Source organism: Rutidosis leptorrhynchoides, chromosome 9 (assembly GCF_046630445.1).
Source record: "Rutidosis leptorrhynchoides isolate AG116_Rl617_1_P2 chromosome 9, CSIRO_AGI_Rlap_v1, whole genome shotgun sequence".
Lineage (NCBI taxonomy): Eukaryota > Viridiplantae > Streptophyta > Magnoliopsida > Asterales > Asteraceae > Rutidosis > Rutidosis leptorrhynchoides.
In genome coordinates this window covers 118,515,444-118,587,532 of record NC_092341.1, presented here as the reverse complement: position 1 = coordinate 118,587,532, position 72,089 = coordinate 118,515,444, and the positions used below count along the sequence as shown (strand labels likewise).

General features: G+C 36.6%; 2 protein-coding genes across 2 annotated transcripts; one reads left to right on the top strand and one right to left on the bottom strand.

The window, feature by feature from the left end:
• Positions 1 to 19,634: 19,634 nt before the first annotated feature.
• Positions 19,635 to 20,811, bottom strand: LOC139868348 (uncharacterized). Its single transcript, XM_071856681.1, has 2 exons — positions 20,339 to 20,811; positions 19,635 to 19,665 (listed from the first exon to the last, which is right to left on the bottom strand). Exons 1-2 carry the CDS (start codon positions 20,809 to 20,811, stop codon positions 19,635 to 19,637), a joined length of 504 nt encoding a protein of 167 aa, XP_071712782.1.
• An 814-nt stretch (positions 20,812 to 21,625) lies between these two features.
• Positions 21,626 to 39,585, top strand: LOC139866785 (protein CELLULOSE SYNTHASE INTERACTIVE 3). Its single transcript, XM_071855073.1, is given in 8 exon segments — positions 21,626 to 21,666; positions 21,761 to 21,842; positions 22,114 to 24,845; positions 32,805 to 33,163; positions 33,561 to 36,105; positions 36,655 to 37,109; positions 38,323 to 38,439; positions 39,093 to 39,585. Coding segments are annotated over 7 exon segments (6,474 nt in total). The 5' UTR covers positions 21,626 to 21,666; positions 21,761 to 21,792; the 3' UTR covers positions 39,309 to 39,585.
• Positions 39,586 to 72,089: the final 32,504 nt, after the last annotated feature.

The window sequence follows — 72,089 nt, the reverse complement described above, 5'->3', positions numbered from 1 at the left end:
CCACTACTTCACTCAATAACACAATCATCATAGTCAACAAAAAAGTGCAAAAAGTGCACAACAGGAACTCACAAAATGAGTTACCAATAGAAATGGTCTAAAGTGTGTATATTTTTAATTTTTTAATTTATTTTTTTTGGTAAAAAAAAGAATTATATTAAATTTTTTCACAAAAGAGTGAAAAGAAAGATTACAAGATAAAGGCTTACTAGCCCAACAAAGAGGTTATATAGACAAGCCCATACATACCTATCAACAAAACTACCAAATCACAATCCATTACACAATTACCAAAAACTTTCAATATCATGAGTGAGTTATAAGAGCTTAATCAAAGTCGAGAAGCAGAGTACACGTATCGACTTGAAGCTCTTTAATCGTAAATACTTCACGATAGCAAATGATAAATCATATATTAAAGAGTACTTAATTAAGGATTGAGTGCAATGATATTAAGATGGAGAATAGGATGTTTGATGATTATTTTGGGCCCTGATGATCGTCTTTCACTTTATCAATCAAGTGATCAACCACCCTGACCCGGTCTTGATTGTTAATTAGCATGATTCGCCGTAACACAATGTAAAAGTTCCTTGGGCAAGATCACAAGAGAAAATTACAAAGGTACAGGTAAATGGCAGAGAATCAACAACCTATAAATGAGAGGTCATGCTCTCTATATATAGTTTCCAGAATATTCGCGGTATGCAGATTGTCTATTCATCCGCGCTGACTTAGCGAAAATAACCCGCAGTCTTTTATTAACGCGCCATATTACCGCTATCTTAACTTTCAGCGGATATGGAAAGTCCTTCAAATGTACTTCGCGTAAATTCTGTTTTTAGCCCTTAGTAATTAAAATATACATATACAATGCTGTGTATATGATCAATGTAGTGACCCGAACTTTTCCATGTTTATATATATTAATTGAGATTGATGTTTACATGATTAAATGTTTCCAACATGTTAAGCAATCAAACTTGTTAAGACTTGATTAATTGAAATAGGTTTCATATAGACAATTGACCACCCAAGTTGACCGGTGATTCACGAACGTTAAAACTTGTAAAAAAAAAACTATATGATGACATATATATGGTTATATATATATAGTTAACATGATATTATGATAAGTAAACATATCAGTAATTATATTAACAATGAACTACATATGTAAAAACAAGACTACTAACTTAATGATTTTGAAACGAGACATATATGTAACGTTTATCGTTGTAACGACATTTAATGTATATATATCATATTAAGATATATTCGTACATCATAATATCATGATAATATAATAATTTAAAATCTCTTTTGATATTATAAACATTGGGTTAACAACATTTAACAAGATCGTTAACCTAAAGGTTTCAAAACAACACTTACATGTAACGACTAACGATGACTTAACGACTCAGTTAAAATGTATATACATGTAGTGTTTTAATATGTATTTATACACTTTTGAAAGACTTCAATACACTTATCAAAATACTTCTACTTAACAAAAATGCTTACAATTACATTCTCGTTCAGTTTCATCAACAATTCTACTCGTATGCACCCGTATTCGTACTCGTACAATACACAGCTTTTAGATGTATGTACTATTGGTATATACACTCCAATGATCAGCTCTTAGCAGCCCATGTGAGTCACCTAACACATGTGGGAACCATCATTTGGCAACTAGCATGAAATATCTCATAAGATTACAAAAATATGAGTAATCATTCATGACTTATTTACATGAAAACAAAATTACATATCCTTTATATCTAATCCATACACCAACGACCAAAAACACCTACAAACACTTTCATTCTTCAATTTTCTTCATCTAATTGAACTCTCTCAAGTTCTATCTTCAAGTTCTAAGTGTTCTTCATAAATTCCAAAAGTTCTAGTTTCATAAAATCAAGAATACTTTCAAGTTTGCTAGTTCACTTCCAATCTTGTAAGGTGATCATCCAACCTCAAGAAATCTTTGTTTCTTACAGTAGGTTATCATTCTAATACAAGGTAATAATCATATTCAAACTTTGGTTCAATTTCTATAACTATAACAATCTTATTTCAAGTGATGATCTTACTTGAACTTGTTTTCGTGCCATGATTTTGCTTCAAGAGCTTTGAGCCATCCAAGGATCCATTGAAGCTAGATCCATTTTTCTCTTTTCCAGTAGGTTCATCCAAGGAACTTAAGGTAGTAATGATGTTCATAACATCATTCGATTCATACATATAAAGCTATCTTATTCGAAGGTTTAAACTTGTAATCACTAGAACATAGTTTAGTTAATTCTAAACTTGTTCGCAAACAAAAGTTAATTCTTCTAACTTGACTTTTAAAATCAACTAAACACATGTTCTATATCTATATGATATGCTAACTTAATGATTTAAAACCTGGAAACACGAAAAACACCGTAAAACTTGATTTACGCCGTCGTAGTAACACCGCGGGCTGTTTTGGGTTAGTTAATTAAAAACTATGATAAACTTTGATTTAAAAATTGTTATTCTGAGAAAATGATTTTTATTATGAACATGAAACTATATCCAAAAATTATGGTTAAACTCAAAGTGGAAGTATGTTTTCTAAAATGGTCATCTAGACGTCGTTCTTTCGACTGAAATGACTACCTTTACAAAAACGACTTGTAACTTATTTTTCCGACTAGAAACCTATACTTTTTTTGTTTAGATTCATAAAATAGAGTTCAATATGAAACCATAGCAATTTGATTCACTCAAAACGGATTTAAAATGAAGAAGTTATGGGTAAAACAAGATTGGATAATTTTTCTCATTTTAGCTACGTGAAAATTGGTAACAAATCTATTCCAACCATAACTTAATCAACTTGTATTATATATTATGTAATCTTGAGATACCATAGACACGTATACAATGTTTCGACCTATCATGTCGACACATCTATATATATTTCGGAACAACCATAGACACTCTATATGTGAATGTTGGAGTTAGCTATACAGGGTTGAGGTTGATTCCAAAATATATATAGTTTGAGTTGTGATCAATACTGAGATACGTATACACTGGGTCGTGGATTGATTCAAGATAATATTTATCGATTTATTTCTGTACATCTAACTGTGGACAACTAGTTGTAGGTTACTAACGAGGACAGCTGACTTAATAAACTTAAAACATCAAAATATATTAAAAGTGTTGTAAATATATTTTGAACATACTTTGATATATATGTATATATTGTTATAGGTTCGTGAATCAACCAGTGGCCAAGTCTTACTTCCCGACGAAGTAAAAATCTGTGAAAGTGAGTTATAGTCCCACTTTTAAAATATAATATTTTTGGGATGAGAATACATGCAGGTTTTATAAATGATTTACAAAATAGACACAAGTACGTGAAACTACATTCTATGGTTGAATTATCGAAATCGAATATGCCCCTTTTTATTAAGTCTGGTAATCTAAGAATTAGGGAACAGACACCCTAATTGACGCGAATCCTAAAGATAGATCTATTGGGCCTAACAAACCCCATCCAAAGTACCGGATGCTTTAGTACTTCGAAATTTATATCATATCCGAAGGGTGTCCCGGAATGATGGGGATATTCTTATATATGCATCTTGTTATTGTCGGTTACCAGGTGTTCACCATATGAATGATTTTTATCTCTATGTATGGGATGTGTATTGAAATATGAAATCTTGTGGTCTATTGTTACGATTTGATATAATAGGTTAAACCTATAACTCACCAACATTTTTGTTGACGTTTTAAGCATGTTTATTCTCAGGTGATTATTAAGAGCTTCCGCTGTCGCATACTTAAATAAGGACAAGATTTGGAGTCCATGCTTGTATGATATTGTGTAAAAACTGCATTCAAGAAACTTATTTTGTTGTAACATATTTGTATTGTAAACCATTATGTAATGGTCGTGTGTAAACAGGATATTTTAGATTATCATTATTTGATAATCTACGTAAAGCTTTTTAAACCTTTATTGATGAAATAAAGGTTATGGTTTGTTTAAAAATGAATGCAGTCTTTGAAAAACGTCTCATATAGAGGTCAAAACCTCGCAACGAAATCAATTAATATGGAACGTTTTTAATCATTAAGAACGGGACATTTCAGTTGGTATCAGAGCGTTGGTCTTAGAGAACCAGAAAATTTGCATTAGTGTGTCTTATCGAGTTTGTTAGGATGCATTAGTGAGTCTGGACTTCGACCGTGTTTTCTTTAAAAATGATTGCCTAACATTTTTGTTGGAAACTATATATTTTTAACATATGAATATTATGTGATATATTAATCTCTTAACGTGTTTGATATTATGTGATAGATGTCTACCTCTAGAACAAGTCCCATTGACTCACCTAATAATAATGAAGAGTCAAATGTAAATTGGAATGATTTGTGGACTGATTCACAAGTTCTCGAAGAGGAACCGGAAGAAGAGTCGGAACCGGAAGAAGAATCGGAACCGGAAGAAGAATCGGAACCGGATGAAGAAATAGAACCGGTGGGGGAAATAATAAAACGGTTAAGTAAAAGAAAATCCTCAACCAACCGACCAAAGTTAATTATGGTCAATGGTGTTTCCGCCAAGGAAGCAAAATATTGGGAAGATTACCAATTCTCCGATGAATCGGATTCCGAAGAGAATTCCGATGATGTTATAGAAAGTACCCCAACTGAATTTAAAAAGGCAAAAGAAAATAATAAGGGAAAGGGCATAAAAATAGAGAAATCTAATTCCAACCCCGATGAACTTTATATGTATCGTCAACCCCCGAAGTCCTTAAGTTGTAACAATGACCCGGGAACCTCTAAACCACCAGGTTTTTCTAAACCAATGTGGACAACGACGACTCGTATTAGGGGAACATCATATATCCCTAGAAACTTGGCAAAACGAACCAAAACCGAAGAAGAAGAAACGAGCGAGTCGGAATAAGATAGTTGAATTCGTGTGGTGTAATATATGGAATATAGTGTTCTTATGCTTTATGATATATGTAAAAATTGCTTGTATTAATAAGTATTTTTTTTATGAATCTAACTCTTGTCTATTTTACAGTTTAAAAACACAAAATGGATAGACAACCCAATATTTTAAGAGACCTACCCGGAGACATGATTGATGAAATCTTGTCTAGAGTCGGCCAGAATTCTTCGGCACAACTATTTAAGGCGAGATCAGTTTGTAAGACATTCGAAGAACGTTCCAAGAATGTCTTGGTTTATAAGAGACTTTCGTTTGAAAGATGGGGGATATCACATTGGGAAACCCATAAGTTACGATGTGTTTACTTTGACACATATATTGCGGGGAACCCAAATGCTATTTTACGCAACGGGTTAAGAAATTATTTTGACTCAATATATCCGAATATTGGACTTCGTGATTTAGAAAAAGCGGCTAACATGCAACATAAAGAAGCATGTTATGCTTACGGATTAGTAATGTTCGCTTCTCACCAAAGTGAGAACAAGAACATCGGGCTACAACTATTAAACAAAACGTTTCCACAAGTGACGGAGTCGGTAATTGGGGTAAGAAATGAGGTTTTTAGATTATTACGGGACTGTTGGACATTACGTAACCCTCGTCCCTTTGATGACGTTACAACACGCTGTCTTATCAACGGCCATAACGGTTATGTTGCACAAGACCAAGGATGGGAAGTAGTCCTAGTAAAACCAGAATGCATGACTTGTTTCTGGACGTATGAATTACGTGTCTTTATTGCCTTTGCTGAACGACTTGTGTACTAGCTAGAATTGTCTTCACAACTATCTTGTATCAAAGTTATTGTGTGCTATATTTCATGCTTTATGTAAAATAAGCGGTATTGTAATTTTGTAAAATATTATATAAAAGTTTGAACGCGAAATATTATTATAATCAGTTTTTCATATAGAATTGTAGTAGTTGAATTGTATATTAGCTACTAAGTATGAACTTAACGGGTAGGTACTACCCGAATTTAAACTTATAAAACGCTAATATGAAGAAAAAGCTTTTATAAATGAGTTCATATTATGCTACGAAATACTATTAACTACTCTTAATATTCTGTATGATTAACTTGTTCCATTTAACTATTTTGAAGGAAATGGCACCGACTACTCGACACACCGTGAATATGAATGAAGAGGAATTCCGTACTTTTCTAGCTTCAAACATAGCCGCAGTACAGGCTGCGCTACATACCAACAATAACCTTGGATCTAGCAGTACAGGAAATCGTGTAGGATGCACCTACAAAGAATTCACTGCCTGCAAACCTTTGGAATTTGATGGAACCGAAGGACCGATCGGATTGAAACGGTGGACCGAGAAGGTTGAATCGGTGTTTGCCATAAGTAAGTGTACTGAAGAGGACAAAGTGAAGTACGCTACGCATACCTTCACAGGTTCTGCGTTAACATGGTGGAATACCTATCTAGAGCAAGTGGGACAAGATGATGCGTACGCACTACCGTGGTCAGCATTCAAGCACTTGATGAACGAGAAGTACCGTCCCAGAACCGAGGTCAATAAGCTCAAGACAGAACTTAGAGGGTTACGAACCCAAGGATTTGATATTACCACGTACGAAAGACGATTCACAGAATTGTGCCTATTGTGTCCGGGAGCATTCGAAGATGAGGAAGAGAAGATCGACGCGTTTGTGAAAGGATTACCGGAAAGAATCCAAGAAGATATAAGTTCACACGAGCCCGCCTCCATACAACAGGCATGTAGAATGGCTCACAAACTAGTGAACCAGATTGAAGAAAGAATTAAAGAACAGACTGCTGAAGAGGCCAATGTGAAGCAAGTCAAAAGAAAGTGGGAGGAAAACGGTGATAAGAATCACCAATACAACAACAACAGCAATTACAACAATAATCGCAACAATTATCCCAACAATCGCAACATCAATCGCAACTACAACAAACGGCCCAACAACAACAACAACAACAACAACAACAGCTACAACAATCATCCCAACAACAATAATAACCGCAACAACAACAACAATCAGAAGCAACTATGCCAAAGGTGTGAAAAGAATCACTCGGGGTTCTGCACCAAATTTTGCAACAAGTGTAAAAGAAATGGTCATAGCGCGGCGAAGTGTGAGGTCTACGGACCAGGGGTTAATAGAACGAAAGGAACAAATGGTGTCGGAACGAGTAATGGCGGAGCAAGTAGTGTCGGAGCAAGTTATGCCAATGTAGTTTGTTATAAATGTGGAAAACCAGGCCACATTATTAGAAATTGCCCGAACCAGGAGAACACGAATGGACAAGGCCGTGGAAGAGTTTTCAATATTAATGCGGTAGAGGCACAGGAAGACCCGGACCTTGTTATGGGTACGTTTCTTATTGACAATAAATCTGCTTACGTTTTATTTGATTCGGGTGCGGATAGAAGCTATATGAGTAGAGATTTTTGTGCTAAATTAAGTTGTCCATTGACGCCTTTGGATAGTAAATTTTTACTCGAATTAGCAAATGGTAAATTAATTTCAGCAGATAATATATGTCGGAATCGAGAAATTAAACTGGTTAGCGAAACATTTAAGATTGATTTGATACCAGTAGAGTTAGGGAGTTTTGATGTGATAATCGGTATGGACTGGTTGAAAGAAGTGAAAGCGGAGATCGTTTGTTACAAAAATGCAATTCGCATTATACGAGAAAAAGGAAAACCCTTAATGGTGTACGGAGAAAAGGGCAACACGAAGCTACATCTTATTAGTAATTTGAAGGCACAAAAACTAATAAGAAAAGGTTGCTATGCTGTTCTAGCACACGTCGAGAAAGTACAAACTGAAGAAAAGAGCATCAATGATGTTCCCATTGCAAAAGAATTTCCCGATGTATTTCCGAAAGAATTACCGGGATTACCCCCACATCGATCCGTTGAATTTCAAATAGATCTTGTACCAGGAGCTGCACCAATAGCTCGTGCTCCTTACAGACTCGCACCCAGCGAGATGAAAGAACTGCAAAGCCAATTACAAGAACTTTTAGAGCGTGGTTTCATTCGACCAAGCACATCACCGTGGGGAGCTCCTGTTTTGTTTGTCAAGAAGAAAGATGGTACATTCAGGTTGTGTATCGACTACCGAGAGTTGAACAAACTTACCATCAAGAACCGCTACCCACTACCGAGAATCGACGACTTATTTGATCAACTACAAGGCTCGTCTGTTTATTCAAAGATTGACTTACGTTCCGGGTATCATCAAATGCGGGTGAAAGAAGATGATATTCCAAAGACTGCTTTCAGAACACGTTACGGTCATTACGAGTTTATGGTCATGCCGTTTGGTTTAACTAATGCACCAGCTGTGTTCATGGACCTTATGAACCGAGTGTGTGGACCATACCTTGACAAGTTTGTCATTGTTTTCATTGATGACATACTTATTTACTCAAAGAATGACCAAGAACACGGTGAACATTTGAGAAAGGTGTTAGAAGTATTGAGGAAGGAAGAATTGTACGCTAAGTTTTCAAAGTGTGCATTTTGGTTGGAAGAAGTTCAATTCCTCGGTCACATAGTGAACAAAGAAGGTATTAAGGTGGATCCGGCAAAGATAGAAACTGTTGAAAAGTGGGAAACCCCGAAAACTCCGAAACACATACGCCAGTTTTTAGGACTAGCTGGTTACTACAGAAGGTTCATCCAAGACTTTTCCAGAATAGCAAAACCCTTGACTGCATTAACGCATAAAGGGAAGAAATTTGAATGGAATGATGAACAAGAGAAAGCGTTTCAGTTATTGAAGAAAAAGCTAACTACGGCACCTATATTGTCATTGCCTGAAGGGAATGATGATTTTGTGATTTATTGTGACGCATCAAAGCAAGGTCTCGGTTGTGTATTAATGCAACGAACGAAGGTGATTGCTTATGCGTCTAGACAATTGAAGATTCACGAACAAAATTATACGACGCATGATTTGGAATTAGGCGCGGTTGTTTTTGCATTAAAGACTTGGAGGCACTACTTATATGGGGTCAAAAGTATTATATATACCGACCACAAAAGTCTTCAACACATATTTAATCAGAAACAACTGAATATGAGGCAGCGTAGGTGGATTGAATTATTGAATGATTACGATTTTGAGATTCGTTACCACCCGGGGAAGGCAAATGTGGTAGCCGATGCCTTGAGCAGGAAGGATAGAGAACCCATTCGAGTAAAATCTATGAATATAATGATTCATAATAACATTACTACTCAAATAAAGGAGGCGCAACAAGGAGTTTTAAAAGAGGGAAATTTAAAGGATGAAATACCCAAAGGATCGGAGAAGCATCTTAATATTCGGGAAGACGGAACCCGGTATAGGTCTGAAAGGATTTGGGTACCAAAATTTGGAGATATGAGAGAAATGGTACTTAGAGAAGCTCATAAAACCAGATACTCAATACATCCTGGAACGGGGAAGATGTACAAGGATCTCAAGAAACATTTTTGGTGGCCGGGTATGAAAGCCGATGTTGCTAAATACGTAGGAGAATGTTTGACGTGTTCTAAGGTCAAAGCTGAGCATCAGAAACCATCAGGTCTACTTCAACAACCCGAAATCCCGGAATGGAAATGGGAAAACATTACCATGGATTTCATCACTAAATTGCCAAGGACTGCAAGTGGTTTTGATACTATTTGGGTAATAGTTGATCGTCTCACCAAATCAGCACACTTCCTACCAATAAGAGAAGATGACAAGATGGAGAAGTTAGCACGACTGTATTTGAAGGAAGTCGTCTCCAGACATGGAATACCAATCTCTATTATCTCTGATAGGGATGGCAGATTTATTTCAAGATTCTGGCAGACATTACAGCAAGCATTAGGAACTCGTCTAGACATGAGTACTGCCTATCATCCACAAACTGATGGGCAGAGCGAAAGGACGATACAAACGCTTGAAGACATGCTACGAGCATGTGTTATTGATTTCGGAAACAGTTGGGATCGACATCTACCGTTAGCAGAATTTTCCTACAACAACAGCTACCATTCAAGCATTGAGATGGCGCCGTTTGAAGCACTTTATGGTAGAAAGTGCAGGTCTCCGATTTGTTGGAGTGAGGTGGGGGATAGACAGATTACGGGTCCGGAGATTATACAAGAAACTACCGAGAAGATCATCCAAATTCAACAACGGTTGAAAACCGCCCAAAGTCGACAAAAGAGCTACGCTGACATTAAAAGAAAAGATATAGAATTTGAAATTGGAGAGATGGTCATGCTTAAAGTTTCACCTTGGAAAGGCGTTGTTCGATTTGGTAAACGAGGGAAATTAAATCCAAGGTATATTGGACCATTCAAGATTATTGATCGTGTCGGACCAGTAGCTTACCGACTTGAGTTACCTCAACAACTCGCGGCTGTACATAACACTTTCCACGTCTCGAATTTGAAGAAATGTTTTGCTAAAGAAGATCTCACTATTCCGTTAGATGAAATCCAAATCAACGAAAAACTCCAATTCATCGAAGAACCCGTCGAAATAATGGATCGTGAGGTTAAAAGACTTAAGCAAAACAAGATACCAATTGTTAAGGTTCGATGGAATGCTCGTAGAGGACCCGAGTTCACCTGGGAGCGTGAAGATCAGATGAAGAAGAAATACCCGCATCTATTTCCAGAAGATTCGTCAACACCTTCAACAGCTTAAAATTTCGGGACGAAATTTATTTAACGGGTAGGTACTGTAGTGACCCGAACTTTTCCATGTTTATATATATTAATTGAGATTGATGTTTACATGATTAAATGTTTCCAACATGTTAAGCAATCAAACTTGTTAAGACTTGATTAATTGAAATAGGTTTCATATAGACAATTGACCACCCAAGTTGACCGGTGATTCACGAACGTTAAAACTTGTAAAAAAAAAAACTATATGATGACATATATATGGTTATATATATATAGTTAATATGATATTATGATAAGTAAACATATCAGTAATTATATTAACAATGAACTACATATGTAAAAACAAGACTACTAACTTAATGATTTTGAAACGAGACATATATGTAACGTTTATCGTTGTAACGACATTTAATGTATATATATCATATTAAGATATATTCGTACATCATAATATCATGATAATATAATAATTTAAAATCTCTTTTGATATTATAAACATTGGGTTAACAACATTTAACAAGATCGTTAACCTAAAGGTTTCAAAACAACACTTACATGTAACGACTAACGATGACTTAACGACTCAGTTAAAATGTATATACATGTAGTGTTTTAATATGTATTTATACACTTTTGAAAGACTTCAATACACTTATCAAAATACTTCTACTTAACAAAAATGCTTACAATTACATTCTCGTTCAGTTTCATCAACAATTCTACTCGTATGCACCCGTATTCGTACTCGTACAATACACAGCTTTTAGATGTATGTACTATTGGTATATACACTCCAATGATCAGCTCTTAGCAGCCCATGTGAGTCACCTAACACATGTGGGAACCATCATTTGGCAACTAGCATGAAATATCTCATAAGATTACAAAAATATGAGTAATCATTCATGACTTATTTACATGAAAACAAAATTACATATCCTTTATATCTAATCCATACACCAACGACCAAAAACACCTACAAACACTTTCATTCTTCAATTTTCTTCATCTAATTGAACTCTCTCAAGTTCTATCTTCAAGTTCTAAGTGTTCTTCATAAATTCCAAAAGTTCTAGTTTCATAAAATCAAGAATACTTTCAAGTTTGCTAGTTCACTTCCAATCTTGTAAGGTGATCATCCAACCTCAAGAAATCTTTGTTTCTTACAGTAGGTTATCATTCTAATACAAGGTAATAATCATATTCAAACTTTGGTTCAATTTCTATAACTATAACAATCTTATTTCAAGTGATGATCTTACTTGAACTTGTTTTCGTGCCATGATTTTGCTTCAAGAGCTTTGAGCCATCCAAGGATCCATTGAAGCTAGATCCATTTTTCTCTTTTCCAGTAGGTTCATCCAAGGAACTTAAGGTAGTAATGATGTTCATAACATCATTCGATTCATACATATAAAGCTATCTTATTCGAAGGTTTAAACTTGTAATCACTAGAACATAGTTTAGTTAATTCTAAACTTGTTCGCAAACAAAAGTTAATTCTTCTAACTTGACTTTTAAAATCAACTAAACACATGTTCTATATCTATATGATATGCTAACTTAATGATTTAAAACCTGGAAACACGAAAAACACCGTAAAACCGGATTTACGCCGTCGTAGTAACACCGCGGGCTGTTTTGGGTTAGTTAATTAAAAACTATGATAAACTTTGATTTAAAAATTGTTATTCTGAGAAAATGATTTTTATTATGAACATGAAACTATATCCAAAAATTATGGTTAAACTCAAAGTGGAAGTATGTTTTCTAAAATGGTCATCTAGACGTCGTTCTTTCGACTGAAATGACTACCTTTACAAAAACGACTTGTAACTTATTTTTCCGACTAGAAACCTATACTTTTTTTGTTTAGATTCATAAAATAGAGTTCAATATGAAACCATAGCAATTTGATTCACTCAAAACGGATTTAAAATGAAGAAGTTATGGGTAAAACAAGATTGGATAATTTTTCTCATTTTAGCTACGTGAAAATTGGTAACAAATCTATTCCAACCATAACTTAATCAACTTGTATTATATATTATGTAATCTTGAGATACCATAGACACGTATACAATGTTTCGACCTATCATGTCGACACATCTATATATATTTCGGAACAACCATAGACACTCTATATGTGAATGTTGGAGTTAGCTATACAGGGTTGAGGTTGATTCCAAAATATATATAGTTTGAGTTGTGATCAATACTGAGATACGTATACACTGAGTCGTGGATTGATTCAAGATAATATTTATCGATTTATTTCTGTACATCTAACTGTGGACAACTAGTTGTAGGTTACTAACGAGGACAGCTGACTTAATAAACTTAAAACATCAAAATATATTAAAAGTGTTGTAAATATATTTTGAACATACTTTGATATATATGTATATATTGTTATAGGTTCGTGAATCAACCAGTGGCCAAGTCTTACTTCCCGACGAAGTAAAAATCTGTGAAAGTGAGTTATAGTCCCACTTTTAAAATCTAATATTTTTGGGATGAGAATACATGCAGGTTTTATAAATGATTTACAAAATAGACACAAGTACGTGAAACTACATTCTATGGTTGAATTATCGAAATCGAATATGCCCCTTTTTATTAAGTCTGGTAATCTAAGAATTAGGGAACAGACACCCTAATTGACGCGAATCCTAAAGATAGATCTATTGGGCCTAACAAACCCCATCCAAAGTACCGGATGCTTTAGTACTTCGAAATTTATATCATATCCGAAGGGTGTCCCGGAATGATGGGGATATTCTTATATATGCATCTTGTTATTGTCGGTTACCAGGTGTTCACCATATGAATGATTTTTATCTCTATGTATGGGATGTGTATTGAAATATGAAATCTTGTGGTCTATTGTTACGATTTGATATAATAGGTTAAACCTATAACTCACCAACATTTTTGTTGACGTTTTAAGCATGTTTATTCTCAGGTGATTATTAAGAGCTTCCGCTGTCGCATACTTAAATAAGGACAAGATTTGGAGTCCATGCTTGTATGATATTGTGTAAAAACTGCATTCAAGAAACTTATTTTGTTGTAACATATTTGTATTGTAAACCATTATGTAATGGTCGTGTGTAAACAGGATATTTTAGATTATCATTATTTGATAATCTACGTAAAGCTTTTTAAACCTTTATTGATGAAATAAAGGTTATGGTTTGTTTAAAAATGAATGCAGTCTTTGAAAAACGTCTCATATAGAGGTCAAAACCTCGCAACGAAATCAATTAATATGGAACGTTTTTAATCATTAAGAACGGGACATTTCAATCAAGTCCCCCCAGTTTATTATGATACATTTTGCATAGTAAATATATCATGATAAACTCTAAAAATAAAGCTTGGTATTAAAAAATATCTTTGCAAAAAATCGCCATGATTTTTACACCGTTTATTTTTCTTGAAAAATTTTCTCGACGATTACGCGTAATAGCGGCTGAAATCTTGACAACCTGTCAAATCAAAAATTGCTGCAACGGCTATTTAATTACCGTTACGAAGTTGCAGTAATTCAGACCGTTAAAAAGTAACTATTACTCTTACGACTTCCTCGCCCTAATTTTAATTATAAATGACACAGCAACTCGCACTAACAACTTTACGCTTTCACAACTAATTTCTTTTCAATTGAAGTTTACCCAATTCCATTCTCGTCACTTGCAATTTAGCGATTCACGCTTTGCCTTTTTCAAATTTATTACCAAATCTACTCACATAAAAAATGGCATCATCATCATCTGCAAACACACCCGATGCCTTCATCTCATATATGACGGCGGCAAAGATTGAAACCCTAAAACAGCATTATCCACTGCTAGCTCAATTTTCTCCTACTGCACCGTTAGTAGAGGATAGGGCTAACGATCCTCCAAAGGATATGATCACCATCTATGAGGCTGCTATTTCTCACGGAAATTTACGACTGCCACTTACGCCTTTCTTTCGTAGCGTATGTGAGCATTATAAGGTCACAATTGCTCAATTGCATCCGAATGTTGTCAATAAAATTGTGTTGTTTGAGATGTATTGCAATGCTCTCAATAAGCAACCACTGCTTAACGTTTTTCGCGCTTTCAACAGCCTTACCCCACACAATTCACGGTGGTATTCATTCCGCGGCCGACTTGGCGTGATGACTACTCCCAAAGATTCTATTGGGAACTGGCACAGTTCTTTTTTCTTTATTAACAACACTGCCCATGGTTACAGCAACATCATGAAAACTTGGTGTACCGAGATGGATGCCCACGCGAATGATAAAATTACCCCGGATGACTTCGAACAGGAGATCCTCAAGTCAATCAAGAATGTTGGCTTGATTATGTGAGCATATGCCAACGTGCCGCTTTATATCGGCGGAGTCTCCATATACTTGTTATGGGGCGACCACAACGCGCTTTTGATTGATGAAGCAAACAATGGTATACCGCTTATACTTTTTTTTTGCGCAAATATGCATTTCACCTTATACTATATTTGTAGAAACTTATTGCGATATAATTTTGCAGAGATTGACCTTGACTAGCTGATGAGAACAATGGACGTTAAGGCGATTAGGCCCGCACGCTGTGCGAAAGACGGCGATGGCGAAGTCATTCTCATTGACGAACCGATTCTTAACACCTTTACTATTCCCAGTGGCGAAGAACGAGGAAAACGTAAAGCAACAATGGTCTAGGCTACCACTCCCCACAGAAAACGCCTTCGCTCTTTAGGCGAGCAAGAAGCAAGTAAGTAATTTTCACTCCGCATAATTGCGTACATTACGCAGATATTATTACCGCATTAATTTGTTTTATTTTCTTATTTGCTTTTAGTTGTTCTTTCAGATTCTGCAGAGGGGCCAGAGCAACTATACAACATTGCTGGGGAAATCCCTGAAGGGATTTTTAAAACCCCAGGTAATGAAGACTTAAACCTCTCCTCCGACTCTGAAACATCAAACCGCGAAGAAAATGCGGAAGAGGCTGTAGAGGAGGAGCAAGATAACAGAATCTACCGCAAACTCTGCAAGTTTGTGCCGAGAAACGTTCAACGACAATATCGCGAACTTACATTCGCTGAGGCTGAAAGAGAATGGATAAACAATTGCTTCAATACCATCTGTTTAACCGTTGATAATGTGGAACGGTTCAACGAAATCTATGATCATTATGACAAAAAGTGCAAAATTGTCGCCTCTCAGCGCAGAAAAATCCAGAAGCTTGAAGCTCAACTGAAAAAAGCTGAAGATGAAAAATCTGCACTCAAAAATAGAGTAGAATATGCAGAAAAGCAATTTTCGCAACTTGTCAAGTATCTTCCTGAGTTTGGCGATAAAGTGATGGATTCGGCGCCGGTGACCGAAAAATTCAAGGCATACGCTCAAGCTGCTAAACTCGCTACCCGCTACGAATGGCATGACCTACTCTGCCAACTTGGCGACCTTTCGCATCCACTTCCTGCGGACATCACCAATGAAATATGCCCAACTGGAGAGGCACATGAAGCGCTAAACAAGGCGAAGAAAGAGATTGAAAAGGTCACCATTCCAGCGTTGGAGGAGATTAGCCAGCGGGAAAATGTAACTTTCGAGGAAATTAAGGCGCTCGAGCTTTAAAATGGTTATTTAATTTGTAAATTTGTAACTGCAATCTTATATTGCATTTTTTGTATATTTGGGCGCTTCGCATAGCGCATTATTAATGAAAGTATTTACATTTCGCAGTTGCAACTCAATTTATTTATATAACGCTTTATTCGATATATTCATAATCTAGACTTGTCCTTTGCAATTTTTAACTTTTATTATTGTGCACACAATAAGTATGTACTTTCGTGAGACAATCTGTACTTGTATAAACTTATGCATTATGAATCTTCTAAGTCCGCCAAAATGATCCTTAGGTAATTTTATTAGCATTGCGAAGCATCTAAGTATAGAAAGATTAAATACTTAGGAAATTTTATCCTTTCGCAACTTTTATCATTTAACACAAGTGGGTAGTTTCATCACTTGGTTTTAAAGTTAAAATTTCATGAAATATCCGCATTATTATTGCATAAGTAGGTTGCATCATTACTTAGAGAAATAATGCCATGCATTTTTAGAATTTCTGCGAACACTTAGTTGCATTTTACATAAGAATTCATTTAGTGTTTTAAGACTTAAGCGCTTGCATTCTGCAAAATTGTCACTGCGCGTGGCCACACACAGTGTTTTCTGCTTTATATAGAAACAATCGCTAAAACACAAATTCATTCTTTCTTATTCATAATTTTCAAGTAGTAACAGCTCAAAAAACAACATACTGATCATGATTAAACATGATAAACACTCAGTTAATGTTTTTCCATTACAAAGATTCATGCTATTCAGCGAGCACCACATACCCTTCAACACCAACACTTTTTCAGGCCGTAATCATCGCACAAAGTGGCTCAATTACCGCTGAAGTCAGCGTACCAATGCCCTTGCAAGTAGAAAACTTCACCATTCCAGGCAACGTGGATGGTATTGCACCAAACATGCACAAAGCAGTGCGCCCAAGAATCATGTTAAACCTAGACTGATTTCGCATTACATAAAGGTTTAACAAGGCTTGGCATTTTAACGATTCATCGCGATCATCTACTAATTCAACTTGCAATTCCAACTGATCAATAGGCCAAGTTGATTCTCCAGAAAAACCAGCTAACGAAACCGCAGTAGGTTTTAGCAAAGCTTTGATATGTGCAGGCAACTTGTTAAAACATTGCTCATACATTACATCCACACTGCTACCAGTATCAACATGTACTTTCAAAATTATAATGCCAGTATTCGCAATGCAGCATGAAACCACTACTAGTTTATCATGATCCGCGCTCAAATTTATTGGAGGGAAAGTAATAGAGGGGCATTGCCAATTCGCGAATTGCTCATATACTTGGAACACTGACATTTCGTCTTGAACCTCCACTACATTAATAACCTGAATTTCGCAAAAATTCTCTTTCTTGCTCACCATTTTAACTCCCAGATTCTTCATTACGGGAGCTTTTCGATTAGCGGCATTTGGCACCTGCGGAGCATTAGACTCTGCGGGAAAGATAATCGCATTTGCAGTACTTGCAGCACCTTGAGCTATCAAGTGGTCCAATTTACCTTGCTCAAATGCCTCCGCAATCAATTCTGCCAAATCTTTACAGCGATTAGTATCATGACCATAGTCATCATGGAAAATTCAGAACTTGAATTTGTCACGCTTGCTGTTCTCCGCTAAAGGTTGAGGATCAGGAAAAGATCTCACCACCCTTTCTTACAAAAGAATTTCTTTAGGCGTTTTCGTTAACATTTGGATGATGTTGAAGGACTCATTGTTCTATTTTCGCGAAGAATAGCGATCTCGACAGTTATATCCATGGTAATCATTTTGACCTTGATGTCTGTCATTACGCAGGTAGCTACCGCCGTCATTTCGCCTTGGATATCCCGAAACGCCAAAGTTGTCATTATTTCCATCACAGAAAGAATCATTATCATCCAGCCAACTTTTATCTTTACCCCATCCACATGCAGGGGTTATAGTGCTATCTTTCCCACCTCTGATGTAATCATACGTTTCTTGCTGCACTTTAGCAAAAGTTGGCGGAACATCTCTTCTCAAACATCGCACAAGCGTTGGATGTCGTTGCGGATTAATAGCAAGCAAAAACCCAGAGATTTTTTGATTTTCATTCAAACTTGGTATCTTTTGGCATTCATAGATGTATCGCATAAGTAACGCATTCAAAGTTTCTTTGTTACCCTGCTTAATGTCATGGCATTCGATATGCGTCTTCTTCTGCGGTAAAAGGTTCTGAAACTGCAATAAAAATTTTATCGCGAAGATCGATAAAGCCAATAATACTGCGGGCTTGCAAACTATGGAACCACTCCCTTGCTGATCCTTGCAAAACCATGGGAAATACCCGGCATGCTACCGGTTCATCCCAATTATAGGTGCTTACAACTCCTTCAAAACGTTGAAGAAAATCCAAAGGGTCAGTTAAACCCGAGTAAACTCCCAACGTTGCTGGCACAATGGGCGGTGTAACGATCGGATAATCAGAGATATGCTGGACAAACTTGTCTGCAGCAGTAGTAATCTCAGTAGCCTTTTTTGTGCGGGTATCAGTATTTTCCGCACAAATTTAGCTATCATATCTTGCAAAAAATTCGGTTGCTCAAACTTGTGCTGCATTGATTTAGGTGCGATGCTTTTAAAAGCATCCGCTAAAAAGTTTTGAGCATTTTCTCTGCACATAGCATTAGAAGTTTCACCCTCATCCCTATAGCGGGGAAAGGGTGTTGGTGGTCTCTTGTGCTTGACATGCGGAATTTTCACAAATTCCTCCGCACTATCTGAACATCAGAATATTCACTCTCTTCTCTTGGCGTTTTCGCAATCTTTGAATTATAAGCAGAGTTTAAAACAACAAGTTCCTCTGCATCATCGCTATCACTATCGCGATGTTCAACAACTAAGCGATCAACCTGTGATCCGGAGTCATTCAACGGCCATAAGTAAGTACGCTGTATGCGAGGTTCACGACCATCTTTTTTAGCTTGTTCAATAGCAGTGCCAAGGACTTTATCTGCTTTCAAGCTTGTTTTTCCAGCTAAAATTCTTAATCGCCTGCCTTCAGCGATAGTTTCATCGCGGTTCTGTTGCAAATTTCTGCGCGCAACCATTTTATCAGCAGCAACCTTTAATTGCGGATCAGTATTAGCGGTATTGACATTAGACGCTTTAGCGAGCGATTTTTGAACTGAATTACTCGCGGTAGTATTAACATTTGCTTGCAAATTAACCGGTAAGGTATTTTGCGAATCACTAGCCAGCATATCAGCATTCACAGAGCTGTTTGCTTGCTTCGCATTAGCTGCCATGTCCGACGATCAAATCAACTGGTACGCCTTTAGCAATTTCCTGCAAATCATCATAACAATACACGATTAAAGTTAAACAAGCCAATTGATTGTTTGATAGCACAAAAAAAAAATTCCGAGTTTAATTTTGAACGTGTCTCATGGATGGCGCCAATTGATCAATCCTATATTAAAGAGTACTTAATTAAGGATTGAGTGCAATGATATTAAGATGGGGAATGTGATGTTTGATGATTATTTTGGGCCCTGATGATCGTCTTTCACTTTATCAATCAAGTGATCAACCACTCTGACCCGGTCTTGATTGTTAATTAGCATGATTCACCTTAACACAATGTAAAAGTTCCTTGGGCAAGATCACAAAAGAAAATTACAAAGGTACAGGCAAATGGCAGAGAATCAACAACCTATAAATGAGAGGTCATGCTCTCTATTTATAGTTTCCAGAATATTCGCGGTATGCAGATTGTCTATTCATCCGCGCTGACTTAGCGAAAATAACCCGCAGTCTTTTATTAACGCGTCATATTACCTCTATCTTAACTTTCAACGGATATGGAAAGTCCTTCAAATGTACTTCGCGTAACTTCTGTTTTTAGCCCTTAGTAATTAAAATGTACATATACAATGCTATGTATATGATCAGCAAACTCCACGGTTGAGAATTTCAAGCATATAGATGAAAACTTTCCACTTTGCCCGCATTAACCAACCATTGAAACACTCTAATCTTAATATGCTCCACAACACTCTTCCAACTTTGATAAGAACCGTTAAATAGAAACTCGTTTTTAGCGAGCCAAATTAACCAAAAAGTAACCGGACATATCAACCTCCAAGCTTCTTTGGCCTTAACACTTAAACCATGAAAGCACTCGATAGAATACTCAATAACAGACGAAGGCATAACCCAAGTAAGCTTCCACCATGAAAATAAAGCCGACCACACACTATTAGACCATGGGCAATGTAAAAGAAGATGATCGATCGATTCTACTTGTGACGAGCACCACCCACATTTGTCATCCACACCATCTCGAAGACAATGACAAAAGCTCAAAATCTCTTTAACTGGGACTCCTCCATGAATCGCTAACCAATGAAATATGACTATCTTTGAAGGCACAAATTTATTCCAAACAACCTTAACCCAATCAAACTCCGTATCTAGATTAGACTCCAACATAACTCGTGTTCTCGTTCAAACTCCGTATAACGTTATTCCATCAATCGCATCTTACTAGGTATCAATCACTAACATTATTATATTCTATCATTATTTATTTATTATTTACTATAAATTTATACATATTTATATTTATATATGTATATTTATATTCATATTTATTTTATATTTATATTTATATTTATATTATATATTATATTATATGTAATAATACGTATACGTATTCTTTATACTGTATTTATTACTCCGTATTTCTCTATTTATTTCATTATATTATTCCAAAAAATATATCACCGACGTTCTTCCGGTAAAAACACCCACATTACGGTTTATACACTGCTCATGTGACACTGAATTACCGATTTTATACTCATAATTATTTGATCATAATTATATCTATATACACACTCATTATTAGTTACTCAAGTAGTTCATAATGTACAGATTTCTTGTTATAATTAGCCAATTTTAACCTAATACGGAGTATATACATTCAATTTCTCATCAGTGTATACCGTTTGATGTTTTTTCGTCATATGCATCCGAATTCCACACCATTTCATTGTGTATGCGTTTGTTTTTGTATTAATATATGTATGTATTCTATTTTGATCATCAATTATAGTTTAATATTACTATTACAAGCCTAAATTGAAGGATCGTTGCAATTGCAAGTGATAAGGTTTGAGAAAATTGTGCTTATTTTGCAGTATATGAGATTGTTACTATGAATTCGTATTATTTTAGTAGACTTTTATGCAAATGTGTGTAAGTTTATTTGATATTGAATTTTTGTTGCAGTGAAATAGAATTATACTGGAAGATTGAGCCCTGTGTTGAGCTGACATCCCTTTGGTAGTTTTATTTATTTAATTAATTTATATTTATTTATAATGAAAAGTTTGGCTGTTGATTTAGAAGTGAGAAAACTACTTTGTTTGACTTGCAGAAGCTGCGAAAGGATATAAAGTAACGGTTCTGATGTCGAAACATTATTTCGAACCACCAGAGAGTACTGCTTCTAGAAATAGGTTAGTGCTGTTTTCTTTGATGAATCAGTAGTCTAGTATTAACATTTTCTTTTTGGGAAAAAAATGATACATGTGCCTAAAACGTATGCCATGTGTCGAATTAAATGATTGGAACAACTGCTAAAGTAAATGATCAATATAAAGAGGGATAATCGTGGATTCGATGTGCCATACACAGATGTAGGAATGCATTTTACGCATATTTGTTGATGCTCTTTTGGAAATATTATGTTACAAGCTGACCGAAGTTTACATTACAATGAAATAACAGGAAATTAAATGGAATTACCAAAATGAGTGATGATGATGAAAATACAGTGTCCACAGTTGCTCAATTTGTCGAGCAGCTTCATGGGAATATGTCTTCACCGCATGAAAAAGAGCTTATTACGGCTCGATTACTTGGGATAGCTAAAGCACGAAAGGAAGCTCGGTCTATCATAGGGTCACACTCACAGGCAATGCCATTGTTTATATCTATTCTTAGAAATGGTACCCCTTTGGCAAAGGTAAATATTGCTGCAACATTGACTGCTTTATGTAAAGATGAGGATTTGAGATTGAGGGTTCTTTTAGGTGGTTGCGTCCCACCGTTACTCTCTTTATTAAAATCGGAGTCAATTGATGCGAAAAAAGCAGCAGCCGAAGCCATTTACGAAGTTTCTTCTGGTGGACTTTCAGATGACCATGTAGGTATGAAGATATTTATTACCGAAGGTGTAGTGCCGACTTTATGGGAACAGCTTAATTGCAAAACCCGACAAGATAAAGTAGTTGTAGGCTTTGTTACCGGGGCTCTTAGAAATCTTTGTGGTGACAAAGATGGTTATTGGAAAGTTACTCTTGAGGCTGGTGGTGTCGATGTTATTGTTGGGCTGTTATCGTCTGATAATGCTGCGGTTCAGTCTAATGCTGCTTCACTTTTGGCTCGTTTAATGCTTGCTTTTGATAACAGTATGCAAAAAATAATGGATTCTGGTGCAATTGAGGCTTTACTTGGACTTTTAAGTAAGAACAACGATATTCCCGTGAGGTGTAGTGCTGCGGATGCACTCGAGGCTCTTTCGTCAAAGTCAACCAAAGCGAAAGAAGCTGTTGTTAATGCGAACGGTGTTGCGATTCTCATTGGTGCTGTTGTTGCCCCTTCAAAGGAGTCAATGCAGGGAGAAGGTGGTCAAGTTTTACAGGGCCATGCGATTCGTACGTTAGCCAACATTTGTGGTGGTACGTCTGCTCTTATTATTCATCTAGGAAAACTTTCTCAGTCGCCACGTTTGTCTACTGCTCCTGTTGCTGATATAATCGGAGCACTTGCTTACACACTCATGATCTTTGAATATGACGTAAATTATGAAGATGAACCGTTTGATGCAACAAAAATAGAAAATATCTTAGTGGCACTTTTGAAACCTCGAGTGAATAATTTGGTTCAGGAGCGAATTCTTGAGGCAATGGCTAGCCTGTATGGCAATGATTGTTTATCAAGAAATCTCAACCAATCAGAAGCGAAGAAAGTTTTAACCGGGCTTATAACTATGGCAAACTTAGATGTGCAAGAGGATCTTATATTCTCTTTGATACGCTTATGCTGTGATGATGTCGATATCTGGGAAGCCATAAAACAGAGAGAAGGAGTCCAGTTGCTAATCTCTTTTTTAGGTTTATCAAGTGAAGAGCATCAACGATATGCGGTTTGGTTGCTTGCACTCTTAACTGACCAAATCGATGACAGCAAGTGGGCCATCACCGCTGCTGGCGGTATTCCACCGCTCGTTCAGTTATTAGAAACAGGATCCGCTAAAGCGAGGGAGGACGCAGCTTATGTTTTGTCGAATTTATGTTGTCATAGTGAAGATATATGCGCATGTGTCGAAAGTGCAGACGCTATTCCTTCTTTCTTGTGGTTTTTAAGACATGCTGGATCGAAGGGACAAGAAGCGTCCTCAAAAGCGCTTAAAAAACTTATCCGAAAAACAGATCCAGCCGTTATTAATCAGCTGCTAGCTCTTCTTTGGGGAGACACTCCTAAATCAAAGGCCCACACGGTTGAAGTATTGGGTCACGTGCTTACTATGGCATCACACAACGATCTAGTTCGAAAAGGATCAGACGCATATAAAGGATTAAAATCTCTTGTTCAGGTTCTTAATTCTTCTAATGAGGAAACACAAGAGCATGCTGCTTCTGTTCTTGCTGATCTTTTCAGTAATCGTCAAGATATATGTGATAGTCTTGCTACCGATGAAGTTGTGCATCCTTGTATGAAGCTTTTGACAAGCAACACTCAAATTATCGCCACACAGTCAGCGCGGGCCCTGGGTGCTTTGTCTCGCTCAACTAACAGTAACTTCAAAAACAAAATGCCGTATATTACGGAAGGTGATGTAAAGCCGTTAATCAAGTTGGCTAAAACGTCTTCGATTGATGCTGCAGAGACTGCTCTGTCTGCATTGGCTAATCTTTTGTCGGATAAACAGATTGCTGCAGAGGTTTTAGCAGAAGATATTGTATCCGCGTTAACGCGAGTTCTCGGAGAAGGTAGTTCGAAAGGAAAAAGAGGTGCGTGTCTTGCACTTTTTCAATTACTTAAACATTTTTCACTAAGTGATGTTCTCACTAGCAAAGCTCAATTACATTTTACGGTTCTTGCTATTGTTGAGTCTTTGAACGGGTTGGATATAAATGAGACCGATGCATTTGAAGCTTTAGAAGTACTCTCGTTATTGGCAAGAACGAAGCAAAAACTGAACGCAACGTACTGCTCATGGTCTGCCATGGCTGAAGTTATCTCAAGTATGGGTCCGCTTGTTTGTTTTCTAGCTAACGGGTCTCCTTTGGTGCAAGATAAAGTGATTGAAATTTTATCCAGACTTTGTGGAGATCAACCGGTTGTATTAGGTGGCATGTTGGCTGAAAATTCAAGAACCGTATGTGCGTTGGGTAACAGGATACTGAAATCCACCAGTTTAGAAGTGAGGATTGGGGGAATTACGTTACTCATTTGTGATGGATTTCAATACATAAACAAAGTCACAAACCCATTTTGTTACATATAAATTCGTGTGTATATGTATATATAAAGCGGAAGCAATTTCAAGTTTATGCATGTAAAGTTTAACCCTTTAAATTTGAAATCCATTAAAGATCTAGTCTTGAAAATACACTTAAATGTAAATAGAGCTAGTTAGATGTTTATACCTACTCCAAAATGGAGGTGAAGAACTAGGATGAAGAAGATGATGTAGATGAAGAAAACTTCTAACTTGAAGCCTCAAATCTTTGATACCCACAAGCAATAATCAACACCCAAGACTTGGTTAGGATTTTAGACACTTAATTACTTGCAAAAATCAACCAAGAATCCCTTGAAGAAAGGAGAGGAAATTGCAAGTATTATTTTCAAAATGCTAGAGTCAAAGAGTGTGTTAAAGTTGCACCAATGCATGTGTATTAGTCATAATTATATGGAGTAATCAAGGAAGGGTGGTTGGCACCTAGGAGCCTTCAAAAAAATGGCCCCCCACCCCTTCCATTTATTTTATATTTTATTACATATTTATAAAACATACATGCATTTAGTTGTAAGTATTTTATTTTATAAGCCTTTTATAAAATAAAATGCAACACACATATGTTACATACACTTTATATTATTTATAACCTATATAAATAATATACAACATGTAGTAACTTATAATTATCCAAATAATTATATCTAGCATTTATTTTAGAAAACCAATTTCTAAAATTCAAGTGTCGTGTATTTGCTTTAATGATCCGATTGTCAAAACAAATACATAAAGTGTTGATAGCTTGTTATTGGGTATGACCCGACTTGGATCACAACATGTAAGCCACATTAATTTATTATGTCTCTCGGGCACAAGAAAATCCTTCAATCTCCCACTTGCACGAGAAACATAAGGAATTAATGCAAGTGACAGATACCACCTAACGACCGTCCATCACCCCCAACATGTTATGACTTAGTGCCATTCAATAACATCATCCCTTTCGAGTTTCCATTTCGAATATGATTTAGGTGAATCTTTCAATATATCCTTTTGCCCTAGATGTCATGTTAAATCCAAGAGACATAGAATGATCACTCTCTTATAGATTTAACTTTGTCAGGCCTTAGACATCTGACTCTCAACGAATAAGAGGGACAAATTCCATCTTGACTACATACGTCCTAGACATTACACTTCGTACCATACCTGAAACCTCCCTTATGTACTACCATGTTTCAGAATAGCGAAGGAAAGAATCAAGGCACAATATTCGGTGAATATCTGAACCCAATATGTGTCTCAGGTCAGAGGATATAATGATATTCTCCTTTACTCAAGATTACATGTGATCAACCACAAAGGTTCCATATAGTAATCTTGAGAGCGGGTCTTCCAATATTTGTGTCCCACAAATATCTATGAACCTTGGTTGCAACCTTGCCCTACATTCACCATTTGAATGTTAACCAATCCAAGTTCATAATAGTCTAGACCTCACACTTGTTCCCACAAATGTGATCAACTACGGAATTTAGAATAATAATTTATTCATGGATAAAATATGCTAAATTGGAACATGACTCATAATTTAAATTAATACCATAATTATATTAATGAGTTTGAACTAATTCGTTCCGTTACAATACATAAAGTAGATCAATTCCAATCACTAGAATGTCGAAGCCCTAATGCACAAACATGTCCCTCATGTTTTGGCCCATGTAAAAGCTTCGTGAGTGGATCCGCAACATTTTGATCTGTGTGAACTTTGTGAATACATATCTTTCCCTTTTCAACCTCATCCCTAATGTAGTTGAATCTCCGCTCAATGTGACGAGTCTTTTGATGAGCACGAGGTTCCTTGATTTGAGCAATCGCACCCTCGTTGTCACAAAAGATCTCAAGAGGGTCCTGAATGGAAGGGACCACTCCTAAGTCGTCGATGAATTTCTTCATCCATGCAGCTTCCTGAGCTGCCAATGAGGCGGCAATGTACTCCGACTCTGTAGTGGATAACGCAACAACTTCCTGTTTCGCACTCTTCCAAGAGACCGCACCACCATTTAACATGAATACATAACCGGATTGTGACCGAGAGTCATCTCGATCAGTTTGGAAACTCGCGTCCACGTAACCTTTTACAACGAGTTCCTCCTCACCAGACCCATATATTAGAAACATATCCTTAGTCCTTCTAAGGTATTTCAATATACATTTAACCGCAGTCCAATGACTATTTCCTGGGTTATTCTGGTATCTACTTGTCAAGCTTAGAGCGCATGACACATCCGGTCTAGTACATATCATTGCATACATGATAGACCCAATAGCAGATGCGTATGGGACTTTCTTCATTCTCTCTTGTTCATCTTTCGTGGTAGGACACTGAGATGAACTGAGAACGGTTCCTCTTTGAATAGGTACCAAACCTTTCTTAGAGTTTTCCATCTTGAACCTTTTCAAGACCTTATCAATGTATGTACTTTGACTTAAGCCTATCAATCTCTTGGATCTATTCCTATAGATTCCAATCCCCAATATATATTGTGCTTCTCCAAGATCCTTAATGGAGAAGCAACTTTTTAACCAAGTTTTGACCTCTTGCATTGTGGTTATATCATTCCCAAATAATAATACGTCATCCACATATAGCACAAGGAACATTATGGAGCTCCCACTAGCCTTCTTGTATACACAAGCTTCATCACCATTTTTAATAAAGCCAAATTTCTTTGCCTCTTCATTAAAACGATGATTCCACATTCTCGATGCTTGTTTCAACCCATAGATTGATTTCTTTAACTTGCATACTTTTTTAGGATTTTTCGGATCGACAAAACCTTCGGGCTGTGCCATATAGACATCTTCCTCAAGATATCCATTTAGGAAAGCGGTTTTGACATCCATTTGCCAAATTTCGTAATCATAATGAGCAGCGATGGCAAATAATATCCTAATAGACTTTAGCATTGCCACAGGCGAGAAGGTCTCATCATAGTCAACCCCTTGAGTTTGAGTGAAACCCTTTGCTACAAGTCTAGCTTTGTATGTATCCAAGTTTCCATGTATGTCGGTTTTCATCTTGAAAATCCACTTGCAATCAACTAGCTTAGAGCTAGGAGGTTGCTCAACAAGTTCCCAAACTTGGTTTTCATACATGGATTGCATCTCGGCGTTCATGGCTTCCTGCCATTTATCTTTATCTATCCTTGATAAAGCATCTTTGTAGTTTGTCGGTTCATCCAAATCAACCGTATAGCAACCATCCACGAGAAACCCATATCTCTCGGGAGGATTACTAATCCTACTAGATCTTCGAACGTCTTGTGTACCTTGATCATCCACTTGATCATTTTCAGCATCCTCATGTTGAGTGCTAGTGTCAACCAATTGTGTATCATCGGCTTGATCTTGTACCTCTACAAGATCTATTTTTCTTTCACCATCACCTTCCATAAGGAACTTGGTTTCAAGGAATTCCGCTTTCCGAGCTACAAATACCTTTTGCTCGGATGGATCATAGAAGTAATATCCCATGTCATCTTTGGGATATCCTATGAAGATACACTTTGTGGATCGAGCATGTAGCTTATTTGCTACATAACGCTTAGGATAAGCTTCACATCCCCATACTTTCAAGTATGAAAGAGAAGGAGGTTTTCCAAACCACATCTCATGAGGAGTTCGTTCCACTTTCTTGGTTGGGGCCATATTTAAAATACGAGCCGCGGAGCTTAGACAATAACCCCAAAATGATAGAGGTAACGAGCTTCTAGCCATCATAGATCGAACCATATCCATTAGGGTTCGGTTCCTCCTTTCGGATACTCCATTAAGTTGGGGTGTTCCGGGTGGAGTAAGTTGTGAGATGATCCCACAACTCCTAAGATGATCTTGGAAGGCATCGCTTAGGTATTCACCTCCTCTATCGGTACGAAGTACCTTGATTGTCCTATTGAGTTGATTTTGTACTTCGTTTTGATATTCTTTGAATGCTTTAAACGTTTCGTCCTTGTGTCTTAGTAAATAGACATATCCGAAACGACTAAAGTCATCAATGAAAGTAACAAAGTATCTTTCACCATTCCTAGTTATGGGTTTAAAGGGTCCACATACATCCGAATGTATTAAACCCAATAAATCTTTAGCCCTTTCATGAGTGCCTTTGAAAGGTGCTTTAGTCATCTTGCCTTGTAAACAAGATTCACATACATCAAACGAATCCATTTCATTTGATTTCAAAAGTCCATTCCTTTGAAGTGTATGCATTCGGTTCTTGTTTATATGTCCAAGGCGACAATGCCATAAATAGGAATCACTCAAATCCCTTTTGAGTTTCTTGGTGCTAGTATGGTATATTGAGCTATTAGATGATGCATCATCATGAACCAATTCATAAATTCCATTTGAAGGCGTAGCCTTGAAATAGAATATATCATCTTTAGAAAAATGGATATCATTATCAATAAAATTAACATTGAAACCACATTGTCTTAAGCGAGAAATAGAAATAATGTTTCGACATAAATCCGGTGCATACAAAACATTTTCTAAAATAAGCTCCAATCCACTTGGAAGCTTCAAAACTAATTCTCCTTGAGCTTTAACATGCACCTTTGCACCATTGCCCATATAGAGACTTGATGTTCCCGCTTTATGATCACTTCTTTTGAACCCCTGCAAAGAATTGCAAATATGAGTTCCACATCCCGTGTCTAATACCCATGTATTAGAAGAAGTAATACTAAGCTCTATATATACCATATATATATTACCTGAGGTTTGCCCTGCATCCCTCTTGTCCTTCAACTCTTTAAGATAGACCGGACAGTTTCGTTTCCAATGACCCATCTCACCGCAACCGAAACATGGGTCTTCCTTGGGGTTTGCCTTCTCGGCTACCTTTTGCTTCTTGGCCTTGTTGATGGTTGGGGTAACCATCTTCCCCTTCCCTTTGCCTTGATGGACGGGTCCTTTTCTCTTAGCCACCTTTGGCTTAGAGGTGTTACCTTTAGACCCACCTTGATCAATTGCTAACACGGGTAAAGCTCTTTTACCCATGCTTGTTTCCGCCGTCCTAAGCATACCATGAAGCTCACCTATGCTCTTATCCATCCCATTCATGTTGTAATTAATTACAAATTGATCAAACCTCTTTGATAGGGAGTTAAGGATAAGATCGGTGGCTAACTCATTAGATATGTTAAGGTTGAGACGGTTAGCACGATCGATAAGGCTTTTCATCTTAAGTACATAAGATGAAACCGATTGGGATTCGTCCATACGACAAGCATGAAGCGCCCGAACCGTTTCGAAACGCTCAACACGTGCTTGTTGGAGAAACATCTCCTTCAATTGTGTTATCATGTCGTAAGCGCTATGATGCTCGAAATCCTTTTGGAGTTCGGGTATCATAGTCCCAAGCATTAAGCATGAGACTTGAAGGGAGTCGTGGCAATACTTATCGTAAGAGGCCATTGCCTCCACATCACTCTCATCCGGTTGGTCGGGAATGGGGTCCTCAATCACATACATTTTATCCTCTTGTTTGAGGACAATCCGAAGATTGCGGAACCAATCCATAAAATTTGTATGGTTGAGTTTGTCTTTCTCGAGGAGAGACCGTAACGATAGGTTGTTAAAGTTAAGTGGTGCGTTGTTCATGTTGTTGTTGTTATTAGCGGCCATCTACAAAATTCAACAAAGTTCTTTTAAGTATCGATTTGGATTTAATAAACAATACCCTTTTAATTTGTTTTATTAAATATTAGAATCCAACGGTAAATCAAATTTCGGTTAGGTGACCTTTATCCCGTCATTTGATTTAGCTAGGTAGACATAATGACAATTGCAATCCTTTTGCAACTTCTAAGTTATGGGATCATGCAATCCTTTTGCATGGCATATTAATCCCATCAACGCCTATTTGTTCCTCATGCTTCGGTGACCCTAAGTTCATGATTCCCAAATCAAGTCGTCCTACTTGTGTAGACATGTAGACTTAACATACAAGTGGTTAGGTGACCTTTATCCCACAAGCATGCAAAGTGTACTTTATTCATATTAGTTCACTCATGACGGTTAGGTGACCTTTATCCCATCATGAGATTCCTAATATGTCTAAGTGTTTCCACAAAAGGATGGCGTTTAACTTGTTTATCTTGTATTAGTAAAGGGATTTTAGGTTTTCTACATTCTAGTTTAGAAAACAAAGTGCTATACACCAACATGCATTTGGTGTGTAGTATGTTTATGAAAAACCCATTTTCATGTGCCTTTTAGTAACCAATTACTAGTTTTAATCATTTCATTACCTTTTTAAATAAACCATTTTATTCAAGTCTAATAACCAATTATTAGTGTCATTTTGTTATGTTTTATTATAACCATTTTATAATGTATTATGCAAGTGTAATCATGTGATGATCTTGTAGCAACCAAACATACAAACATACACAAACATGCATAGCAAAGTGTTCACAATCAAGAGCCATTTTGGTAGACATTTGTTTAGCCAATAAACAAATGTCACCTAAGGGGTTAAACCAAAGTAAGAGATTTTACCAAAATCTCCCACTTAATCTTGTAATCTTCAAAACTTCATCTTGTAATCTTCTTCATGAATCTTCACTTTCATTTTACAAAATCATATCCTAATACAATTTTTCTAGAAAATGAAATAACAACCTATTCTATTTTACAAACCAAAATAGAACAAATTACATACAAAATACAAGATTAATTACAACTTTTACAAACCAAAATTACAAAATAATTACAAGCCATATGAATGAATATTACACCCATGAATAATCACCAAATCAATCAACCAAACAAACACATGGCCTAGGCTCGATTGTGAACAACAACATAACATCAAACATGGCCAAAACTTGAAATCCCAAACCCATTTTTGGGACCAAATATTTCGGCCATCACCATACACCCACCAAAACTCAATATTTTTACATTCTACTTTCATGCATGTTGGTAGATTGTAAAGAAAGTGAGTTTACTAGCCAAAAACAAGAAGCATATTAACAAGACTTTGGCTCTAGATACCATTGATGGATTTCAATACATAAACAAAGTCACAAACCCATTTTGTTACATATAAATTCGTGTGTATATGTATATATAAAGCGGAAGCAATTTCAAGTTTATGCATGTAAAGTTTAACCCTTTAAATTTGAAATCCATTAAAGATCTAGTCTTGAAAATACACTTAAATGTAAATAGAGCTAGTTAGATGTTTATACCTACTCCAAAATGGAGGTGAAGAACTAGGATGAAGAAGATGATGTAGATGAAGAAAACTTCTAACTTGAAGCCTCAAATCTTTGATACCCACAAGCAATAATCAACACCCAAGACTTGGTTAGGATTTTAGACACTTAATTACTTGCAAAAATCAACCAAGAATCCCTTGAAGAAAGGAGAGGAAATTGCAAGTATTATTTTCAAAATGCTAGAGTCAAAGAGTGTGTTAAAGTTGCACCAATGCATGTGTATTAGTCATAATTATATGGAGTAATCAAGGAAGGGTGGTTGGCACCTAGGAGCCTTCAAAAAAATGGCCCCCCACCCCTTCCATTTATTTTATATTTTATTACATATTTATAAAACATACATGCATTTAGTTGTAAGTATTTTATTTTATAAGCCTTTTATAAAATAAAATGCAACACACATATGTTACATACACTTTATATTATTTATAACCTATATAAATAATATACAACATGTAGTAACTTATAATTATCCAAATAATTATATCTAGCATTTATTTTAGAAAACCAATTTCTAAAATTCAAGTGTCGTGTATTTGCTTTAATGATCCGATTGTCAAAACAAATACATAAAGTGTTGATAGCTTGTTATTGGGTATGACCCGACTTGGATCACAACATGTAAGCCACATTAATTTATTATGTCTCTCGGGCACAAGAAAATCCTTCAATTTGTTCGTCAAAGGAGAACAGAAAGCAAACGTGTGAATCGCTTGATACGTCAGGGTGCTTACGACCTGTTATGTATGCGCTAGTTGATATCGTTAAACAAAATTCTGGTCTTTACCCTCATGAAGTTGGTGATAGAACTTCAAAGGGTTTTGCTAACCGAACAGCGTTTCATGAAGGAGGCGAGTTTAATGTTCCTGATCCAGGCTCTTTATTGGGATGTACGGCTGCCATGTGGCTATTATCGATTCTTTCTTCAGCCAATGAGAATAACAAAAAGACCATAGTTGAAGCTGGGGGACTCGAGGTACTCTCAGACAAGCTTGCAAACTACACTTCAAACTTGCAGGTGGGTCCCTCAATTATTTTAACTATATGTATCTAGTGTTTCATAACTCGGAATTACTCGATTTTTGCAACTCAGGGAGTACTCGGTCAAACTTGGTCAAACGCAGTTAAAACTTGGTCAAATTTGGTCAAATTTGGTCAATCTCGGAATTACTTGGAAAATTGGTCAAAGTTCGGTCAAAACTTGGCCAAACTCGGGATTAGTTGGAAAATTGGTCTAAAATCGGTCAAAGTCAGTGAAAGTCAAATTTGGTCAACACCTGAGTACTCCCTAGTACTCCCCGAGTTGCCGAGTACTCCCTAAATATTTCTCTGTTTCTTTTTTGGCATGAAGAATATCTAAATTCTTATGACTATATTATCCAAAACAATTATTTATTTCTCTGTTTTTTTGGCAGGCAGAATTTGAGGACACTGAGGGGATATGGTTAAGCGCTTTACTCATGGCTATGCTGTTTCAAGATAAACATGTGGTTTCATCAACATCAACAATGCAAATCATTCCATGTTTAGCAAATCTGTTGAAGTCTGATGATATTGTTGACAAGTTTTTCACCGCCCAGGCTATAAATAGTCTTGTGTGTAATGAAAACAAAGATTTAAATCTTGCAGTTGCAAATTCTGGTGCCGTTGCTGGTTTAACAACACTTATTGGTTACATAGAAGTGGATACAGCAGACCTTATTTCTATTTGTGATGAATTCTCGTTGGTTCGTAATCCAGGTCAGATAGTTTTGGAGCATCTTTTTGCAATCAAAGAAGTTAAAAATGGATTAACGGCTTGCAAAACAATACCTCTTTTGGTGGATCTTTTGAGACCGATGCCAGATAGGCCCGGTGCTCCTCCTTTTTCCGTTTCCCTTTTGACTTCTATTGCAGATGAAAATGATGCAAATAAACTTCTAATGGCTGAAGCTGGTGCACTCGATGCTTTAACAAAGTATTTATCATTGGGCCCACAAGACGTTACTGAATCTGCTATTTGTGAACTGCTGAGAATACTGTATACTCATCCCGATCTTCTGAGTTACAGATTAGCAGCTGGTTCGTTAAATCAACTTATAGCTGTTCTTCGTCTGGGATCTCGAATTTCTAGATTAAGTGCCGCTAGAGCTCTCCATCAGTTGTTCGATGGCGAGGACATGAGAGAATCTGAATCAGCTTTGCATGCTTTTCAACCGTTGATTGATATGCTTAATGCAACATCTGAAAGTGAGCAAGAAATTGCTCTTCTCGCCTTAATTAAGCTAATTTCAACCGACACCGAAAAAGCAGATATGGTTCTTGATGCGAAAGGTAATCCCCTCGAGAGCTTATATAAAATTTTGTCTTCTAGTTGTTCCATACGATTAAAGAGCCATGCTGCACATTTCTGTTCGATTCTTTTCGGTAATTCAAGAGTACGAGCAATGCCGATTTCATCTCTATACATCGATCCTCTTATACAGTTGATGCAATCTGATGATAATTCAACAGTGGAGTTCAGTGTTTGTGCCTTTGAAAAACTGTTGGTTGACGAACAAGCAGCTAATGTTGCGGCAGATTACGATGTTATTAATCTTCTTGTCGGTTTAATATGTGGATCAAACCATCTACTTATCGAAGCCAGTATCAGTGCACTTATTAAACTTGGCAAAGACCGGGCCCCACGTAAGCTAGATATGGTTATTGCTGGTGTCATTGAAAACTGTCTTGATCTACTCCCAACCGCTCCCAGTGCTTTATGCTCTACAATTTGTGAACTTTTTAGAATCTTGACTAATAGTAGCGCAATCGCTAAAAGTGCAACTGCTGCTAATATTGTAGAACCACTTTTCATGGTTTTAAATCGTCCCGATTTTTGTCTCTGGGGACAACATAGTGCCTTGCAAGCACTTGTTAATATATTGGAGAAACCGCAAAGCCTTGAAACGATAAAGCTTACTCCTAGTCAAGTAATCGAGCCTTTAATCTCGTTCCTACAATCACCATCTCAAGCTATTCAACAACTCGGTACCGAGTTGCTGACTCATTTGCTTGCCCAGGAGCATTTTCAGCAAGATATAACAACACAAAATGCAGTTAGTCCACTTGTGCAGCTTGCAGGAATTGGAATTTTGACGTTGCAACAAACAGCAATGAAGGCACTCGAAAGTATCTCCCTAAGCTGGCCGAACGCAGTTGCTGATGCCGGTGGCATTTTCGAGCTTGCGAAAGTTATAATTCAAGATGACCCTCAGCCATCGCACGCTTTGTGGGAATCAGCTGCGTTGGTTTTATCAAATGTTCTACGGTTTGATTCTGATCACTACTTTAGAGTTCCTATTGTTGTTCTTGTGAAGATGTTGAACTCAGACGTTGAATCTAGCATTCTTGTAGCCCTTGATGCATTAATCGTTCAAGAAAAATCCGATTCGTTAAGTGCAAAAGAGATTACCGAAGCTGGTGCGGTTGATGCGTTACTCGACTTACTAAAATCTCATCAATGTGAGGAACCATCAGGTCGATTACTCGAAGCTCTGTTTAACAATGCGCGTGTACGAGAGATGAAGTTTTGCAAGTACGCAATCGCACCTTTATCTCATTATCTGGTGAGCCCACAATCGAAATCTTTGCCAGGTAAGCTTTATGTTGCTCTTGCTCTTGGTGACCTGGCACAACACGAGGGAGTAGTGAGAGCCAAAGATTCTGTAACCGCATGTCATGCGTTAGTTAAGTTTCTTGATGAACAATCGGTTGATGACATGAAGATTGTAGCAATGTGTGCATTACAGAATTTTGTCATGCATAGTAGAACCAATAGACGAGCTGTTGCAGAAGCCGGTGGCATATTAGTTTTACAAATGTTGTTGTTGTCTCATAATTTGGAGGTTTCTGCACAAGCATCTCTACTGATTAAGCTTATCTTTTCGAACCACACTCTTCAAGAATACGTATCAAACGAACTTATACGATCTTTAACAGGTAACAACCAATTACTTACTATCTCAACACCGATTCTTGCAGTATCTTCATGATCTTGTGTTTTTTTTTTTTTTACATAGTAACCAAGGTTGTAATAGTCGCGAGTTGGGGACGAGCCGGTCGGGACTTTGGAGGGTTGAGTAGGGGACGAGTCGGGCATTGACCAATGTTAACTTTTAGTAATAAATAAATTAAACTTATATATTACACAAAAATGTATCAAACATAAAACATAAATATTTCAAGATATATGTCACAAAATCTAATTTTAAAAATATAAAAATTTGGACCTAACTTAGACTTTGACCGACTTTGATGACTCGACCCGACTCAGTCCGACTCAAACCGACTTTGACCCAACTTTTTAGCGTGACCGACTTTGACCCAACTTTTTAACGTGACTGACTTATAAGGCGTTTTTGGGCGAGTCGGGACGAACTAGTCCCCGAACAGACGCGTCAGCCGACTTTTACAAGACTGATAATAACGAATGTATATATAATTGTTGTTTGCAAATTATTAATTATGAAAGTTTCTACTGTGTTGCAGCTGCTTCAGAAAGACACAATTGGGCAAAATCAGCTATAAATGTGGAGATTCTCAAGACTATACATGTCTTACTATCGAACTTCCCTAAGTTGCATGAATCCGATGCTGCTACTCATTGTATCTGTCATTTAATACTAGCACTCCATTCTAGTGATGAGTCAGCTCAGGATTCAGCTTTAAACACATTGTGCTTACTGAAACGTTCATGGGCAGTTATGCCAATAGATATTTTGAAGTCGCAATTGCACGCTGCATCAGAAGCTATCCCGATCCTCCAAAAGCTCATGGAGACATGTCCCCCGGGCTTTCATGAAAGAGCAGATAGCTTATTGCAATGTTTACCAGGTTGTCTGACTGTTACGGTCAAACGTGCTATTAATTTAAAGCAGCTTATGGGAGGAACAAATGCTTTCTGTAAACTGAAGATAGGTCAGGGTCCTTCTCACCAGACCAAGGTAACAAAAACTCCCAAAAGTTCATATATAACAATAATAATAATTATTATTATTATTACTATTACTTTTTATTCATATATTTTTTTAGTTTATCTTATACTCCCTCTGTTCCATATCTATTGTCCATTATTCCTTTTTTAGGTTGTTCCAAATTAATTGTCCACTTATAAATATAGATAAGTATAAAGATGTGAAAATTTTATACCCTTAATGTATGCATATTGGAAGAAAAGATATGTAAAAGTTAGGGGTAAAACCGGAAAGTTAAGAAAAAGTAGAGTATAATTAAATTTCTTTAACTGCGTATTTTTTGTTTGCGGGCAATAAAATTGGGACGGAGGGATTATTTAATTTATTTTAACTTCAACAAGTTTGATATTGTCTGAATAACGAGTTTTACATTTGAATACCTCGAATTATGAATCATCAATGTGGAGTTATTCATTTGTTCATGCCACTTTATACCTTACTAATAAACAATCATCAGATAATACAGATACAACATATATATGTTCTGTTACATTTTCACCACCAGTTTTATCCTTAATTGAAGTTTTTATGTATGGCCATATGTAATCAGTAATTTTATGGAAAATTAACAGGATTAATCTATTTTCCAGTTCAATTGCATAATTCTTTGTAATAAAGGGGGTATAACTTTCAAAGTTCATGTTACGTAAATAAATGAGAGTAGAAAAATCCGGTTGTATAAACTTCCTGTAAGTGCAAGTATAAAGTGGAAATTTAATTACTATTATGGGCTTGTTACAGCATTTTCCTTTTTGTTTTCACCTAGCACTGCTTAAAGTCATTGTCTTTCACCCTCGATGAACATTGTCACAATCTTCATTTCTAGGTCATGTTTCAATTTTAAAGTTAATGATAGAGTAAATTACACCGATGGTCCCTGTGTTTTACTATAAATTACGGTGGTCGTCCCTAATTCTTTAAAATTACATGGTTAGTCACTATGGTTTTTAAAATCAATGGCGCTGGTCCTTCTGTCTCATTCCGTTAGATGGCTCCGTTAACTTGAATCACATGCTCCTTACATGATGTCTAAAATCGTCACAACACTTTTTGATAATTTAAATAATTGCAAATGTGGTTTTCTTCTTCTGCTTTTTAATAGAGATGCAAGAGTTATTTGTTTTCCCCCTCCTATTTGGTCTTTGGGAAGTTATAATTTATGTCCATCGAATTTAATATTCAGGTTGTAAGCCGCAACATATCTCCAGAATGGAAAGAAGCGTTTACATGGGCTTTTGATGTGCCTCCAAAGGGGCAGAAGTTGCATATTCAGTGCAAAAGTAAAAATACTTTTGGGAAGGTAAGTTAGTTAACTAGCTCCCTTTACATTTAGCTTCTTAACTGTTGCACTGAAGATAGTTAAATACATTGATGGTTATCATCCATTCTATATGGGAAAAGGGAAGCTAGTTATCATTTACATAAACGTCGTTTTTGTATTGTTAGCACATTTTAATCACCTGATCTAAGCAGCAAAAATATCAGAAACTGGTCTGTCCCCTCATATATACTGTGCATTATTTGGAATCCGTACTAAATTAAGTTTTTAAAGTTCGCAATATCAACACAATTTTTATGAATGGGTTGATTTCGTTACGTTTTTATATCAAGTGGGACAAGTTGGTAAAATCAATTTTTTTTTTTTATCTAGATAGGGAACAACTCGAACTACATTAAATATATCTCTTAAATCACTATCACTATTAATTATATATTACACTGACTGAATAGAATTTACACTGTTGTAATTTATCATAGCTTAACTTGGTTAATACATTTGCACTTCTTGTCATGTTAAAAAAAAATTAAGAAGTATGTGCCATTAATCTGAAGTACATGATCACTACGTTGGTGTTCATAAGTATTAGTGATATCTGGCATATTCACTTTTACATAATTATGTTTTCTTTGTATATTTATGATAAATCGCGTTTTCTTTATTTTGTTTTGCAGACCACACTTGGGGAAGTAACCATCCAGATTGACAAAGTTGTGAGTGAAGGCCTTTATAGTGGTGAATTCAACCTTAGGCATGGACATGGCACCAAAAAAGAAGGGTCTGCTAGAACACTAGAACTTGATATCACTTGGTCTAACAAGACTCTACCTGAGAACATGACCCTAAATGATGACTTGTCAAGTATGATGGATGATGATGTCACCGTCTAAACGGCTCAGTTTTGCAAAACTTGCAAGCATATGATGCCTGCTCTTGTACAGTGTGCAGATGCAAAATAGCTTTCTATGAATAGACATAGACATAGACATGATGCATTCAAAATAGGATTTCCAAATTGCAAGTGGCTTTACTGATGTGTACAATGACAAATTTTGAGGAATTGTGAAAGCAATAGCAGAGCTCTATTTGGAGAGGTAAATGGCCATCTTAACAAGTTTCTATTCTAAACTTGAGTATCTCTTTAATTAATTAAATTATAAAACTTGTACCATAAAACTGAACATTTTTTTTTGTCTTCAATTAGACACTTCACATGATATATTTTTTTGTGACTTTGCACCATTGTTTTCTTTAAAGGGGCCTATAATCCAACAATATATGTAGTACTTATCAAAAATATTATTATGGCTAATGTTAGTACATAACATAATTTTTTAATATTTATTGAACTTATTCTTACATATATTTAAAACTTTTGTATACAAAAGACCTATTTATTATTAGTTGAACAGGGCTCATATGAAAAATTGGAATCGAAGGGACGCCTCTAAATATGATATATACGTGTTTTGTTATAGTATGTCGTAAAAAGTTGTCTAGTATAACATAGAATGAATTGAATTTTTGATGTCCCGTAACTTTTGATGGTTGTTGCGGTCGTCCACTATGTCTGACACCAGAGCCGTCCTTGACAATTGGTTATACGTTGATTCGGTTATGACCATTTCGTTTTTGTCTTAGACCAATACCAAAGTGACACTAGTCACATGTCATGTAAATGAAAAAAAAAAATGAGTACTTAATTAAGGTTCCAGTTACTTTGGTTTTGTTACCCGTCATATATTTTGTGAACTCGAGATGAGGCCCATTTAGCATATGTCACATGTTTAAGATGATTTGGTACTTCATATAAGTTTACCTTTGTCATCATATCTCATATCTTTTCTATAATCTAATCTCTATCTCTATCATATATTATACGGAGTATCAAATATCATGTTAAATGGTAATCATCAGAATGAGCCTCAAATCTCACATGTTTTTTTTTTACAAGAAACTATATCATTGTTTTCATGTGAACTTCTTATTATTATATTTTAACCGCAATATGAAATCACCCAGGGAGGCTAGCTCACTCACGCAATCATCTGTCGCAGTTTCATGTGAACTTATTAGTATAATAAATCAGATACAATATCAAGTCAATTAACTTATCTAGCCTGGTAACTCATGTTTTTTACAACCAATTATATCATTCTTTTCATGTGAACCTAGTAATATGAACTAAGAATCAAATATTATGTTAAATAACAACTTATGTAGTCCTCATGTCACGTGTTTCTTACAACCATTTAAACCATTGTTTTCATGTGAACTTACTATAAATTCCAACTAAAACCCCTTGGAACTTTACATTTGTCATAAACATAAAATGGGTTCACAACATCAAACTCTTCTCTTTACAATCTTATTAATTTTCTCTTGCAGCGTCATTTTCTGGGACATCTCCCCTGCTCTAGGTATCAAGATGCTCGGCCCTGATTGGACACCCATCGATCCAAACGACCCTGACGCGAGGTCAGCTGGGAAGTTTGCAGTAGATGAACACAACAACCACGCCGGTACTTCCCTAGTTTTTGACAATTTGGTAGAAGGTGAGACTAAAAATGATGGCGGAATAAATTACAACATGACCATTACAGCCAAAGATGATACAATCAAGAAGTATTTAGTGTATGTTATTGATAGACCGTATCAGAACGGTTTTGTACTTGTATCTTTTAAAGGACCTATAAATTAAAGAGAAATTATTATGATAAATAATAGCTAAAGTTTGGTTGAAGATAAAAAAATTTATCAATTGTTTTCATCATAAAATATCTACAAACTGAATAATTCATAATTTTCTTTATTTTATAGATGTTTTCTAGTGAGTTGTACAAGCTTTATTTTCCTAATGTTAGCGAGTTATCTTTAGTGAAATCGAAATTTGCTGTTATAAATTTGTTTGGTTTGGGATAACTGGATATAGATATTGACCAACACCAATTACCAAATGATGACCCATTGCAATGTGTAATTCTTTCATGGAATTAAACAACATTATATCTTCCGTAACTTTATCCGACAGACAAGACTCCTGGAAATACAGTCTAGACCCCACAGGAATTTTCACCACTAAATCTTTGACAATTTTGATTAACTCTCTAAAGTTAGGGAGCAACGCTTTAAGCTTATCGATTCCCCGTAACAAACTTATTCCTCAAAAAGTATATATCTTCATCTGGCGAGCAATTCAATATAAGATACCGGTTCGATTCGAAATTGATAAAAGGGGCATTGATCTCGATTCTACTTTATGCCCTATATGTGAATCGGATATTGAAACCACCGAACATATCCTCTGTTCTTGTCCAAAAACGGCACTCATATGGAATCTTGTTCTTGATTGGTGGGCCCAAGATGTCTCCTTAATCTCCAATCTTAACGACGCCATTATCATTTAGCAAGCATTCGCACTCAACAATTTCGGCTCTTCACTATGGCAAGCTACCAAATGGATAACTTGCTACATAATTTGGAAACATAGGAATCAGAAAGTCTTCTCCAAAAAAACGTGGTCTCCTCGATCAATTCTATCCGAAATACAAACCCAAAGTTACTGTTGGATTTCTAAAAGATCAAGCAAAAAAAAATTAATCGAGTGGCATCAATGGCTTATAAATCCATCCTTCTTCGTTGTAGATTCTCCCCACCGCGTTGGGATTGGCTAATCTTCTACAAGCACTCAAGTGTAACTTACGTGTAACCCATGGATCCCATTTCTTCTATTGAGGGTTTGATTAATCGGGCTAGTTTGTGTAACTTTGTAGGCGCTAGATCGTCACTGTTATCTTCTCTAGTCCGGCTTGTTTCTTTCAAGTTCTTATTCCCTCTTTAGTGTTATTGGCATTCGTTGGTTACTCGCAACTTTATAGATTCCTTTGTACTTCCGTTTCCTCAATGTATAGATTTGTATAGGGCCTTGTATCTCCATTTTTATTATTAATAATATATTATCTTGCTTTTCAAAAAAAAAAACTGATATAGATATTGGCTTAAAGATGACATTCGAGAAAGTACCAAGTGCTATTGAAGATCTGATTAAATCGGGGATGTGTTGGACCGGTTTGTCGTTCAATAAAAAGAACTAAACAAGATTAATGTGAAAATGAATTATACAAATGAGATTTACGTAATTTAATGTATATATTGAAGGGGAAAACAAAAACTGAAATGTATAGATCGAAGAAACACCTTAGTTTCTCGGGTTTCAATATGGTTTTCGGGTTGGAAGTTCAAGTGAGGTAGATAAAAGTTACTTTGTCGTTAACGTAAGGTAATACTGTTGTAAATCTCCCGAGATCTCTCCCGAGATCTCGTTTTTAGAAGGCAACCGAGACGAGATATTCATCTCCCGAGATTTCTCGGTCAACGGGGTCAAACTTACTGAAAGCCACGATTTCTCGGATTTTCTTGTTAATTTATAAGATTTTCTTGTAAAATTCGTAATTTCTAAGATTTTCTCGCTCATTTCTCGAATATTTTTGTAAAATCTTGTAAAAACGTATATAAATATACATATATTTATGTTTTAATGTATATTTTTATTAAAAAACTATAAAGTCAACGTAAGTCAACGTCCGAGATCACCCCGAGATTATTCCGAGATGCCGAGATCTCTCTAAAAAAGTCCAAACGAGATCTCCCCGAGATCCGAATTCTCCAACCTTGACTGTGACTGTTCTCTTCCTCGGCTTGTTCTCAAGTGTATCTTTCAATCTGAATGCTATTATTGTTGGCCTGTTAGAACTCATAGCGATGTATAGTGTAATTAGTTTCGTGTCTCTTTGTGATCTCAAGTTATGATTGATTAATAAAATTGATTCCTTTGCCTTTAAAAAAAAAAAATATATAAATATTGATAAAAAAAATGTACTAACAACTTAGATATTTGTGGGGAAACGTTTTCAACAAGTTTTTACACCATCAAATACACTCCTCATATATCAACCGAAAAGTTCTTTATTTATATAGTAGTTCTTACTTCTTAGGATATGTGACTTGCGATTAGATTAGAGTGATTTATTCATTTCCTAAAATCACTCCCAAATCCTATAATTACGTAGTTTTTTGTGATGCTAATGAAAATTAAATTTGGAAGTTTTGATGTTGATAGTCGGGTCGATTCTCGGTTCACGAGCTTGATCCTCAGGGTTTGGTTGATACTTTTGTTGAGGATTCTAGCTTGGAAAATGACGTATCACGTTTTCAACATAATGAGGTGCAACATTGTCCACCGGTTGAGGGTGTTTCTACTATGCCTCATGGTGTTGAAAGTGTTAAAAAATGTAGTGTGAAATCCCGTGCTAAAAAAAATAAACGTAAGGCTATGAAGGATAAGAGTTCGTTTATACTTCGGGATGATATAACAACCCGTCCTAATCCATCTGGACGAATACATTATATTTGGTTACATCGCGAGGTACTTGACCTGTATATGATACATTTTACAAACGTTGCATTCGAGTCGTTGAGTTCATCAAGATTATCATTAAGTCATTATAGTTGGATATATTATGAAATGGTATGCATGCCGTCAATTTTCGATGTAATGAAAGTTTTAATGATAATGATAAAAAGGGAGTAGACTAGTAATATAATTGATATTATCACTAATATTATTATCATTATCATTATTAGTATTATTATTATTATCAACATGAATATCATTCTTGTAGCGACCCGACCAAATCGTCATTGACGGCGCCGTCTACTTAGGTCCCGTTACGTGGTCATAAGTCTTTAAAACAACGTTTGACCAAAAGATATGTCGCATTCATTTCAAATGTAAAGGTTGTTCAAGTTTACAATAATAGTTCCACCACAAGTTACGATACAAAGTTTTAAGTACATATGAAACTTATGCGACACAATTTAAAAGTATCCAAAAGACGCTCCATGTATGCATATATACTCGACATCCAATGCAAGTATCAAAATAATGAGCGGAAGCATGTATCATGTACCGTTCAAGGACCTGAGAAAAACATAGAAATCTGTCAACGAAAACGTTGGTGAAATCATAGGTTTAAGTAAGTAAGTACACGTGAACCACAAGATTTGCATCAATGAAATAATAGTAATACATTCCAAAAGTTTGTTTCACGAGCACCCAATTATCAATGCTTAACATTTCCTTCCATTGAACCCCATCACTTAGTGCTAGAACATACACTGTTTCTCGAAAATATATTTCATTCGTAAACGGTAGCGAACCGTTTGAATGAGGGTTTGTCAAACCCATATGGATCCATACAACATAAGTTCTCGCTTACACCCGGCAAGTGTAACTAATGATAATCGAATTGAGGATTTTGTTCTAAACTCGTATGTAGAATGTTTGTTTTCCTGTACTTGTGTTCACTTAGTAAAAGAAATGTTTATGTTTTCTCATCCCAAATGTAAGTTCAAAAAGAGTAAAAGTGGGACTATGATCTCACCTTGAGTGCACGTACGAAAAGTACTTCACAAAATAACGTGTGTGAAGGATAGTGCTAGTCTTGACCTAAACAAATAGGTCGTATCAATAACGGTAAACACGATAGGCCAAAGATGTTCAATTAGTCCTATGGCTCGTTACGACTCGATTATTTAGCATGTGAAATCAAATTGTCAAGTTTCATGCAAGATACAAGTATATAAACAAGTTAGGAAGGTTGCATAATCATTTGGTTAAGTTTGACAAAAAGTCAAACCTTGGTCGGTCAAAGTCAACGAAAAAAGTCAACACGTTCGGGTCGTGTCCCGAACTATTTTTCTGAGGTTTTTAATCATGTATGAGCATGTTAGGACAAGTTACATGTGAATCGGAGGTGCGTAGCATAGCAAACATTATTCAAAAATTGACCAAGTTGGACAGACCAAAATGGCGCGCCGCGCGGGTATATGGCGCGCCGCGCCATTACCTGTGCAGAGAATTCTGGCAGTTTTTAAGTTTTATGCACGAACCTAACTTCAAACAATCACCATTTATGATCCGCAAACAATCAAGACAAGTATCTTATACCGTTGGGAAGGTAATTTGACGAGGAAAACAACTAAACACATTTCATCAATCAATCTACCTATTACAATAACCAAAACCGCATCTAATGCTTAACATTAACCGCATACAAGTTCATAAATGCAATTCAATGATTCGGGCAACCAATTTACATGAATGATATGCCGTTTCGAAGGTAATCAAGCATACAATCCAACTAAACACTTACCAATAATAATCCATGGCATTCAATGCATCAAAAGTCCATTTCAAGTTCATCAAACCCTAACCCAAATTCACCAAAATCAATAATCAAGTTCATGAAGTTTTCTAAGGCAACCTACACATCAAATTGAAGCTAGTGATGCTAGTAACACAATTAAAACATCAACTTTTAACATCTAACAACATATGATCATCCAAAATTCAAGAACAACACACCAAAATTCAAGTTCATGCTAGTTACACTAAAACAACGAGATCGAGCATATAAATCATATATTCATGTTAGACTTGAGCCATAGACACTAATTAACACTTTTATAAGTTAAAAACATCAAGAACACAAAATCTAGTGATTTTAGAAAGTTACCCAAATGAGATGAAGTTGGTACCAAAATGAAGAGGATGAAGAGAGGATCACAAATATGTAGTTTATTTTGTTGTAAGCCTCCTAGATCGAATTTAGATGATGATTGAATGAATTTGGAAATTGGGTGTGTGTTCTTGCTAGAGAGAAAGAGAGAGAGATGGAGATGATAATGAATGGGTGAAAGGGGTTTGACCCTTTGACCTAGTCAAGGGTTTAATCCCTTGTCAAGTTTAGTCCCTCAACTTTCGTTCGGGTGCGGGAATTACCTAAACGAGATAATTTAAAACGCGTATCAACGGGAGATGTTATAAACATATAACGGACTTTATATTAGTATAACGGAAAAGTAAATGGAAAAAGGCGGGATGTTACATTACCTACTCCTTAAAAGAAATTTCGTCCCGAAATTTAAGTAGGCGTAGTAGTCGTTGTTTCTTCCTCGAGATCTTGCGTTTCCGAATTCACGAATAGATGAGGATACTTCCTTTGCATTTGATCTTGTCTTTCCCAAGTAAACTCGGGTCCTCTTTTGGCATTCCAACGAACCTTGACAATCGGGATTCGGCTTTGTTTCAATGTCTTGACGGAGGTGTCCACAATTTCAACCGGTTCCTCCACGAAATGAAGTTTGTCATCAATAGTAAGTTCTTCGAGAGGGATGACGATATCGGGTTCGGCAAGACACTTTTTCAAGTTAGATACATGGAAGGTAGGATGAACGGAGTTCAATTGAGGCGGAAGATCTAAACGATAAGCAACGGTTCCAATACGCTCCAAGATTTCGAAAGGACCAATATACCGCGGATTTAGCTTCCCGCATTTCCCAAAACGGATTACACCCTTCCAAGGTGCGACTTTTAACATTACTCGGTCACCGACTTGAAATTCAAGATCGTTGCGTCGTTTGTCGGTATAGCTCTTTTGACGACTTCGGGCCGTCCTAAGCCTATCTCGGATTTAAATGATTTTCTCGGTGGTTTCGTGAATGAGTTCGGGTCCGGTGATTTGCACGTCGCCTACCTCGGCCCAACAAAGAGGTGAACGACATTTGCGGCCATATAGCGCTTCAAAAGGTGCGGCTTTAATACTCGCGTGATAACTATTGTTATAAGAGAACTCGGCGAGAGGTAAGTGCTTGTCCCAAGCTTTTCCGAAATCAACCACGCAAGCTCGTAACATGTCTTCTAAGGTTTGAATTGTACGTTCGCTTTGTCCATCGGTTTGAGGATGATATGCGGTGCTCATGTCTAAACGCGTTCCCAACGCTTCTTGCAATGTACACCAAAATCTAGAAACGAAACGGCCATCTCGGTCGGAGATAATCGATAAAGGTACACCGTGTCGGGCTACGATCTCCTTAATGTAAAGTTGTGCAAGTTTCTCCATTTTTTCTGTTTCTTTCATGGCAAGGAAGTGTGCGGATTTGGTGAGACGGTCAACAATAACCCAAATGGTATCATAACCGCCCGTCGTTTTTGGTAGCTTGGTGATAAAATCCATCGTTATCCTTTCCCACTTCCATTGCGGGATCTCGGATTGTTGAAGTAATCCGGACGGTCTTTGGTGTTCGGCTTTGACTTTGGAACATGTCAAACACTTGGAAACATAAGTAGCTACGTCCCTTTTGATGTTCGGCCACCAATATAGTTGTTTAAGGTCGTGGTAGATCTTATTGGCACCGGGGTGAATCGAGTATCGTGACTTATGGGCTTCATCTAAAATAAGGCTTCGTAGGTCCCCATAACTAGGCACCCAAATCCTTCCGGCGTAATATCGGAGTCCGGTCTCCCTAATTTCGAATCGAGAGACGTGAATGTTTAAGAGCTCGTGTGAAAGGTTTTCATCCTTGAGAGCCTCATCTTGGGCTACCCGAATTTGGCTATTAAGGTTGGTGTGAATGGTGATGTTTAAAGCTCGGACACGAAGAGGCACCGCTCTTTCTTTTCGACTTAAGGCATCGGCTACTACGTTTGCCTTCCCGGGATGGTAACGAAGCTCGCAATCGTAATCGTTCAAAGTTTCAATCCACCGTCGTTGTCTCATGTTTAGTTGCTTTTGATCGAAAATGTGTTGGAGACTTTTGTGGTCGGTAAAGATAGTACTCTTGGTTCCATAAAGATAGTGTCTCCACATTTTAAGTGCAAAGACGACGGCTCCGAGTTCGAGATCATGCGTCGTGTAGTTTCGTTCATGAATTTTGAGTTGTCGAGAAGCATAAGCAATGACTTTCGTTCGTTGCATCAATACACACCCAAAACCATGTTTCGAGGCATCGCAATATACAACAAAGTCATCATTGCCTTCGGGAAGTGACAAGATAGGAGCGGTGGTTAGCTTCGTTTTCAAGATTTGAAACGCGGATTCTTGCTCGGTCGCCCAAATGAATTTCTTTCCTTTGTGAGTTAATGCGGTTAGAGGACGTGCAACCAAAGAGAAATTTTCGATGAATCTACGATAGTACCCGGCGAGACCCAAGAATTGACGAATGTGAGTAGGAGTAGTAGGAGTCTCCCATTTACTAATGGCTTCGATCTTCGTGGGATCGACTTTAATACCTTGATCACTTACAACATGACCAAGAAATTGAACTTCCTTCAACCAAAATTCACACTTGGAGAATTTGGCATAAAGTCGTTCTTGTCTCAAGAGTTCAAGCACAAGTCGGAGATGTTGTTCGTGCTCTTCTTCATTTTTAGAATAGATCAATATATCATCGATGAACACAATAACGAATTTATCGAGATACGGTTTGCACACGCGGTTCATAAGATCCATGAACACCGCCGGTGCGTTAGTGAGACCAAATGGCATGACAAGGAATTCATAACTACCGTAACGAGTCCGGAAAGCGGTTTTGGAGACATCTTCCCCCTTAACCCTTAATTGATGATAACCCGAGCGGAGATCGATTTTCGAATATACACAAGACCCTTGTAGTTGATCAAAGAGGTCATCGATGCGAGGAAGAGGATATCGGTTCTTAACCGTCAATTTATTTAGTTCACGATAATCAATGCACATTCGTAGGGATCCGTCTTTCTTTTTAACAAACAAAATCGGAGCGCCCCAAGGTGAATGGCTAGGTTGGATAAAACCACGATCAAGTAGTTCTTGGATTTGACTTTGCAATTCTTGCATTTCGGATGGGGCGAGTCTATATGGTGCACGTGCTACGGGTGCGGCTCCCGGAATAAGATCGATTTGGAATTCAACCGGTCGATGAGGTGGAAGACCCGGCAATTCATCGGGAAATACATCGGAATAGTCACTAACAATTGGCACATCATCGATATGCTTATCATCGGACTCGACTTTCTTAACGTGGGCAAGGATCGCAAAACAACCCTTACGGAGCAGTTTTCTAACTTTAAGGCACGAAACGAGGTTGAGTCTGGTGCAACTCTTATCGCCATAAACAATCAAAGGTTCACCATTCTCGATAGGAATTCGGATTGCGTTAAGATCACAAAGGATGTGAGATTTCGTTTTGACTAACCAATTCATACCGATTATTACATCAAAGCTTCCTAGTTCCATGGGTATCAAGTCAATTTCAAATTCCTTACCCAAAATGTTTATCGTACACCCCCGGTAATATGTGTCGGCACTTAATAGTTTCCCGTTAGCCACTTCAATGGTATAAGTGGTATCTAATGGAAGAGGTGGAGTGCTAAAAGAATGAGTCAAAGTCTTGGATACAAAGCATTTATCGGCACCTGAATCGAATAAGCAAGAGACATAAGAATTGTTGAGAAGAAACGTACCCGTGACTAGTTCAGTGTCATCCCGGGCTTCCTCGGTGTTTATGTTGAAAGCTCAGCCGCGCGTATTGGGGTTATCTTTCTTCTTTGGGCATGCATTTCTATAATGACCCGTTTGGCCACATTCGTAACAAGTGCCCGTCTTTGGTGCATTGGGCCACTTTCGAGCGACGGGAGTGGCACTTTTACAATCGTTGGCCTTATGACCAACTCCTTGGCACCGGTGGCAAATTAACTTACTACATTCGCCAAAGTGATGTTTGTTGCATTTGTTGCAAAGAGGTAGGTTCCCGGCATAACCTTTCTTGCCGTCGGAGGTGTAAGGCTTCTTAGCAAAGTTGTTGTTGCTTGATTGGGAGGGTTCCCACTTTCTTTTGTTGCCGCCCGATTTATCCTCGGCCTTAGGTGCCGGAACTACGATTTCGTCAACCGTTTCAATTAGTTGGCGAGCCATGTTCATAGCGGCTTGATGAGTAGTGGGTTTGGATGACATCACCCCTTGTTTGATGCTTTTTGGAAGACCGAGCATGTAGAGCTCAATCCTTTGAGATTCGGGGTTAACAAGATTAGGACACATCAAGGATAGTTCGGCGAAGCGTTGATTATAAGCTTTAAGATCGTTTCCGACCGCTTTCAAAGCTCTTAGTTCTTCCTCAAGCTTTCGGGTTTCTTCGCGCGGAAAATATTCAACAATCATCTTTTCCTTTAGATCGGCCCAAGAGAGGGCATGAGCTTCATCGGTACCCACCGATTGAACATAGGTGTTCCACCATGTTAGAGCAATTCCGGAGAAAGTGTGAGTGGAGTATTTGACCTTGTCTTGGTCCCGACAACCGCTTATGCTAAAGACGGCTTCCGTTTGCTCAAACCATCGGGTGAGCACGACCGGTCCCCCGGTTCCATCAAAAGTGTGAGGTTTGCACCCCATGAAAGCTTTATAGGAGCATCCCTCGTTTGAGTTTCCGGCTCCATTGTTGTTGTTGTTGTTGTTGTTGTGGTTGTTATTATTATTGTTGTTGGATGAGTGACCGGCCATGGCCGCATCTACGGCGGTGGCTATCATCCGTTCGAGAGCTTGTTCGGGAGTTTCATTGCGGCGTACACGACGAGGAGCCATTGTTCCTTCAAGACACAAGAATATCATTGATTAGCATTCTCAATAATACTAACCGTGATATAGAATAAAGATAAAGAGAAGTTTTTCCTCGACTCGCCTTAAATTCTTTATGTCATAATGTCGGAACGTTCATATGAGTCACCGTAATATAATCCCGGAAATTATATTACCCTGATTCATATGTGCATTCGACATCATTTCATAAAGTCAAGGTGGCGTGTCAATCAAATTAAACAACGTGAGATTAAGATGAACTAAGAGTAGATATGAGTAGAAGCGTTCGAGTATAAATGCACAAGTAGTCAAGTAATTCCTACTTCAAGTCTATATGCCGGTTGTAGTCTAGACTCACCAATGTACCCTATGACTCGGGGTTGACACTAATGAACTCTAAATCCCTACAACCAACGCTCTGATACCATCTGTAGCGACCCGACCAAATCGTCATTGACGGCGCCGTCTACTTAGGTCCCGTTACGTGGTCATAAGTCTTTAAAACAACGTTTGACCAAAAGATATGTCGCATTCATTTCAAATGTAAAGGTTGTTCAAGTTTACAATAATAGTTCCACCACAAGTTACGATACAAAGTTTTAAGTACATATGAAACTTATGCGACACAATTTAAAAGTATCCAAAAGACGCTCCATGTATGCATATATACTCGACATCCAATGCAAGTATCAAAATAATGAGCGGAAGCATGTATCATGTACTGTTCAAGGACCTGAGAAAAACATAGAAATCTGTCAACGAAAACGTTGGTGAAATCATAGGTTTAAGTAAGTAAGTACACGTGAACCACAAGATTTGCATCAATGAAATAATAGTAATACATTCCAAAAGTTTGTTTCACGAGCACCCAATTATCAATGCTTAACATTTCCTTCCATTGAACCCCATCACTTAGTGCTAGAACATACACTGTTTCTCGAAAATATATTTCATTCGTAAACGGTAGCGAACCGTTTGAATGAGGGTTTGTCAAACCCATATGGATCCATACAACATAAGTTCTCGCTTACACCCGGCAAGTGTAACTAATGATAATCGAATTGAGGATTTTGTTCTAAACTCGTATGTAGAATGTTTGTTTTCCTGTACTTGTGTTCACTTAGTAAAAGAAATGTTTATGTTTTCTCATCCCAAATGTAAGTTCAAAAAGAGTAAAAGTGGGACTATGATCTCACCTTGAGTGCACGTACTAAAAGTACTTCACAAAATAACGTGTGTGAAGGATAGTGCTAGTCTTGACCTAAACAAATAGGTCGTATCAATAACGGTAAACACGATAGGTCAAAGATGTTCAATTAGTCCTATGGCTCGTTACGACTCGATTATTTAGCATGTGAAATCAAATTGTCAAGTTTCATGCAAGATACAAGTATATAAACAAGTTAGGAAGGTTGCATAATCATTTGGTTAAGTTTGACAAAAAGTCAAACCTTGGTCGGTCAAAGTCAACGAAAAAAGTCAACACATTCGGGTCGTGTCCCGAACTATTTTTCTGAGGTTTTTAATCATGTATGAGCATGTTAGGACAAGTTACATGTGAATCGGAGGTGCGTAGCATAGCAAACATTATTCAAAAATTGACCAAGTTGGACAGACCAAAATGGCGCGCCGCGCGGGTATATGGCGCGCCGCGCCATTACCTGTGCAGAGAATTCTGGCAGTTTTTAAGTTTTATGCACGAACCTAACTTCAAACAATCACCATTTATGATCCGCAAACAATCAAGACAAGTATCTTATACCGTTGGGAAGGTAATTTGACGAGGAAAACAACTAAACACATTTCATCAATCAATCTACCTATTACAATAACCAAAACCGCATCTAATGCTTAACATTAACCGCATACAAGTTCATAAATGCAATTCAATGATTCGGGCAACCAATTTACATGAATGATATGCCGTTTCGAAGGTAATCAAGCATACAATCCAACTAAACACTTACCAATAATAATCCATGGCATTCAATGCATCAAAAGTCCATTTCAAGTTCATCAAACCCTAACCCAAATTCACCAAAATCAATAATCAAGTTCATGAAGTTTTCTAAGGCAACCTACACATCAAATTGAAGCTAGTGATGCTAGTAACACAATTAAAACATCAACTTTTAACATCTAACAACATATGATCATCCAAAATTCAAGAACAACACACCAAAATTCAAGTTCATGCTAGTTACACTAAAACAACGAGATCGAGCATATAAATCATATATTCATGTTAGACTTGAGCCATAGACACTAATTAACACTTTTATAAGTTAAAAACATCAAGAACACAAAATCTAGTGATTTTAGAAAGTTACCCAAATGAGATGAAGTTGGTACCAAAATGAAGAGGATGAAGAGAAGATCACAAATATGTAGTTTATTTTGTTGTAAGCCTCCTAGATCGAATTTAGATGATGATTGAATGAATTTGGAAATTGGGTGTGTGTTCTTGCTAGAGAGAAAGAGAGAGAGATGGAGATGATAATGAATGGGTGAAAGGGGTTTGACCCTTTGACCTAGTCAAGGGTTTGATCCCTTGTCAAGTTTAGTCCCTCAACTTTCGTTCGGGTGCGGGAATTACCTAAACGAGATAATTTAAAACGCGTATCAACGGGAGATGTTATAAACATATAACGGACTTTATATTAGTATAACGGAAAAGTAAATGGAAAAAGGCGGGATGTTACAATTCTTAACAATATTATTATTAGTGTTAGTATTATCATTATCATTATTATCTTTAGCAGCCAAATTATTAATGTAACGATCCTAGAAATTTCAACTTTTATTATTAATATTTATTATTAATACTTGCGCATTAATAAATGTATTTTTATACGTTTACTTGTTATCGTACTTGACTTTACATGGCCCGACACGTCTTTGTGACACGCGTACTTTTCACGAATAATATTTTCAAATATTATTTACATTCATGATTATTTATTATTAATCATTTTTTTTAATTAACTAAGGTTACTAGTTAATTACTTGGGCTTTTATTTAGTTTATTGCTTAATTGGTCTTGGGCTTGTGTTAATGGACTTAGAAGCCCACCCTACTTATCTTAATGGATTAATTAAGAGCCCAACATTATGTTAATGACTTATTAAACTTAATAAAGGATTAACTAGTGAAGGAATCTAGTTAATTACACATTTACACCTTGTTCCCATAACCATTTAGCTTTATTTCTTCTTCTAGCTCACACCATACTCCAAGAACATGAAAGTAGATTTGGACCTTCCCCTTTTGGGAGGCCTTGACCGTCGAACAAGCATGGGGAGGAGGGAGGTTCAAGTTTATATTTTTTTTTTTGTATTACTTAGTCACTAGTTCACTTCATTTCTCACACACACATTTACTTGCATTCTTTTACTCTCTTTTTTTCTCTCAAGACTTGTAAGTAACAAGCTTCATACTTCCTTCTTTTTCTTTACTAAAACCGAAACCAAACATGAACATCATCATCATTTCTTCTTGTTTAATTACTTGTTGTTTATTGTTGTTAAGGATCAAGTTCTTTAACTTGTATCTTCATGTATCTTGGTTACTTTCACCCTTTGTTTGTAAAGAACCAAGAACAAAGAATCTAAACTTTCTAGTTTATGGTTCTACATTTAATGTTTTAAAGATTTAAAGTTCATGAGTTGTAAAATCATTACTTGTGTTCATGTTTGTAAACTTAAGGTTTACTTTCTTAAAGATCAAAGCTTTGGCTTGAATCTTTAAAGTATGAACAACCATGGACTTGTCACTTGTAAATTTAACTTATTTCTTCCTTTTGTTCATGTTTTAAAGTTGTGATTCTTGTTAAGCTTGGTCAAGTGTTACTAGTTAATCTTGATCTCATTTTTCTTGAACTAAAGTTAACTTTGTAAGTTCAAGAACATGGAAGTATAACTTTCTAGTTACAACTTCATATACTTATGAAAGATCTAAGTTTCTATAGCTTATGGTCTACTTATTTTGTTATAAACAAAAGCTTATAAGCTTACATACACTTTACAAGATGAAAATCTAAGTTTCATAACTTATGGTTTCATTAAAAGTAAAGATTCAAGTGTTATGACTTAGGATTTTACTTAGTAACTTTAGATCTAGACTTTTGGGTCTTGGATCTTCAAGATCTAACTAAGAACTATGTTCTACAACTTAAGATCTTGTTTATTTAGTTACTTTCAAGTTTATAGCTTTATATTACTTTTAGAACTCATGAATGTGTAGGATCTAAGATCTTGATGTAACTTTGGTTCATCAAACTACTTACAACACTTAATTGAGTTGTGCTACATATCTTAGACTTGCACTAGTGTTATGATGGTCAAAACTTGGTAAAGATGGTGCAAACCCATCAACGAGTTGTACACTTGAAGCTACAAGCATCAAGGATGAGAACCGTGATGAGCATCAAGCACCAAGAACCCACCGGAACACTTTAGATACTGTTTTCTGGAACTGATCAGACCACCTGGGCTACTGTAAAGTTAATTTTCAGTTAGTTCGGTTCGATTAGATAACTTTCCGTTTAGACCTCGTTTTAATCCGAGTTACGGTTTAGGATCTATGGCCTCCCGAAAGTCACTACACCCTATTAACGTTGTGCTGAAATTTCTGACCTACTCGCACTTAAACCGTCACCACGGTCAAATGAAGATGAGTTTGGTTCTGGAAATTGGTCAGTACCTAGGGGACTCATATACGGAGCCATGGCCACTGGTCTCGCCTCATTTCAGTTTGTATAGAGGCTGTGGCGACTGGACGAAGTCAGCCTTTGTTTCAAACCCTAGTCTTGACTTAAAACTTACTTTACACTTTTTGTTTAATGATGAATGATGATGATACTTAAGACCTAATTTACATACATTTAATCCTTTGGGAACGATTTACTGACTTAGTAACTTTTGACTTAGGTTGAGGACCCTTCCGGACAAACATACTTGCTTACTTTTCCCGTGTCAACTTTACTACTACTTTATCACTGTGAGTTATAGCATCCCTTTTTACTTTAACTATTTTGAGAACTGAGAATACATGCGCATTTTACGTTTTACATACTAGGCACGAGTACTTAAACTTTATATATGTGTGGGTTATACAATGGCATAAACTTTCCCCTTAGCTCGGTAACGTTTAGTCATTGGTCTTTGAACCGGTGAACGCAAATCTTAGATATGGATCCATAGGTTTTGACATCCCCACTCGGGCTAGTAGCGCTAGCATTTAACGGGTGTTTAATACTTCGTAAACATACGCACTCGCCAAATGTACTTCTAGGGGGTGATAAACGTCAAGTTAGTTACCAAGTGCCCATGGCTATACATATACTTTTCATACTGTTTTGAAACGCTGTTAAAGCATTGAAATCTCGTGGCCTACCTTACATTACTGTTATACTTAAACTATAGCTCACCAACCTTTGTGTTGACATTTTTAAGCATATTTTTCTCAGGTGCTTAAGGTTTGCTTGCTTCCGCTGTACTAGTCATGCTTTGTAGACACCCGCTGCGCTTATTAGAGATGTCACCGCATGAAACGTTTATTTTGCATTCAAACTATATTACTTTTGAAACGATGTATTTGTAAAGACCTATGAGTCACGTACTATTATTGCTTGCTATTCGTAGAAGCATACTTTTGGTTGTTAAACATTTGACGTTGGTTAAAACGTCACTTCATTTCATGAATGCAAACTTATTTTGAGACTGCATATAGTATTTGACCTTGTAATGATCCTGTTGTTGATGATTCATACACGATGGTTTTGTATGGGGCATCACATTTGGTATCAGAGCATTGGTTGTAGGGAATTAGGTTGCATTAGTGAGTCTGGACCGACCCGAGTATGATTCACTAATAGGACTAATCTACAACTTGCTAGTTTACCTGTTTCTGCGGAACTTGTTGCATGTTGCTGCTTACTTTTGCTACTATATGCCGTATACTGCCACATGTTTACTCTACTGCATGCTACTATATGCTTCGATTGCATGAAACTTCTGTACGATTTGTTATTATTGCCATGCTACTTACTGCTATACATGATCTAGACTGTCATAGTTACTTTGCCTAATACGTGCTTGCTTTATGACTTACTGATATGGAAAAAGTTATTTTTCCTTGTTTAGATGTCGGATATTCCACCTGTCATCATTTTGGACAGCGACACTGTGATACCCCATACAAAACCATCGTGTACGAATCATCAACAACAGGATCATTATAAGGTTAAGTACTATATGCTGTAATAAAAGAAGTTGCATTCACGATAGAAAGATGACGTCATAATCGACATCAAATGTTTTACACCAACAGTATGCTTCTACGACTAGCAAGCATGAATAAATGTATGTGACCCTTAGGTCGTTACAAAACATAGTTCCAAATGTAATTAAGTTTGAATGCAAGATAAAGTAGTTCATGCGGTGATAACACTAGAGCAACGGGTGTCTACGGCAAGACTAGTACACAGCGGAAGCAACCTTAAGCACCTGAGAAAAACATGCTTAAAAATGTCAACACAAAGGTTGGTGAGCTATAGTTTAAGTATAACAGTATGTAAGGTAGGCCACGAGATTTCAGTGCTACAAAGAGCGTTTCAAAACAGTATGATAAAGTATATGTTAACCGTGGGCACTTGGTAACTAACTTAACGTTTATACCCCCTAAAAGTACACTTGGCAAGTGCGTATGTTTACGAAGTATTAAACACTCGTTAAATGCTAGCGCTACTAGCCCGAGTGGGGATGTCAAACCCTATGGATCCATATCTAAGATTCGCGTTCACCGGTTCAAAAATCAATGACTAAACGTTACCGAGCTAAAGGGAATGTTTATGCCATTGTATAACCCACACATATATAAAGTTTAAGTACTCGTGCCTAGTATGTAAAACATAAAATGCGCATGTATTCTCAATTCCCAAAATAGTTAAAGTAAAAAGGGATGCTATAACTCACAATGATAAAGTAGCGGTAAGGTATGACTCGGGAAATAAGCAAGTGTGTAGGTCCGGAAAGTCCTCAACCTAAGTCAAATAGTACTAAGTAAGTAAATCGCTCCAATAGGTTTAAAAGTATGTAAATTAGATCTTAAAGGTCATCATCATTCATCATCAAACAAAAGGTGTAAAGTAAGTTTCGTTCATGAAAAGAGTTTAAAACAAAGGCTGAGTTCGGTCAGTCACAACGGCCTCAATACCTACTGAAATAAGGTGAGACCAGTGGTCATGGCTCCGTATATGAGTCCTTTAGTTGTGGTAAAAATCTCAGAAGTAAACTCGTCTTCGTTTGACCGTGGCGACGGTCTAAGTGCTAGTAGGTCAGAATTTTCAGCACAACGTTAAAAGACATAGTGACGATCGGAGGGCCATAAATCCTAAACCGTAACTCGGATTAAGACGAGTCCTAAATGAAAAGTTATCTACTAGAACAGAGCTATCTGAAAATCATCTTTACAGTAGCCCAGGTCATATGAGTCAGACACAGAAACAGTAAAACAGTAGGTCCGGTGGGTTCTTGTTGTTCGATGCTTATCACGGTTCTCATCCTTGATGCATATAGCGTCAAGTGTACAAATCGTTGATGTGTTTGCATCATCTTAACCAAGGTTTCACCATCATAACAATTGTGCAAGTCCAAGACATGTAGCACAACTCATTTAAGTGTTGCAAGTGTTTTGATGAACCAAAGTTACATCAAAGTCTTAGATTTAACACATACATGAACTATAAAAGTAATATTAAGTTACAACTTGAAAATAATCTTATAAAATCAAGATCTTAAGTTGCAGAACATAGTTTTTAGTTAGATCTTAAAGATCCTAGACCCAAAAGTCTAGATCTAACATAAGTATACCAAGTTATAATTAAAGAAAGCTTACTTACATGTTCTTGAACTTTTAAAGTTAACTTTTAGTTCAAGATTAACGAGATCAAAGTTAACTAGTAACACTTGACCAATAACAACCAACAAACATGAAATTAAAGTGCATAATATGAAGAAATAGACTAAGTAAACAAGTAACAAGTCATGGTTGTTCATACTTTAAAGATTCAAATCAAAGTTTTGATCTTTAAGAAGTAGACTTTAAGTTTACTTCATGAATTACAAGTATGACTTTACAACTATGAACTTTAATCTTTCAAAACATTAAAAGTAGAGCATAACTAGAAAGTTTAAGCTCTTGTATGTTCTTGTAAATACAAGATAAATGAAGAATGAAACTAGGTAGTTTGATTCTTGTAATTAGTAAAGAATAACAACAACAACAAGTAAGTACTTGAACATTAAACAAGAACATGTAACAAAACAACAATGAATAACAAATGATGATGATGATTATGTGTAACATATGCTACGGTTTTGGCCAAGAAAAGAAAGGAGAAAAGATGTTCATAATACTTACAAGAAAAGAGAGAAGTGTTTGAGGGAAATGAGAGAAAGTTGCAAGTATGTAAGTTGTGTGTGTTTGGAATGAGAGAAATGGTGAAGGATACTAGGAGATATGATAGTAAAATTTTAAACAAAAACCCTCCTTGTACACTACAAGGCTGACGGCCAACATGAGGGAAGGGAGGAAGAGATTGTCCATAAGGTTCTTACATGTATGTGTCATAAAAGATGGATATATGGGGTGTTTGCTTGGGAAGGTGTTGTAAGTATCATGTAACAAGATTTCAAATGCTCTAAACTAACTAGTTACACTTAAATGGACTACTTACATGGAGTAATGGGCTAATAAGTCCACTAAGTGAGTAGGGTGGGCTTATAAGCCCAAGTATGTAGGTAAGTGACAAGTTAAATAAATAAGCCCAAGTTCAAATAAATAATAGTCCAATAAAAGCCCAAGTAATTAACTAATAACCTTAGTTAATTAAAATGATTAATAAAACTAATCATGAATGTAAATAATATTCGAAAAATATTATTCGTGAAAGTTTCGTGTGTCACAAAGACGTTTCGGGCAATTAAAGTCAAGTACGGGCAATCATGGCAACATGTAAATGTAATAACATACATTTGTTTAATCACAAATATTAATAATAATAATTATTAATAATTAACGTTGGAAAATCCAGGGTCATTACATTACCCACCTGTTAAAGAAAATTTCGTCCCGAAATTTTAAGCTGAGGTAGATGAAGGAGTCAGAAAAAGGTGAGGATACTTCTGCATCATTTGATCCTCTCGCTCTCAAGTAAACTCAGGTCCTCGTTTGGGATTCCATCGTACTCGGACGATCGGAATCTTATTGCGTTTCAAAGTTTTGATCTCTCGATCCATAATTTCAACACAAAGTGGAGTTTGTCATCAATTGTAAGTTCTTCAAGTGGTATGATAAGTTCGGGTGCAGCAAGACACTTTTTCAAGTTTGACACGTGGAAGGTAGGATGAACTGAGCTCAATTGTGCTAGTAGATCGAAACGGTAAGCAACGGGTCCAACACGTTCCAAAATTTCGAAAGGACCAATGTATTGCGGGTTTAACTTTCCGCATTTTCCAAAGCGAATCACACCCTTCCAAGGTGCAACCTTCAATATTACATGGTCACCAACATTGAATTCAAAATCTTTACGTTTAAGATCGGCATAACTCTTTTGGCGATCACGGGCAGTCTTAAGTCTAGCTTGAATCTGATCAATCTTCTCCGTTGTTTCATGGACTACCTCGGGTCCGGTGATTTGCTTTTCGCCTACTTCGGCCCAACAAATAGGAGATCGGCACTTGTAGCCATACAACGCTTCAAAAGGTACGGCATTAATGCTAGAGTGATAACTGTTGTTGTAAGAAAATTCGGCGAGTGGCAAATGCCTTTCCCAGGCCTTTCCGAAATCGATGACACATGCACGCAACATGTCTTCCAAGGTCTGAATCGTTCGTTCACTTTGCCCGTCGGTCTGTGGGTGATAAGCAGTACTCATGTCGAGACGGGTTCCCATGGCTTCTTGTAAAGAACGCCAAAATCTAGAAGCAAAACGGGGATCGTGATCCGAGATGATCGATAAAGGTACACCATGACGAGATACAACCTCTTTGATGTATAATTGAGCAAGTCTCTCCATCATATCCGTTTCCTTCATGGCTAAAAAGTGTGCAGATTTGGTAAGACGGTCAACGATAACCCAGATGGTATCGCATCCGCCCACCGTCTTTGGTAGCTTGATGATGAAATCCATCGTTATCCTTTCCCACTTCCATTGTGGGATTTTAGGTTGTTGAAGTAACCCAGAAGGTCTCTGATGCTCGGCTTTAACCTTCGAGCAAGTCAAACACTTACCAACATAGGTCGCAACGTCCTTCTTAAGATTCGGCCACCAATACTGTTCTTTAAGGTCGTGGTACATTTTTCCCACTCCGGGATGAATCGAATATCTCGATTTGTGTGCTTCATCAAGTATAAGGCTCCGTAGATCTCCATAAAGAGGTACCCAAATTCTTCCGGCATAACATCGAAGTCCAGACTCCCTAACCTCGAATCGAGAGACAAGTATGTTCAAATGTTTGTGAGATATATTCTCCTCCTTGAGAGCCTCACCTTGGGCTACTCTGATCTGACTGTTGAGGTTCGAATGGATGGTGATGTTCAGAGCCCTAACACGAAGAGGTGCCGTCCTCTCCTTTTGGCTTAAAGCGTCAGCTACAACATTGGCCTTGCCAGGGTGATAGCGAAGTTCACAATCGTAGTCGTTTAATGTCTCGATCCATCGACGCTGTCTCATATTCAGTTGCTTCTGATCAAAGATGTGCTGGAGGCTCTTGTGGTCGGTGAAAATAGTGCTCTTAGTTCCATACAAATAGTGTCTCCACAATTTGAGTGCAAAGACAACGGCTCCAAGTTCAAGGTCGTGAGTAGTGTAATTCCGTTCGTGAATCTTCAATTGTCGGGAGGCATAAGCGATAACCTTTGAGCGTTGCATCAGTACACAACCAAAACCACTTTTCGACGCATCGCAATAAACAACAAAGTCGTCACTGCCTTCAGAAAGCGATAAGATAGGTGCGGTGGTTAAATTCTTCTTCAAAGTTTGGAATGCTGATTCGTGTGCGGGTTCCCAAATGAACTTCTTGCCCTTGTGAGTCAGTGCGGTCAAAGGACGCGCAATCAGAGAAAATCCTTCAATAAACCTTCGGTAGTAACCGGCGTGACCTAGGAATTGGCAAATGTGAGTCGGAGTAGTGGGGGTCTCCCACTTGCTGATAGCTTCAATCTTGGCGGGATCAACTTTGATACCCTGGTCGCTCACAACATGACCCAGAAATTGGACTTCCTTCAACCAAAATTTACACTTGGAAAATTTTGCATACAGTTGCTCTTGCCTCAAGAGTTCAAGTACTAATCGAAGATGTTGCTCATGCTCTTCTTCGCTCTTAGAGTAGATGAGGATATCATCTATGAAGACGATAACAAACTTATCCAAGTACGGCTTGCAGACATGATTCATGAGATCCATGAACACGGCAGGTGCATTGGTTAATCCGAATGGTATCACGAGAAACTCATAATGACCATAACGAGTTCTAAATGCAGTCTTCATTACATCGCTTTCTTTCACCCTTAACTGGTGATAGCCGAATCGCAAATCAATCTTGGAGTAAATGCTCGATCCTTGTAGTTGGTCAAAAAGATCGTCAATGCGGGGAAGAGGATACCGATTCTTGATCGTCAATTTGTTGAGTTCACGGTAGTCGATACACATACGGAAGGATCCATCCTTCTTCTTCACAAACAGAACAGGTGCGCCCCAAGGCGAGAAACTTGGCTGGATAAATCCACGGTCTAACAGCTCTTGTAGTTGACTCTGTAATTCTTGCATCTCGGAAGTTGCGAGTCTATAAGGTGCGCGAGCTACAGGTGCAGCTCCTGGCACTAAGTCGATCTGAAACTCTACTGCTCTCGGCGGTGGTAATCCAGGCAATTCCTCTGGGAAAACATCGGAAAATTCGTTCACAATTCGAACGTCGTTCATGCTCTTCACCTCAGTTTCTACCGCTTTCACATGCGCTAGCACGGCAAGACGTCCCTTCTTCATAATCTTTTGCGCTTTCATGCAACTAATGAGGTTCAGCTTCGAGGTACATCTCTCTCCGTAGATGATCAGTGGCTCACCGTCTCCTTGTGGTATACGAAGGGCTTTATCTCCACAAATAATATCAGCCTTTATCTTGGTCAACCAATCCATACCAACGATCACGTCAAAACTTCCCAATTTGATTGGTATCAAATCAATTTCGAAATCTGCACCAGCTATGTTGATAATAGCTCCTCGACTAATATGGTCAACTTTCTCAAGTTATCCATTGGCGACCTCGACAAGCATACCCTCTTTTAACGGGACTAACGACCAATTAATTTTATCGCAAAAGTGTCTACATACATAACTTCTATCGGCACCAGTATCAAATAGGACAGAAGCTAAAAGATTGTTGATAGTGAATATACCTGTCACCAAGTCGGGGTTTTCTCGGGCGTCCCTTGCATTAACGTTGAAAGCTCTACCATGTGGTGGTCCGCCATCTTTTCTTTTGTTGGGGCAAGCATTTCTGAAATGTCCCGTCTGTCCGCATTCGTAGCACTTTTTCGGTCCATTGGTGTTCGGCTTCCCATTCAAAGTGGTGACCTTGCAGTCTTTCCCGATATGCCCAGTCCATTGGCACTTTTTGCAAACAACATTACAATATCCAGTATGGTGCTTGTAGCACCGCTTGCATTGTGGTAAGGTTCCCTTGTAGTTCGGGTTTGAGTTGGTGTTCGGATTGGGGTTTCCACCGTTGTTGTTTCCTCTGAAACCCTCATGTCGTTTCGCCAGGTTTTGCTCATAGGTCCTTCCCCTGTTGTTATCCTATTTTCGCTTCTCGCTACTACCCGCTTCAGACTTAGTTTTCTCCGGTTCATCGATGGTGATTTGATTCATTAAAGTATGCGCCATGCGCATCGCTTCCGAGACATTTGGTGGCTTGGATGAGGTGATGTTTCCCTTGATGGACTTAGGGAGTCCCCAGAAGTATCTCTCCATACACTTGAATTTTGGGGTGACCATGGTAGGACACATAAGAGCTAACTCAAGAAACCTTCGATTGTAACCATCGAGATCGTTACCAATAGCCTTCAATTGCATAAACTCCATTTCCATCTTTTGTATCTCGGTTCTCGGACAATACTTGAAATGTCCCGTTCTTATTGATTAAAAACGTTCCATATTAATTGATTTCGTTGCGAGGTTTTGACCTCTATATGAGACGTTTTTCAAAGACTGCATTCATTTTTAAAACAAACCATAACCTTTATTTCATAAATAAAGGTTTAAAAAGCTTTACGTAGATTATCAAATAATGATAATCTAAAATATCCTGTTTACACACGACCATTACATAATGGTTTACAATACAAATATGTTACAACAAAAATAAGTTTCTTGAATGCAGTTTTTACACAATATCATACAAGCATGGACTCCAAATCTCGTCCTTATTTAAGTATGCGACAGCGGAAGCTCTTAATAATCACCTGAGAATAAACATGCTTAAAACGTCAACAAAAATGTTGGTGAGTTATAGGTTTAACCTATATATATCAAATTGTAACAATAGACCACAAGATTTCATATTTCAATACACATCCCATACATAGAGATAAAAATCATTCATATGGTGAACACCTGGTAACCGACATTAACAAGATGCATATATAAGAATATCCCCATAATTCCGGGACACCCTTCGGATATGATATAAATTTCGAAGTACTAAAGCATCCGGTACTTTGGATGGGGTTTGTTAGGCCCAATAGATCTATCTTTAGGATTCGCGTCAATTAGGGTGTCTGTTCCCTAATTCTTAGATTACCAGACTTAATAAAAAGGGGCATATTCGATTTCGATAATTCAACCATAGAATGTAGTTTCACGTACTTGTGTCTATTTTGTAAATCATTTATAAAACCTGCATGTATTCTCATCCCAAAAATATTAGATTTTAAAAGTGAGACTATAACTCACTTTCACAGATTTTTTTACTTCGTCGAGAAGTAAGACTTGGCCACTGTTGATTCACGAACCTATAACAATATATACATATATATTAAAGTATGTTCAAAATATATTTACAACACTTTTAATATATTTTGATGTTTTAAGTTTATTAAGTCAGCTGTCCTCGTTAGTAACCTACAACTAGTTGTCCACAGTTAGATGTACAGAAATAAATCGATAAATATTATCTTGATTCAATCCACAACCCAGTGTATACGTATCTCAGTATTGATCACAACTCAAACTATATATATTTTGGAATCAACCTCAACCCTGTATAGCTAACTCCAACATTCACATATAGAGTGTCTATGGTTGTTCCGAAATATATATAGATGTGTCGACGTGATAGGTCGAAACATTGTATACGTGTCTATGGTATCTCAAGATTACATAATATACAATACAAGTTGATTAAGTTATGGTTGGAATAGATTTGTTACCAATTTTCACATAGCTAAAATGAGAAAAATTATCCAATCTTGTTTTACCCATAACTTCTTCATTTTAAATCCGTTTTGAGTGAATCAAATTGCTATGGTTTCATATTGAACTATATTTTATGAATCTAAACAGAAAAAGTATAGGTTTATAGTCGGAAAAATAAGTTACAAGTCGTTTTTGTAAAGGTAGTCATTTCAGTCGAAAGAACGACGTCTAGATGACCATTTTAGAAAACATACTTCCACTTTGAGTTTAACCATAATTTTTGGATATAGTTTCATGTTCATAATAAAAATCATTTTCTCAAAATAACAACTTTTAAATCAAAGTTTATCATAGTTTTTAATTAACTAACCCAAAACAGCCCGCGGTGTTACTACGACGGCGTAAATCCGGTTTTACGGTGTTTTTCGTGTTTCCAGGTTTTAAATCATTAAGTTAGCATATCATATAGATATAGAACATGTGTTTAGTTAATTTTAAAAGTCAAGTTAGAAGGATTAACTTTTGTTTGCGAACAAGTTTAGAATTAACTAAACTATGTTCTAGTGATTACGAGTTTAAACCTTCGAATAAGATAGTTTTATATATATGAATCGAATGATGTTATGAACATCATTACTACCTCAAGTTTAGTAGGTAAACCTACTGGAAGTGACAAGAAATGATCTAGCTTCAAAGGATCTTGGATGGCTTGAAAGTTCTTGAAGTAGGATCATGACACAAAAACAAGTTCAAGTAAGATTTTTACTCGAATTAAGATAGTTTATAGTTATAGAAATTGAATCAAAGTTTGAATATGAATATTACCTTGAATAAGAAAGATAACCTACTGTTTATAATAAAGGTTTCTTGATCTTAGATGATTACTTGGAATGGATTAGAAAGCTTGGAAGTAAATTAGTAAACTTGAAGGGATTTTTGAAGTGTTCTTGAAGTGTTCTTCCTATGATGATTATAGCTTGATTCTTGAAGTGATTTTTTATGAAGATGATGATTAACTACTGGAAAAATACGTTCATAATAGTGTGTGTGTGTTGAGAGAGAATTAGAAAGAGAATTGGAAGTGAAATGGAGTGAATGATGAGTGGTAATTGGTGAGTGGTGAGTGGGATTAAAAGGAGTTCTAGTTAGTTGACTAGCTCATGGTAGAAGTTAAAATTGATTAGTCATACATGACATAATCAAGAGTGGAATCCCATGCTAGTTCCTATTGGTATATACCCATAGTAAGTACGTTTTGAAGCTGTGTATAATACGGGTAAGAATACGACTAGAATTCTTGATGAAAGAAAAGAATGGGAAAGTAACTGTAACCATTTTCGTTAAGTATGAGTGTTTTGATATGTGTCTTGAAGTCTTCCAAAAGTATTTTAATACATCTAAATACACTACATGTATATACATTTTAACTGAGTCGTTAAGTCATCGTTAGTCGTTACATGTAAGTGTTGTTTTGAAACCTTTAAGTTAACGATCTCAATTAATGTTGTTAACCCATTGTTTATTATTACTAATGAGATGTTAAATTATTATATTATCATGATATTATAATATATTAATATATCTTAATATGATATATATACATTAAATGTCGTTACAACGATAATCGTTACATATATGTCTCGTTTCAAAATCATTAAGTTAGTAGTCTTGTTTTTATATATGTAGTTCATTGTTAATATACTTAATGATATGTTTAATTATCATAATATTATGTTAACTATATATATATATATCCATATATATATGTCATCATATAGTTTTTACAAGTTTTAACGTTCGTGAATCGCCGATCAACTTGGGTGGTCAATTGTCTATATGAAACCTATTACAATTAATCAAGTCTTAAAAAGTATGATTGCTTAACATGTTAGAAATATTTAATCATGTAAATATCAATCTCAATTAATATATATAAACATGGAAAAGTTCGGGTCACTACAGTACCTACCCGTTAAATAAATTTCGTCCCGAAATTTTAAGCTGTTGAAGGTGTTGACGAATCTTCTAGAAATAGATGCGGGTATTTCTTCTTCATCTGATCTTCACGCTCCCAGGTGAACTCGAGTCCTCTACGAGCATTCCATCGAACCTTAACAATTGGTATCTTGTTTTGCTTAAGTCTTTTAACCTCACAATCCCTTATTTCGACGGGTTCTTCGATGAATTGAAGTTTTTCATTGATTTGGATTTCATCTAATGGAATAGTGAGATTTTCTTTAGCAAAATATTTCTTTAAATTCGAGACGTGGAAAGTGTTATGTACAGCCGCGAGTTGTTGAGGTAACTCAAGTCGGTAAGCTACTGGTCCGACACGATCAATAATCTTGAATGGTCCAATTTAACCTTAAGCATGACCATTTCTCCAATTTCAAACTCTATATCTTTTCTTTTACTGTCCGCGTAGCTCTTTTGTTGACTCTGGGCGGTTTTCAATCTTTGTTGAATTTGGATGATTTTCTCGGTAGTTTCTTGTATTATCTCCGGATCCGTAATCTGTCTATCCCCCACTTCACTCCAACAAATCGGAGACCTACACTTTCTACCATAAAGTGCTTCAAACGGCGCCATCTCAATGCTTGAATGGTAGCTGTTGTTGTAGGAAAATTCTGCTAACGGTAGATGTCGATCCCAACTGTTTCCGAAATCAATAACACATGCTCGTAGCATGTCTTCAAGCGTTTGTATCGTCCTTTCGCTCTGCCCATCAGTTTGTGGATGATAGGCAGTACTCATGTCTAGACGAGTTCCTAATGCTTGCTGTAATGTCTGCCAGAATCTTGAAATAAATCTGCCATCCCTATCAGAGATAATAGAGATTGGTATTCCATGTCTGGAGACGACTTCCTTCAAATACAGTCGTGCTAACTTCTCCATCTTGTCATCTTCTCTTATTGGCAGGAAGTGTGCTGATTTGGTGAGACGATCAACTATTACCCAAATAGTATCAAAACCACTTGCAGTTCTTGGCAATTTAGTGATGAAATCCATGGTAATGTTTTCCCATTTCCATTCTGGGATTTCGGGTTGTTGAAGTAGACCTGATGGTTTCTGATGCTCAGCTTTGACCTTAGAACACGTCAAACATTCTCCTACGTATTTAGCAACATCGGCTTTCATACCCGGCCACCAAAAATGTTTCTTGAGATCCTTGTACATCTTCCCCGTTCCAGGATGTATTGAGTATCTGGTTTTATGAGCTTCTCTAAGTACCATTTCTCTCATATCTCCAAATTTTGGTACCCAAATCCTTTCAGCCCTATACCGGGTTCCGTCTTCCCGAATATTAAGATGCTGCTCCGATCCTTTATGTATTTCATCCTTTAAATTTCCTTCTTTTAAAACTCCTTGTTGCGCCTCCTTTATTTGAGTAGTAATGTTATTATGAATCATTATATTCATAGATTTTACTCGAATGGGTTCTCTGTCCTTCCTGCTCAAGGCATCGGCTACCACATTTGCCTTCCCCGGGTGGTAACGAATCTCAAAGTCATAATCATTCAATAATTCAATCCACCTACGCTGCCTCATATTCAGTTGTTTCTGATTAATGAAGACTTTTGTGGTCGGTATATATAATACTTTTGACCCCATATAAGTAGTGCCTCCAAGTCTTTAATGCAAAAACAACCGCTCCTAATTCCAAATCATGCGTCGTATAATTTTGTTCGTGAATCTTCAATTGTCTAGACGCATAAGCAATCACCTTCGTTCGTTGCATTAATACACAACCGAGACCTTGCTTTGATGCGTCACAATAAATCACAAAATCATCATTCCCTTCAGGCAATGACAATATAGGTGCCGTAGTTAGCTTTTTCTTCAATAACTGAAACGCTTTCTCTTGTTCATCATTCCATTCAAATTTCTTCCCTTTATGCGTTAATGCAGTCAAGGGTTTTGCTATTCTGGAAAAGTCTTGGATGAACCTTCTGTAGTAACCAGCTAGTCCTAAAAACTGGCGTATGTGTTTCGGAGTTTTCGGGGTTTCCCACTTTTCAACAGTTTCTATCTTTGCCGGATCCACCTTAATACCTTCTTTGTTCACTATGTGACCGAGGAATTGAACTTCTTCCAACCAAAATGCACACTTTGAAAACTTAGCGTACAATTCTTCCTTCCTCAATACTTCTAACACCTTTCTCAAATGTTCACCGTGTTCTTGGTCATTCATTGAGTAAATAAGTATGTCATCAATGAAAACAATAACAAACTTGTCAAGGTATGGTCCACACACTCGGTTCATAAGGTCCATGAACACAGCTGGTGCATTAGTTAAACCAAATGGCATGACCATAAACTTATAATGACCGTAACGTGTTCTGAAAGCAGTCTTTGGAATATCATCTTCTTTCACCCTCATTTGATGATACCCGGAACGTAAGACTTGGCCACTGGTTGATTCACGAACCTATAACAATATATATATATCAAAGTATGTTCAAAATATATTTACAACACTTTTAATATATTTTGATGTTTTAAGTTTATTAAGTCAGCTGTCCTCGTTAGTAACCTACAACTAGTTGTCCACAGTTAGATGTACAGAAATAAATCGATAAATATTATCTTGAATCAATCCACGACACAGTGTATACATATCTCAGTATTGATCACAACTCAAACTATATATATTTTGGAATCAACCTCAACCCTGTATAGCTAACTCCAACATTCACATATAGAGTGTCTATGGTTGTTCCGAAATATATATAGATGTGTCGACATGATAGGTCGAAACATTGTATACGTGTCTATGGTATCTCAAGATTACATAATATACAATACAAGTTGATTAAGTTATGGTTGGAATAGATTTGTTACCAATTTTCACGTAGCTAAAATGAGAAAAATTATCCAATCTTGTTTTACCCATAACTTCTTCATTTTAAATCCGTTTTGAGTGAATTAAATTGCTATGGTTTCATATTGAACTCTATTTTATGAATCAAAACAGAAAAAGTATAGGTTTATAGTCGGAAAAATAAGTTACAAGTTATTTTTGTAAAGGTAGTCATTTCAGTCGAAAGAACGACGTCTAGATGACCATTTTAGAAAACATACTTCCACTTTGAGTTTAACCATAATTTTTTGGATATAGTTTCATGTTCATAATAAAAATCATTTTCCTAGAATAACAACTTTTAAATCAAAGTTTATCATAGTTTTTAATTAACTAACCCAAAACAGCCCGCGGTGTTACTACGACGGCGTAAATCCGATTTTACGGTGTTTTTCGTGTTTCCAGGTTTTAAATTATTAAGTTAGTATATCATATAGATATAGAACATGTGTTTAGTTGATTTTAAAAGTCAATTTAGAAGGATTAACTTTTATTTGCGAACAAGTTTAGAATTAACTAAACTATGTTCTAGTGATTACAAGTTTAAACCTTCGAATAAGATAGCTTTATATGTATGAATTGAATGATGTTATGAACATCATTACTACCTCAAGTTCCTTGGATAAACCTACTGGAAATGAGAAAAATAGATCTAGCTTCAAAGGATCCTTGGATGGCTTGAAAGTTCTTGAAGCAGAATCATGACACGAAAACAGTTCAAGTAAGATTTTCACTCGAAATAAGATTGTTATAGTTATAGAAATTGAATCGAAGTTTGAATATGAGTATTACCTTATATTAGAAAGACATCTTACTGTAAATAAGAAAGATTTCTTGAGGTTGGATGATCACTCTACAAGATTGGAAGTAAGCTAGCAAACTTGTAAGTATTCTTGATTTTATGAAACTAGAACTTGTAGAATTTATGAAGAACACTTAGAACTTGAAGATAGAACTTGAGAGAGATCAATTAGATGAAGAAAATTGAAGAATGAAAGTGTTTGTAGGTGTTTTTGGTCGTTGGTTTATGGATTAGATATAAAGGATATGTAATTTTGTTTTCATGTAAATAAGTCATGAATGACTACTCATATTTTTGTAATTTTATGAGATATTTCATGCTAGTTGCCAAATGATGGTTCCCACATGTGTTAGGTGACTCACATGGGCTGCTAAGAGCTGATCATTGGAGTGTATATACCAATAGTACAAACATCTAAAAGCTGTGTATTGTACGAGTACGAATACGGGTGCATACGAGTAGAATTGTTGATGAAACTGAACGAGGATGTAATTGTAAGCATTTTTGTTAAGTAGAAGTATTTTGATAAGTGTCTTGAAGTATTTCAAAAGTTTATGAATACATATTAAAACACTACATGTATATACATTTTAACTGAGTCGTTAAGTCATCGTTAGTCGTTACATGTAAGTGTTGATTTGAAACCTTTAAGTTAACGATCTTGTTAAATGTTGTTAACCCAATATTTATTATATCAAATGAGATGTTAAATTATTAAATTATCATGATATCCTGATGTATTAATATATCTTAATATGATATATATACATTAAATGTCGTTACAACGATAATCGTTACATATATGTCTCGTTTCAAAATCATTAAGTTAGTAGTCTTGTTTTTATATATGTAGTTCATTATTAATATACTTAATGATATGTTTAATTATCATAATATTATGTTAACTATATATATATCCATATATATGTCATCATATAGTTTTTACAAGTTTTAACGTTCGTGAATCGCCGATCAACTTGGGTGGTCAATTGTCTATATGAAACCTATTACAATTAATCAAGTCTTAACAAGTATGATTGATTAACATGTTGGAAACATTTAATCATGTAAATATCAATCTCAATT

What these genes read in the sequence shown, in the direction of transcription:
- LOC139868348 (XM_071856681.1), bottom strand. Translation starts at nt 20,811, where the DNA reads ATGTTGGAGTCTAATCTAGATACGGAGTTTGATTGGGTTAAGGTTGTT. An exon ending in AAGATTAGAGTGTTTCAATG is followed by an intron (nt 19,666 to 20,338) that starts GTTGGTTAATGC and finishes GATGATTTGCAG; the next exon opens with GAAATTGCTAAAGGCGTACC.